Source organism: Aquarana catesbeiana, linkage group LG02, assembly GCF_042186555.1.
Source record: "Aquarana catesbeiana isolate 2022-GZ linkage group LG02, ASM4218655v1, whole genome shotgun sequence".
Lineage (NCBI taxonomy): Eukaryota > Metazoa > Chordata > Amphibia > Anura > Ranidae > Aquarana > Aquarana catesbeiana.
The window spans coordinates 571,185,564-571,251,493 of NC_133325.1; the positions used below are offsets into that span (position 1 = coordinate 571,185,564).

Sequence of the window (65,930 nt, forward strand, 5' to 3'; positions counted from 1 at the left end):
TGACAGCCATGAAGATGAGGCCCTAAGTGGCCTCAAAATGCTGTTGTTTTCTGTTGGCGACATTAACCAGTTCCCGACCGGCGTACATTGGCAGAATGGCACGGCTGGGCAAATGGGCGTACCTGTATGGCCCTTTGAATTTGCCGCCGTGCCATCGCGTGAGTGCCACCGGCGGCGCGCTCACCGGCCGGGGGCTCCGTGAGCCGGGTCGCGGGTCCCGCAGACTCGATGTCCGCGGGGATACCCGCGATCGTCTCACGGAGAGGAAGAACGGGGAGATGCTAATGTAAACAAGCATCTCCCCGTTCTGCCTAGTGACAGTGTCACTAATCATAGCTCCCTGTGTTCGGGAGCTATTATCAGTGATGTGTCACAGCTAGCCCACCCCCCTACGGTTAGAACACATCCCTAGGACACATTTAACCCCTACAGCGCCACATAGTGTTAACCCCTTCACTGCCAGTCACATTTACACGGTAATCAATGCAATTTTAATTGCACTGATCGCTGTATAAATGTGAATGGTGCCAAAATTGCGTCAAAATTGTCCGACGCGTCCGCCATAATGTCGCAGTCACGATAAAAATTGCTGATCGCCGCCATTACTAGTAAAAAAAAAAATATTAACCACTTCGCATCCAGGCCATTTCTGACACTTCGCTCCTACAAAATCATAATTTCTTTGCTATAAAATTACATAGAACCCCCAAACATTTATATATGTTTTTTTAGCAGAGACCCTAGAGAATACAATGGCGGTCATTGCAACTTTTTATCTTGCACGGTATTTGCGCAGCAATTTTTCAAATGCGTTTTTAAAAAAAAAAAAAAAAACAGTTTCATGCTTTAAAAAAAAACAAAACAGCAAAGTTAGCAAAGAAAGATGAAGTTACGCTGAGTAAATAGATACCTAACCTGTCACGCTTCAAAATTGCACACGCTCGTGGAATGGCGCCAAACTTTGGTACTTAAAAATCCCCATAGGCGACGCTTTAAAATTTTTTACTGGTTACATGTTTTGAGTTACAGAGGAGGTCTAGGGCCAAAATTATTGCTCTCGCTCTAACGTTCGCGGCGATACCTCACATGTGTGGTTTGAACACCGTTTTCATATGTGGGCGGGACTTACGTATGCGTTCGCTTCTGCGTGCGAGCTCACGGGGACAGGGGTGCTTTAAAAATTTTTTTTTTTTTTTTTTTTAATTTTACTTAATTTTTATTTTGACACTTTAAAAAAATTTTTTTTTTTTTTGATCACTTTTATTCCTATTACAAGGAATGTAAACATCCCTTGTAATAGGAATATGACACGATCAGTCCTCTTTACAGTGAGATATGGGGTCAATAAGACCCCACATCTCACCTCTAGGCTGGGAAGCCTAATATAAAAAAAAAATAAATAAAACGATCGCCGCTTCACAGCCGAAGCGGCGCCGTTTTTTTTAATGCAGAGGCCGGGCGTGACGTCATAACATTGCGCCCGGCCTCCGAACGATCATAGAGACTCCGGCGACCATCTGGTCCGCCGGAAATCTCTATGGTGAACATCCGGCGCCGGTGGATCCGCTATCCGACTCACCGATCGCTGAGGTGAGTCGGTAGAAGCACCGGAGGGCGGCGGGAGGGGGGGGACGTCCCCTCTCGCCGCCCGTAAGAACGATCAAGCGGCGGAACAGCCGCTATGATCATTCTTATGGTGTACGGAATCGCCGGCTGAAAATGCCAGCATCTGAATGATGTCTGTAGCCTCAGGCATCATTCAGATATAAGCCCCGAAAGTCAAGGCCGTCATATGACGGCCTCCGGATGCCAAGCGGTTAATAAAAATGCCATAAAAACTATCCTCTATTTTGTAGACGCTATAACTTTTGTGCAAACCAATCAATAAACACTTATTGCGATTTTTTTTTTTTTTTTTTTATATATTTTTGGGGAATATTTATTATAGCAAAAAATAATGCGTTTTTTTCAAAATTGTTGCTATTTTTTTTTGTTAATAGCGCAAAAAATAAAAACCGCAGAGGTGATCAAATACCACCAAAAGAAAGCTTGTGGGGAAAAAAAAGACGTCAATGTTGTTTGGGAGCCACGTCGCACGACCGCACAATTGTCAGTTAAAGCAACGCAGTGCCGAATCGCAAAAAGTGTTCTGGTCTTTGGCCAGCAAAATTCTCCGGGGCTTAAGTGGTTAAAAGTGTCCAGTTTGTTTATCGGAACATGGCGTGCTGGTGATAGCTTGGACCAGTGTTAATTTCATTGGCAAAAATATTTTCATTATAGTTTTCCTCAACTGCATGTTTTCAGTGACGAAAACTAAATGAAAATAAATTTCATATTAAGTCAGTTGACGAAAATCTATTCCAGTTTTGGTCAACGAATGAAAACGGAACGAAAATGTGAGGGAGGGACGTTTACCCACATGAACTTCGGCTTTCTCTAGAGCCCCGCCTGTCTGTTAAAGCACCAGGCCCCTGTCTTTATCAGCAAGCTGTATTGGCTGAGAGATGCAGGCTCCCATCAATCCTTTCCATTTAGTATGCAATTCCACACATTACACTCATTCGCACTACTGTATCTCTTTGGCGCCCTCTCCTGGTCTTTTCTGTATTGGCAAAACAATTCCATCCCAGCCTATAATAATAGCAAATTAAAGTTTAAAGGGGTTGTAAAGGTTTGCGTTTTTTCACCTTAATGCATCCTATGCATTAAGGTGAAAAAACATCCGACAATACCGCCCCCCCATTTTACTTTTCCGTTCACCTGCTGCGCTCGCCCCCGATGTCCTCTTTGCCGCTCAGCCTGGCTGTTGATTGGCTAGAGTGGATGGATTGAAAGCAGCGCAGCCATTGGCTCGCGCTGTTGTCAATCACATCCAATAACGTGACGCACCGGGGGGCGGGGCCAAGTGATACAGTGAGCGGCTATAGCCGCCGGCTTTATCATGGGAGCACGCCCGCAAGAACTAACCACCATGCGAGAGAGCTCGCATGAAGGTGGTTAGTTCTTGCGGGTAGGAGCTGAGACAGCCGCCGAGGGACCCCAGGAGACCAGGTTCAGTGCCACTCTGTGCAAAACGAGCTGCACAGTGGAGGTAAGTATAACATGTTTGTTATTATTATTATTATTATTATTATTTTTTTTTAATTGCCTTTACAACCCCTTTAAACATGTATTGCACTACTATATAAGAATAAGTAGGGGGCATCTACTAAGAAAAACTTTTTTTTTTTTTTTTTTTTTTTTTTTATATATTTATTGTTCGTGATGTATTCAGGTAATATGTGCAATGGCAATACAGCCAATAGACTTTACAGGTTTTTTTTTTATATTCTGTTTGTCAAAAAGCTTTTTTTTTTTTTTTTTTTTTTTTTTTTTGTATGTCTATGAAACTTTGGTTTTATTTATAAAGACGCTGTATATTATGACTAAATCTGCATCTGTAGTGCATGTTCAAATCTTTATACCATAAATATATTCTATATAATAATATTTCTAAACAAATGCTTAATAAATGCATTACAATTTAACTAAAGCCTGCCTCTGTACACCAGTCCCCCACTGGCGCTCTGTGCTTTTCTTCCTGCCAGTTCCTTCATAGCAAGCCATGTACTATGGGGCAACCTACACCTACATCCATAGACACATACAGCACGGCTCAGCCATGCACCCCGCTCCCTCCACACATGATTTGACTGACAGCAGTATGAGCCAATGGCTCCCGCTGCTCTCAAAGTCTCTTGTGAGGCCAGGAAGAGAGAGTCAGGTAAGTGTGTGTGTGGGGCAAGTATTTGAATGTTTCTATTTCAAAGCAGAGAATGCATTATGGTTAAAAAACCTTTTGGGTTTAGAACTATTTTAAATAATGCTGCATGCGTTATATGAACCATTTTGTGGTAATTGTAGAGTTTCCACATATTGCTTATAATGCAACTTTGTTTTGGCTAAAACTTCCTTGCATGACATTATGAATGCTTCCTGTCTTATAAGGTCAGCCCTGAAAATTTCCACTTGCCTGCTCACTTTAGGCAAGTGGAAATAAGCTGGGGGTGCGCCGCCCAGGCCCTGCCTTAATGAGCGGGCACCCCTGGGCCCCAGCTGCATGGGGGGCCCCTACACTTTCCCTGTCCCCTTTCATCTTGGCCCAGTCAATTGGTGGCTCAGCGTTGCAGGGGAAGCAGCCTGTAACATTCCTGTCATCCAATCAAGTTAGGCTGTCCCTCACAGATCTTTTAATGTCTCTCGAGACAGCTGGAGTTGGTGGGCAGAGCCAGGGGTGCAGATGCCTCTTCCACTCCTCCAAGACTCGTTCACTCAAGCTGAGGAGGAGACGCCACAGCAGCCCCGGGAGTGTTTATATCCAGCAATGCTGTAAGTCAGGGGTGTCCAAACTTTTTTTCAAAGAGGGCCAGATTTGATAAAGTGAACATGTGTGAGGGCTGACCAATTTTGCCAGACATTCTTTGAACCATTAAAATTAAATGCAAATTAACTAATACACTACCCAATTCTCTTGCCTTTGTGGCTGTGTGTGGTGAAGAGTCTTAAGGATGAGCTCGGATGTGTTACTTCTATATACTGTATTTATCGGCGTATAATACACACCTTCACTTTAAGAGGGAAGTTTCAGGAAAAAAACGTAAATGTTAAATAAAAAACTGTGAAGCAAATTAAGGGTCAGTGCCCATGAATGCAGCCTCACCATTGCCATGAATTAGAGCTGCACGATTCTGGCCAAAATGAGAATCACGATTTTTTTGCTTAGAATAAAAAGATCACGATTCTTGTGACGTAAAATCTTTCACATTATACAAAAAAAAAAAAATGGGCTAACATTACTGGTTAGGTTTTTTTTTTTTTAATTCATTAAAGTAATTTTTTTTTTTAAATTGCATTTGAAAGACCACTGCACAAATACAGTGTGACATAAAATATTGCAACTACCACCATTTTATTCTCTAGGGTGTCTACTAAAAAAATATATATAATGTTTGGGGGTTCTAAGTAATTTTCTAGCAAAAAAAAAATGATTTGAACTTGAAACCAACAAATGTCAGAAAAAGGTTTAGTGGTTAAACTTTTTTCACTTACACACAGTCTATTCCATTGACAAATTGTTACAATGTTTATACTTAAGTTCAACTGATAAAGAATGTTTTGATTCTTGGCAGACTGCCCAGTTTTTCTCTTCCTTTCTTTTGAGGGCTGTGGCTTCAGAAGAGCAGAGAGAATTCTTTGCATAGAAAGAACTGTGAAACACTTTAGTCAAGATCGTGATAACGATTCTTGACGATTAATTGTGCAGCTCTACCATGAATGCAGCCTCCTCAACAGATTGCATACAGGAAAATCTGTTTACTTGGCAGCCTCTTTAATACAAAGTCCTGCCTGCTATGATAGACAGAACAGTCGTCCAATGCCAGCCCAGGACTTCCTATTACAGAGGCCGCCGAGTAAACAGGAGATTCTCCTGTATGTAATGTGTTGACACTCATCCCGCCCCCTCCTTGTCTTCTCCGAGGAAAGATAAATATGGTATATATCTTTTGTGGCCCCCCAACAAATCCCCAAGCACTGGGTTGTCCTCGAAGATTTGTTGGGGGCCACAAAAGGTATACAACATATCCAAAATACCAGTGGAGCCGTATTAAACCGGAACACGGGACACAATTGGCAGTGGGCCGGACTTTGGACATGCTTGCTGTAAGTGACTGAGCACATTGTCATGGCACACAGCCCTAACCTGCCATTATACCACCCTATACTACCCAAACCTGCCACTATACTACCCAAACCTGCCACTATCCACCCTATATCACCCAAACCTGCCACTATCCACCCTATATCACCCAAACCTGCCACTATCCACCCTATATCACCCAAACCTGCCACTATCCACCCTATATCACCCAAACCTGCCACTATCCACCCTATGTCACCCAAACCTGCCACTATCCACCCTATGTCACCCAAACCTGCCACTATCCACCCTATGTCACCCAAACCTGCCACTATCCACACTATATCACCCAAACCTGCCACTATACTGCCCTATACTACCAAAACCTGCCAAACAGTGCCTATAGTAGCCAATCCATATTTTATCCTTCCCTTTTTTTTTTTTTTTAATCATGAAATATGCTTATGTTAATATTGTTAAAGTTGTTGTTGTTAATATTTTTTTCTCTTAGCGTTTTCCAGGACAGTCCATGAGACCTAGGGCTCCTCCTACCAGGACAGGAAACCCATTAACCCCCACCGGGCGGTCCTCCAGGCCCCATGTCAGTATTAGTGTTTCCTCCGGACGGGGGGTAACGTGTTTCCTGGAACTGGTTCCCCTAGGTCTCATGAGCACAGCTCCTGTCGCGTTTTGGGGTGGTATTCCTACCTTTTTCTTAGGTGCCAGAGCGACACATCCACCAGGGGAGTAGGCCTTTGGCTGCTGTCCCTGCTTCTCAGTGCATGGAGAATGCCAGCATCACGGTGTATGTTCGGATGTTCTCTCCCTGTTAAACAGGGTGGCTGGAGTGTGCAGGTGAAGAGTGGAAGCTGCGCGTGCGTGAAGGGGTGGAACTTATGCGTTCCAAGCTGGCCCACAGGAAGTACCCGGCAGGGTCACTTCCCAGGGCGTGTGACCTCATCAGTGGGCACCGGAGACGCTAGTTCCTGTCTCTAAATGGCGCGAACAGGGACACTGGGAAGCTGGTGTTTAAAAGAGTGAAACCTGCCAGAGGCTGCGGACCACTAGAGGGGGGGATGGACTCCTGCGATACCTGCACAGGCAGCGGAAGCAGGCCCTAACACCAGCACCTCCCAGGTAAGCCTGAAGTGTATTTTACTTGCACATCCTGTGAGTGTTCTCCCCCTTGTAACCAGTACGGACTAGGTGAAGGGGGCACGTATTTCCTTTCCTCCTGCACGGGGTGTTATGGAGTGTATGTGGCATAAAATTTATTGGGGTCATTTGTTCTCTTGCAGGACAAGACTCAGGACAAGGCCCAACCGCAGCCACCAAAAAGGAAATGTGCGGTTTGCGGAAACAAATTGAGCTCCTCATGGAGCAATGCAGTTTGCTACACCTGTATAGACAGCCTAGTTAAGGATGACCCGGTAGTCTCCTGTCAGAAAATGCTGACTTCTGTTAGACATGAGCTTACATCTACGTTTAGCTCATTTAAAACTCTAATTGACAAGATTTAAGTCCCCTCAGACGGTTCGTCTCCAGTTAGGACTTCAGCCGGTCCTAGCGCTCCACAGCAGAGTGTGGAGATTGAAGACTCTGAGGCTGAAGCCGGATCTGCCCAGTCTTCTCCAGAAGAATCAGGGTAAGATACAGGGCCCAGGGATAAAGAATCCGCAAGGGGCTCGAGGTATAAGTTATCATTGGAAGATGTAGATGACTTATTAAAGGCTATATATACGACACTTGATATAGAAGAGGAGAAGGTACAATTGTCTAAACATTTTGTACAAAAGTTTGCATAAGAAAAAGGCTAGAGTTTTTCCCGTGCATAGGTCCCTTCTTGATACTATCAAGCTGGAGTGGGAAAATCCAGAGAGAAAACCTTTCTTTTCCGGTAACCTTAAAAGAAAGTCTGCATTTGAAGAGGACACAGCGCAGCCGTGGAGCAAAAATTCTAAGTTAGACGCACCTCTTTCAAAAGTTTAAAAAAAACTTGGATCTAGTGTTTGATATGGGCACGCTTAGGGATCTGATGAATAAAAGAGGAGATAGTCACAGTGCCTGGGACTTAGCCATTGGGAATCTTAAACCATCTCTGGCCTCCACTTTTGTGTAGCCAGAAATTTAGAAGTATGGTTGACACAAATACAAACACACTTGGCAGGTACCTCTAGAGAGCAGGTTCTGAAATCTTTCCCTCTCCTCTTTTGTGCAGTGGGGTTTTTGGCTGATTCTTCTGCAGAGTCAGTAAGAATGACAGCTAGGACCTCGGCCTTAGTGAATTCGGCCAGAAGAAGCCTATGGCTTAAAACCTGCTCAGGCGACGCTGCCTCCAAAGTTGCGCCTATGTGGTCTTCCCTTAACAGGTGATCATCTTTTTGGCCCAGGTCTGCAAGAGGTGCTGAACGCATGGCAGATAGAAAAAGGTGTTTCCAGAGAATAAGAAAAAGCCGACCGCCAGAAAGTGTTTTCGTGACCAAAGTAGGCAGCAAGATTCTAGAGAAAGGGACAATAGGCCCAACAAAACATTGGACATGGCACAAGGGCAGAGGTAGAGGGGGCATCTTGTTTAACCCTCCTCAACAACCTGCCAAGCCAGAGTGACTCGTGTCTCCCAGTGGGAGAAAGATTGAGACATTCACCCTGGACCTAGTGACCAATGGGTACAGGCTGGAATTTTCTTGCCAGCCACCAGAGCGATTTATTGGCCACCTTCCCTCCCCAAGATCGGGTAAAAGCGTGGGCCCTGGGTCTTCAAATTGGAGAGTTAGATCAAAAGGTCCTCTTCCCGGTTCCCCGGTCGGATCAGGGCAAGGGATTTTATTCCCATATATTTGCCATCAGAAAGCCGGTCTCTAAACCGTTCGATCAGGTACAAGCACTTTCGTATGGAGACAATGTTCTCAAACAAAAACCTGTTTTACCCAAACTGCTTCATGGCCACTTTGGATTTGAGGGATGCCTATCTGCACATCCCTATCCATCCAGCCTTCCAAAGATTCTTGAGACTAATGGTCAAGATGGGAACAGAGATTCTGCACTTTCAATTTTAAGCCCTCCCCTTTGGTCTGTCCTCGGCCCCACGCATTTTTACAAAGGTGTTGCAGGAGGCGCTGGCTCCGCTAAGGTTAAAGTAGATAACTATTATCCCTTACCTGGAAGACCTCCTAGTGGTGGCTTAGTCATACCAAAAGTTATTAGCTCATCTCCAGACTGTACAGGACTTCTTTCAATCTCTAGGCTGGTTAATAAACGAAGAAAAATGTTCCTTAATTCCGGCCCAGGAAGTGACATATCTGGGATACGAATTTTGCTCAGTAGACCGAAAAGTTTTTCTCCCACAGGAAAAGGTCTCAAAAATGATGCAAACAATGTCAGCCTTACAGACCAATCCATTGGTCTTGCTGAGAGAGGTTTCAAGAGCAGTGGGTCTCATGACCCCTTGCTTTCCCGCAGTGCCATGGGCAAGATTTCATCAACGCCCCTTACAGCTGTTTCTACTAAGGAACTGGGACGGAGACTCAAGTTCTCTGGAATCAAGGGTCTTGTTACCCTCCAGGGTAACAAGAAGCTTGTGGTGGTGGAGGACACACCTGCACCTAACGAGGTCTACCATGGTCCATTCCTATATCCCAGAGGATCACAACGGATGCGAGTTCCTGGGGATGGGGAGCCCACCTCAGCAACACAATGGCACAGGGAGAATGGTCCTCAAGGGAAGCAAAAGCTTCATCGAATCAGAGAGAGCTTCTAGCGGTTCAGAGAGCCTTGCAGGCATTTCAGACGGAAATCGGGGGTTACAATCTCCATATTCTGTCCGACAATATCACTACGGTTGCGTAACTCAACAAACAGGGAGGTACAAGGAGTTGGATACTTCAATCTATCGCCCAGGAGATTTTATCATGGGCAGAAGGGAATCTAGCCTCAATTACAGCAGTGCCCCGGAAGGGGACACAAAACTGTCTGGCAGATTATCTCAGCCGCTACCAAGTATGTCGAGACAATTGGTCCCTTCATCCCGAAATCTTTGCGAGTCTCACCGACAGATGGGGTTGTCCCGAAGCGGCCCTGTTCGCAGATCAGAACAATCGCAAGACAGAGAAGTTCTTTTCTCTGAACCTAGCGGATTGATCATTGGGGATCGATGCTCTGGCAAATCCATGGCCATTCGGCCTCTGTTACGTCTTCCCGCTGATCAGGCTAATTCCGGAAGTCCTCCAGAAGTTTCTTCTAGAAGAAACAGATCTTATCTGAATAGCCCCTTTATGGCCCAAGAGGCCATGGTTTTCCCTGTTACAGACTTATCGCAGGGTCCATCGTCTCACCCACAGGTGGTTTCCTTAAGCTTGACGGCCTAGTATCTGAAGAAAAGATACTAAGCGCCCAGGGGTTCTCTGGCAAAGTAGTCAAGACCCTGGTAAAATGCAGAAAACCAGTGACTGGAGCCATATATTCCAAGGTTTGGAAGAAATTTAACTTGTGGTTATCTGAAAATCAAAGATTAACTCATGATGTTCCTTCAATTTTTGAATTTTTTTCAAGAGGGTGTCGACAAAGGTCTTTCAGTTAGTACCTTAAAGGTACAGGCGGCAGCTATCTGGTGTTTTTCTTCAATTTTCTCTCTTGGAAAATCCCACTATAACTAGATTATTTAAATCAATTTCTAGGTCCAGGCCAGTAGTGGTTAGAAGTTGTCCAACCTGGGACCTGTCCCTGGTGCTTCAGACTCTGGTAGAATTCCCTTTTGAGCCCCTAGAGGATATTTCAGTTAAATTACCTCAGCTCGTAGGGTAAGTGAGTTACAGGCCCTATCAGTGAGGGAGCCCTTCCTCACAATTTTTGAGGATCGGGTTTTTTGAAAACTGATCCAGGATTTCTGCCCAAAGTGGCCAATACATTCCACAGATCCCAGGACAATGTACTGCCAACCTTTTGTAGTTCGCCAAAGGGCGACCAAGAAAGAAAATTTAGTTTTTTAGATGTGAGAAGAATTCTTCTTGTCTACCTTGAGGTCACCAAGACCTTTAGAAAAACAGACTCCTTGCTCATCCTCTTTTCAGGAGCACACAAGGGAAAGAGTGCATCTAAAGCCACCTTGGCTAGATGGATAAAGCGAGCATTTCTGAAACTTACAAAATTAGAGATGTTCCTCCGCCTTCTGTCACTGCGCACTCAACAAGAGCCTTGTCTGTGTCTTCAGCTGAGAGGGCTGGAGCCTCACCGGAACAAATTTGCAGGGCTGCCACATGGTCCAGTCTTTCGACCTTCATTAAACATTATCTCCTGGATCTCCTATCTGCTCAGGAGCAGGTGTTTGGTCGTTGTGTCCTTCAGGCAGTTGTCCCTCCCTAGACTGGTAAGTTCTGGCTCACCGTTTCATGGGCTATCCTGGAAGACGCTTAGAGAAAAGCTGAGTTAGATTTACCGGTAAATCCTTTTCTGAGAGTCTTCCAGGACAGCCAGATTCCCACCCAGTTTTGTCTTGAAGTTATGTGTATTATGCATATGTTTTACAGGGACGTCCTAAGGTTCTTGAGAATACTGACATGGGGCCTGGAGGACCGCCCTTTTATCTGGTGGAGGTTATTGTGTTTCCTGTTCTGGTAGGAGGAGCTCTAGGTCTCATGGGCTGTCCTGGAAAACTCTCAGAAAAGGAGAGTAAGTCTAACTCGGCTTTTTTGTAACTTAATTCTGCATAAAACGTTTAACAGTGTAATTTCATGATAATTTATGAGGGTGTGCTTAGGGGAGGGACAAGGTAGGGGTTGGGTGGCGTAACTGGTTCAGAGTAACTTTAAAGCCTGGCTAGTTGCTCAGGACTTGAAATTTTGAGCTCTGATATAAGTAATCTCAAACTTCAATATAACCATGTGCTTTTGTTTACAGTTGCAAGCTAAATGACTCAAATAACATTTGAATGTTTTATAATACTTATAACCATAAGTATAAAAGACTACTGGCAAGTGAATCTGTGACGGGTGTTTGACAGTGTTGGCGGAAGTAGCTGTGCTGTTGCCCATTTTATGGCGGATGTGGTGGAGGAGAAAATGAAGCCGGACCTGGAGCGAAGCCGTTTCCCTCACTGTGTTGTGTGGACACCTATCCCAGTGTTAACGTAAGAATGTATATAACTCAGCTAAAGAAAATGCTTGCAGAGAATTCAACACACTTACACTCACACTCATAGGACCTGTTAGCAGGAGCATGAGGCCTTCAAAAAATGGCAAGCATTTGTTGTGTCTGATGTTTTGTCTGTACAACTTTATCCACCGCTGTTCGTATATGATATCGTGCAATATAAAAACATATGAATAGGAGTTTAATTTTTTAATATAATCAATACCGTAACCACTTCCCGTCCCGCCATATAGCAGAATGACGGCCGGAAAGTGGTTGTATTATCCTGACTGGATGTCATATGACATTTAGCAGGATAAGCTGCTAGCGTGCGCCAAACGGTGGTGTGTCAGTCTGACACATCGCATCTCTGATCTTGGTAAAGAGCCTATAATGTAGACTCTTCACCATATGATCAGCTGTGTTCAATCACAGCTGATCACATGGTAACCAGGAAGTGCCGTTTATCGTCTTCCTCTACTCGCACTGACAGGCACAAGTAGAGGAGAGCTGATCAGCTGCTCCCCTGACAGGGGGTATCTGCGCTGATAATTATCAGCGCATTGATTATCCGTGCAGACCCATCAAGAATGCCCACTGGAGACCACCAGGGATGATGCCCACTGGAGACTACCAGGGATGCCAATCGGTGCCCATCAGTGATGCCTGCCAGTGCCTCCTGATCAGTGCTGCCTATTAGTGCCGCCTATGAGTGCCCATCAGTACTGCCTCATCAGTGCCTAGCAGTGAAGGAGAAAACTTACTTATTTACAAAGTGGTGACCAAATAAAAGAACCCTCTATTTGTGGGAAAACAAATGATAAATTTTGTCTGTGTACAGTGTTGCATGACTGTGAAATTGTCATTCAAAATGCGACAGCGCTGAAAGCTGAAAATTCGACTGGGCAGGAAGGGGGTGAAAGTGCCCTTATTGAAGTGGTTAAAGTTATCCATCCTTCTTTCCTCCCTCCCCTTCTTTTTTTTTTTTTTTTTCACTTTCTCTGGTCCAGCTTAGGTACATCTAATTCCTGATATCTTGTATCCGGGAAGGTGGGCTCTGGGCATGAAGAAATTCACTTTAGTAGCCTGTGCAACATACTGTCAGAGCTGGACTCTTCCAGATACTTGATCGAGTGGCTTGCATTCTGTATACTGAGCACAGGCTTTGCCATTCAGAGAACAGCTTGTATTTTTTCAATGAATACAAGGTGTCCCTGATTGGACAAGGCTGAGAGGAGGGGTTTAAGACATCATGATCTCCACCTTGTCTAATTAAAGAATGTCTTATATTTATTTGAAAAACATTTTTTCTGAATAGAGGAGGTGCCGAATGAACACCCCCCTGTGTTCTGTATACAAAATATGTCACTCCAGCAGCACCCAGAAGAGACCAACGGTGACTATATGTAGCACTGTCACGTACCTGAGCGGAGACTGAGATGACGAGCTCGGCCTATCTATATCTCCAGCCCAGGCCTTACTGAAAATGAAACAGAGGGTGCTAAGGGACAGGAGGAACACGAGTGCCTGCAGATGTAGGTCAGGGAACTTGCAGCAGGAGATGCGGTTCCAAGGCAGCAGGAGAATCGTCAGATGTGGAACTGTAGCCATGCAAAGCAGTTTAGCTGAGGTTAAGGAAGCACTCCACTTGCGCTGCGGGGCCAGGGTGTGTGGCTGGTCAGAGCTCTTGGCAGACTTGCAGCATGAACATTCAGCGCGGTGCAGAACTGCAGCAGCAGACAGCCAGGCAGACACATGAGCGGGGCGGTAAGTCAGGATCAGAGGCAGGAATGTGGTCATCGGATAGCCAGGGTCATCAACAGGCAGGCAATGAGGTATCAAATCAGGAGCAAAGCCAAAGTCAGGAATGAGCCGGGTCAGAAACTAACGGCAAGACTGAAGCGGGATCAGATGTCAGGTCAGGAGTAAGCCGGGTCAGCAACTAAGGGAACACACTGGAGGTACACAGGACACAGGGAAAGCTGAAGACCAGTCAGCATAGAGCACAAGCAGAAGCATCCTTAAATAGCCCGTCTGGTGCCAAGATGCATCGCGTGCGTGTATTCCTGCGCGCATGTGCATTCCTGTTGGCACTCCTGTGAACATTCTTTCTGACATGCACATTTCTATTAGCCAGACGTCTTCTTACATGCATATTTCTATTAGCCAAATGGCTGGTTGGTATTCTCTGACAAGCACAGGCTACTACAGTGAATTTCTACATCCTCAACTACCATCTGGATGTGAGATATGACGAATCAGATGTAACCAACCTAGACCAATGTAACTAAAAAAGATAACTCCCTTTTAGCTTTAAAGAAGAACTCCCAGAATGTAACTGCTTCAAACATTGGTGGACTTTGAGGGCTGTTCAAAGCTAGAGGATAACGTGAAATTGGGAACAGACGTCGGGCACTAATTCAGAAGTGTGGATGTATGTGGGGTAAGACACGGCTCAAAATCGACCCCGTGTTTCAGATGTGGATATGCCTGTGTGGCCTCAGCCAGTGCTGCTCTGGCCACGCCCCTGACATGTTTTGTCCCGATAGGCGTATCCTACACAGCCATATCCACATCTGAAGCATGGGGTTGGTTTTGAGCAACGTCTTACCCCACATATGCTTCAAACATTTACTTTGAATCAGCTTGGCTCAAATGAATTATGCAGATGCCACCTCTTTGTGGCCAATGATGAGTCTGTAATATACTGCTGCAGCTTATACTACATACAGGAAGCTCCATCCCATTCCGTCGGGTGCACCAGCAACTTTCCCTGTACTAAATAATGAGTCGCTTGCTACAGCAACTTCTCCATACAGGATAAGCCTTGTATTTTTCACTGAATACAAGGCTTTCTCTGATTGGCCAAGATGGAGATCCTGACCCCCACCTATCCACCTCTGCCAATCAGAAGCCTCCTATTCATTGAAAAAATACAAGGCTTCTCCTGAGTGGCAGATCTGTCAGAGCAGTGACGCATAATTTGTTTGAGTCAAGCTGGCACAAAGTAAAAGTTTATAGTAATCACTAGGGTTGTCCTGATACCACTTTTTTAAGACTGAGTACAAGTACCTATGCTTTTTTTCAAGTACTCGCCGGTATCGATTACCGATACTTTTTTTTTTTAATGTCATATGACATTTTTCAAAGCGCAATACAGAGTAGGTGGCACTGATATGCAGCACTGATAGGTTGCACTGATTAAGCAGCACTGATAGGATTAGGTGGCACTGATATGCAGCACTGAGCAGTGACAGATGGCTGGCACTGACAGATGGCACTGACAGGTGGCTGGCATTAATGGGCAGGCACTGAAATGCCATGAGGAAAGGCTGCCTGCAATGGCCCCTCCTGGTACTCCTTGCACTCGACCGCATAAAAGCAGCAGTGGCCATCTTGTTATACCCAGCCCAAACTATATGGACTGGGTGTAACAAGATATCCACTGCTGGCTTACTGCGGCCGAATGCAGGGTGTACCAAGATTGGCGTTGGGATATCCAACCGCTGATGTCGACACAGAGTGTCACTTCCGTTGTTCCGCCTGCTGACTTCCGGTTGCGCCGGGTCGCTTTATTTATCTCTCCCAGGTATCTCCCTGGAGTAAAATATCATTAATTCTTAGAAACCAGGAATTCTCACTCCATCCAGTCCCCCCCTTACGCGATTGGGTTTGGTTTCTATTTTTTACCATTACACTCCTAAAAAAGCTGTCCATAACAAAATGTAGGGGTAAAGTTTGTTTTGCAAGCAGCATTTCTGTTTTTGTTTTATAGTTTGCTATTTTGATGTGTTTTAGGCCCCTTTCACACTACAATGACTTCAAAGTTGCGCAATTTTGCTGCGTTTTCAGAAAAAGCCTGTGTAAACTTGAGGTATATGGACCTTAACTTGCATGAAAGTCAGACCAAAGTGGTACAGGGACTACTTTGAAGTCGGCACCACTTGAAGACGCACATATATTATCATTGGAAATCATGAGTAATGACTTGTCCTGCGACTTTGCAGTCCCAAGTCGCAGGACAAGTCGCACAAGTGTGAAAGGGGCCTTACTGGGGCATTGTGCAATGAGATAAATTAGATAATGTAAAAATAACATTTATTATTTTCTTTAGTGCAGCATTGTCAGGGTGATATCAGCTACCATTTCATTTTTTTTTTGTTTGGGGAGGGGGGAAGGGGTTAAAGGTATTTTTGACTTTAAAGAGCAGAGGTTGTATTTTAGAGAAGTACCTTGTTCGCAGTATTGCCTTGAATATTACTTGGACCACAGGTCTGGTGAACGGACAGTTATGAAAGTTTGACACTGTATCTAACATAATGATGTTTTTTGCAAAACAAAGATTGTTCTGCTTTTCACCCTATGGCATGCATAGCCAGCGGACTTGCTAGGAGATTCTTGCAAGAGAGTCAGCAAAGGCAGTTGATCTTATAGCAGGCACCCCTCTACCAACTGTGTCTTTGATCCTTGTTTTCTTACTAAAATGGGGGATGTGATTTAAAGTGCATCTTTTCCAGACTACGCCCCATGAAAGTTTTTACAAATTCTTAAGTGGTAAAAAAGCTTTCAAACCAGCCATTACTGATCTTTGCAGCTGCATGTACTATAAATCAATTCATCCTCAACTTCACACTAAAGGCTCTAAAGTTGGGCTTCAGTTAGTATCCAACGGGTTAAAAGCACCCGCTGTTTACATTACAGGGCTGCCATAGAAAATAAGGGGAGAATAACTGTTATTTTTCTGCCTGCTCAGAATATGTAAATGTTTTAAGGCCAATTCACACCAGTGCGTTGATCTGGTCTGCTTTTTAGCTCCGCTGTAAAATGCAGATCAACGGAAGGACATCTGAAAAACAATCATTTCCAATGTGTTCTATTCACACCATAAGGCTGCGCATGCATGTCAACGGATATCAAAATGTATGTGTACGGAAGTCAGCGCACATTAAAACGCAGCTATCATGGATGGACACATGCAATACATACATGCATTTTCCATACATTTTAGCACAAGTTCTTGTGAATCGGCCCTTACTATACAGTTTAGGTACAAGTTCACTTGACGCACTGTACTGTTCACTTGAGTGAATACTGAGATTTTCTGGAAACGTTCGCATGGACATTCAAAATAATTTATTTTGTATATACAGTACCTGTGTGTTTCTTTTAGATGGTTATTTCCCTTCATTGGTCACATGGGAATCTGTACATCATCTGGTGTAATCCGAGACTTTGCCGGACCTTATTACGTGTCTGTAAGTACATCTGTTGTATATGTTCTAATTCATATCCTGGGCCACCACTTTGTCATCTTATCAAGATGTAATGCATCCAGGTATAAAGCATATTCTTGGAGGCATATGCTTACAGTCAGAAATCAATACTCCAAGAATGCTTTTGCCTGGAATAATAGGTTGCTGTTTTAGATTCTGCACTGCCACACATACAGTTTCAGACGTATGTAGTTGTTATGTGTGGTTTTACTTGCTTATAAGCAATGAGATTTTCCCATTGATAACAGAATAAATAGTATCTGACCCCTAAACTGGAACTAAGGTGTCTGTTTATGAAACTGAGGTCATTTACTTCTATTCAGATCTCAAACATCTCCTCTGTTAGCCTGTTTATGAAACCGAGCACATCTGTTCCCAGGAGAGGAGAAGAGATGTTTTCCCTCTGAGAATGGCTGTGATCTAAGAAGAACGGAGAAGGCTGCCTATGCTCTCACAACATATTGAATGAAAATGAATACTCACTATGCCTCTCAGCAAATAGCTTGGGGTGTCTACTTTCCAAAATAGGGTCATTTGGGGGGTTTTGTGCCACCTGGGCATTCCATGGCCTCCGAAACTGTGATAGGCAGTGAAGAGTGAAATAAAAAATTTACGCCCTTAGAAAGCCTGAAGGCGGTGCTTGGTTTTCGGGGGCCCGTACGCGGCTAGGCTCCCAAAAAGTCTCACACATGTGGTATCCCCGTACTCAGGAGAAGCAACAGAATGTATTTTGGGGTGTAATTTCACATATTCCCATGGCATGTTTGAGCAATATATCATTTAGTGACAACTTTGTGCAAAAAAAAAAAAAAATGTGTCTTTTTCCCGCAACTTGTGTCACAATATAAAATATTCCATGGACTCGACATGCCTCTCAGCAAATAGCTTGGGGTGTCTACTTTCCAAAATGGGGTCATTTTGGGGGGTTTTGAACTGTCCTGGCATTTTATGCACAACATTTAGAAGCTTATGTCACACATCACCCACTCTTCTAACCACTTGAAGACAAAGCCCTTTCTGACACTTTTTGTTTACATGAAAAAATTATTTTTTTTTGCAAAATTACTTTGAACCCCCAAACATTATATATTTTTTTTAAAGCAAATGCCCTACAGATTAAAATGATGGGTGTTTTCATTTTTTTTTTTTTTTTCCCACACAGTATTTGCGCAGCGATTTTTCAAACGCATTTTTTGGGGAAAAAAACACACTTTTTAAAATTTTAATGCACTAAAACACACTATATTGCCCAAATGTTTGATGAAATAAAAAAGATGATCTTAGGCCGAGTACATGGATACCAAACATGACATGCTTTAAAATTGCGCACAAACGTGCAGTGGCAACAAAATAAATACATTTTTAAAAGCCTTTAAAAGCCTTTACAGGTTACCACTTTAGATTTACAGAGGAGGTCTACTGCTAAAATTACTGCCCTCGATCTGACCTTCGCGGTGATACCTCATATGCATGGTGCAATTGCTGTTTACATTTGACGCCAGACCGACGCTTGCGTTTGCCTTAGCGCGAGAGCAGGGGGGGACAGGGGTGCTGCTTTTTTTTTTTTTTTTTTTTTTTTTTTTTAATATTTTTTTGCTTTTTTTATCTTATTTTTAAACTGTTCCTTTCATTTTTTTATTTTTTTTTAATAATTTTTATTGTTATCTCAGGGAATGTAAATATCCCCTATGATAGCAATAGGTAGTGACAGGTACTCTTTTTTGAAAAAATTGGGGTCTATTAGACCCTAGATCTCTCCTCTGCCCTCAAAGCATCTGACCACACCAAGATCGGTGTGATAAAATGCTTTCCCAATGGCGCTGTTTACATCCGGCGAAATCTAAGTCATGAAATGCTCGTAGCTTCCGGTTTCTTAGGCCATAGAGATGTTTGGAGCCACTCTGGTCTCTGATCAGCTCTATGGTCAGCTGGCTGAATCACCGGCTGCATTCTCAGGTTCCCTGTTGAGACAGGAGAGCCAGAGAAAAACACGGAAGATGGTGGGGGGGGCATTCCCTCCCACTGCTTTTAAAAGCAGTCTAGAGGCTAATTAGCCGCTAGGATTGCTTTTACATGAAAGCCGACCACTGGCTGAAAAGAATGATACCAAGATGATACCTAAACCTGCAGGCATCATTCTGGTATAACCACTCAAAGTCGTGAATGGCGTACCTGAAGACAAAAAAAGGTTAGCAATAAAACACAGTAAACGGTAAAGTATAAAAAATTGCATACCTGAAAAGCAAGCGTGATAAAACATAATAACAATAAAACATTGCAGAATAGAATACAGTAAAAAAGAGCAGAACAATAGAGCGAGAGAGAACAATGAAACGACAACTATTATTTTTTATTTTATATATTTTTTTTTTTTTTTTTTTACACTTTTTTTTGTAACTAACTTTTATAACTGTAACCGGTTCCAGGTTCGGGTCTCTCAAAATGCGATGGCATCTTGGGAGACCCTGTGAAAGTGCGCCTAGTCTGTGCAATGCTGTACCCTGCGCTAATACTCAACTAGTGTATGGTAGCGTTCAAAACATTCACCAATGCAAAGACCAGGATTGTCAGGACAGGAGGGACAATAATAGCGGGTGTCATGCCTATATCCGCGCTTGCTGCAGACGCGACATCTTTTTTGGGGGGGGTTCGTTGGGTAGGGGTACTCAGGAGGACATAAAGAAAATGCCTCTCATGCAGCCGACTGCATTTGGTTGGGGATGTGAATGGGGGAAGTACAGGCGCTGCAGAAGTGGTGGGTTCCCAATTAGGATTGGCGAATGCAGCAGGAAGGGCACTATGGGCACGACGGGCCTGTGTTTGTCTTCTTGGTGGCAGCGGGACACTACTTGTGCTTGCCACCTCACCAGCTTGAACTGCACTTATGGGACTCGCCACGTCACCAAGTGTTACTGCAGTGCTGGTTTGACTACGACCGGGGTGTACTAGGCCGCTGGTGCTTGCCAGTTTACCAAAATGCTACCAAAAAAACTGTTAGCGATCGCAGGGATCAGGCCTGACTCTGCGAACGCTGCAGTTATGCGTTTAGTGTTTTGTAAGTGACAGTGATCAATCGATACTGCACTTGAGTGGGCTGGGCTGGGTCGGGCGGAGGAGCAAACCGCAGGTGCTAGCAGGTATCTGGGCTGATCCCGCTAACACTGCGTTTTTGGGAACCCTAAACTGCTGGGGACGCTAGTATAGATCTAATCGGATCAGATATTGATCTGTTCAGATACTATACCACTAAGGGAGGCGTATGCTGCGTGCGTGGGTTTAAGCGGTACTGGCGCTAATCTGACGCTGCCTGGGGCGACGCATATCACTGCCGGGCGATCAGGGGGCTAAACCTTTATTCGGTAATAAATGGCGGGTGCCCTGACACTATCAAAAATAAACGAACTAACCAGCGTCACCCGTAACACTTTTATGGTGATCAGTGGTGAAAGGGTTAACTAGGGGGCAATCAAGGAGTTAAAACATTTATTAGATAGTATATGGGGGTCCCTGTCGCTACAAAATGCTGACGGCGAACCTAAATATTTACCTCTCTTAACTAGCGTCACCAGTGACACTAATACAGCGATCAGAAAAATGATCGCTTAGGGACACTGGTGACGGGGGGTGATCAAGGGGTTAAAACTTTATTAGGGGGGGGTATCCTAGACCTAAAGGGGGCTAACCCTAACTGCCCTACCACACTAACTGTCACAAACTGAAACCATGCAGTAATCAGAAAAAAAAAACTGCTTGGTTTCAGTGTGACGGGGGGGGGGGGGAGGGGTGATCGGGGGTGTAAAGTGTGCCTGGCATGTTCTACTGAGTGTGTGTGTTTTACACTCACAGTGATGTCTTCTCTCCTCGGCGCCAGAACGGAAAATACCAAGCCGAGGAGAGATGACATCATTTCCTTTGCTGCTGTTTAGCATACAGCAGCAAAGGAAAATTCTCATTGGCTGGGAGCGATCGCGAGGGGGGGGGGGGCACGAACGGATGGTCTCCCCCTCGCCTCTCATCGCTCCCAGACCAAAGCCGACCGCCTTGGGCATGGGGGGGGTCCGATCGGTACGTGATTCTGCCTGCCCGTGCCATTCTGCCAACGTATATCGCATTAAGGTGAAAAACCTTCTGTAGTACAGCAGCCCCCCTTTTTTACTTACCTGAACCCGATCGTTCCAGCGACGGGGATGAGCACAGTCGCTCCAGCCACTCTCTTGGGTCCTCATTGGATAGATTGATAGCAGCAGGAGCCATTGGCTCAAGAGAAGAAGGTTGAACTTCCCCCTATCCCCAGCAGCTCCTAAACTGTCCTAAAAGCCTATGGGGGTTATTTACTAAAACTGGAGCACTCAGAATTTGGTGCAGCTGTGCAGATTTTGCAGCCTCCAGTTTTAGTAATAACCCCCACGTGTACATGGACACATAATCTTCAAAAAAAAAGCTTGAGTTTAGGAGCTTTGGCAAAAAAATGGCTAAAGCTCCTAAACTCAAGTTTAGGAGCTGTAGTGTACATGAAGCCTTAAATTGTTTAGAAGCCAACAAAAGCAGTACTGTGGCACTTTGCTTGTAGTAAGAATAATATGGTGTTTCTCAAAGTGTTTGATAATAATGATCACATGCTCACTCTGGATCCGTCCATATCAGGTATCTTAAAGTAATACTGCATGAAGTCCATAGAATAGGACACTTGTGGCCCACAGTGTACACATCCTCGATGTCAAACTCTCTAACCAATAAAAAAATTGTATTTATTTTTGAGTGCAATCACATTCTACCAGCTGCTGCACTGGGTTTCAGTAGTATTTTTAACGTGAGAATTGCTTCAACTTCTTAGCCCTGGTTCACACAGGGGCGGCACGACGCTGAGGCGACCTGCAAACGACTTCCGCGGCGACTTGCAAAACGACTTCTGTATAGAAGTCTATGCAAGTTGCCCCAAGTCGCCCCCAAAGTAGCACAGGAACCTTTTTCTAAGTTGGAGCGACTTGCGTCGCTCCTATTAGAACGGTTCCATTGTACAGAACGGGAGGTGACTTGTCAGGCGGCTAGGTCGCCTGACAAGTCGCCCCTGTGTGAACCGGCTCTTCAGGTGACAGGGCAGGCAGACTTGGTGAGATTCAAGTAGAAGTGAAAACTACTTTTGCCACAATTTTTAGATGGCATAGTTAGGTCTGCAAATTATGAACATAATAGTTATAGTTGGTATCTAAAGGTTTTAATGGTTATGGGATGTAGCTGTCTATGGGTTGGTCACTAAGTTTTATCATTACTTTTTTTTGTAAACTGGAGGGGACAAAAGTAATGTCAATAGCAGCTAATTGAAGGCTTTTCCTTTCTTACATAAACTAGAAAATGACAGCTGATTTGGTGTAGGTTATTGAAGTCATCAAAGCTATTTCGCTGCTGATAATCTTGACTGCAGTTATATGTAACATAAAACTCTTTGTTTACAGGAAGATTGTATGGCATTTGGGAAACCAGTCAAGTAAGTGGCTTCTTTTGCAGTAACAAAATTCCTCAGTTAATTTTTATGTTTCTAATTTTCACCATTCTGCAAAAAATCTTCATATTTAGATACTGGCAATTGGATCCTAATCTTGTCTATGCCAATGGTCCCAATCCATGGGATACAGCTGTCAATGAAGCTTCTGAAGAGTATAAACATCGCATGGTGAGTTCTTTTTTTCACATCAAAGTTGCATCAGTTTTAAGGCGTAATTCTAGGCAGATATAAGGAATACACATAGCAATGCAGATATGTATTCAATAAAAAATGTATGTATTTTTAAATGCAGCTAATATAAGAATCTGGGTTGACTAGGAATTTACCTCATTTTAATTGACTATACAGTAGCACTTGGACTGAAAGGTGCAGTACTAGGAGCCAATCGGGCTCTGCTGCATTGCACGTGTGATGACAAGGAACAAGTTGATAGGAAGAGAGAGCAGAGGGTTTATCTTAACCACTTGCAGACCACCCGCCCACAATGTACTGCAGATGGGCAGCACGTACAGGCAAAGTGCACTGGTATGTCGCTGCATGTTTCCTGGTTTAGGGCGCATGCGTGTGTGCACCCCGCAGACACCCACTATGATTGTACACAGTCGGAGTTTGTCAACAGGTCCCAGCCAATGATTCATGGCCAGGCCTGCAGATTGGCTGTATCCAATCATAGCCCAGAACCCTGTGTTGACAATCAACACAGGGCTCTGTACAGAGGAAACAATCTCTCTGGTTTCTTCTCACTGCAGAGTAGGGAGAGGAAACAAAGCGATCTTTAATAAAAGCACACATTACACTGTTAGGCACACATTTAACCCCTTGATTACCCAAGATGTTAACCCCTTCCCAGCCAGTGTCCTTAGTACAGTGACAGTGTGTAGTATTATGTCTGTATTAGTGTTGTGTGTGATGTCAGTGCCAGTTAGTGTCAGATTACTGCCTCACTGTCGCAGTCCCATTATAAGTCGCTGATCACCACCATTAGTAGTATTACTAAATAAATAAAAATTTCAGTATATATATCATAGTTTTTAGACGCTATAGCTTTTACACAAACCAATCAATATACACTTTGGGATTTTTTTTTGCCAAAGACATGTAGCACAATACATTTTGCCCAAAATTTATGAAGAAATTACATTTTTTTTATTGGATATGTTTTATAGCATAAACTAAAAATATATATATATATATATATATATATATATATATATATATATATATAATATATATAATATAATATATTAAAAAAAAAATAAATAAATATATATATATATATCCATCCACATGTCAGGGTGCTAGGTGTTATCCTGGATTCTGAACTCTCCTTTCGGCCCCACATCCAATCACTTTCCAAAGCTTGCCGTCTCAACCTCCGCAACATCTCTAAACTACGTCCCTTTCTAACCAGTGAAACCACAAAGCTCCTGATTCACTCCCTGGTTATCTCTCGCCTTGACTACTGCAACTCACTCCTCATTGGCTTACCTTTAAATAGACTATCCCCCCTTCAGTCCATCATGAATGCTGCTGCCAGACTCATCCACCTTACAAACCGCTCAGTGTCTGCTACCCCTCTCTGCCAATCCCTCCATTGGCTACCACTCGCCCAACAAATTAAATTCAAAATACTAACAATAAGTTACAAAGCCATCCACAACTGTGCCCCCAGCTACATCACTAACCTAGTCTCAAAATACCAACCTAATCGCCATCTCCGTTCCTCCCAAGACCTCCTGCTCTCTAGCTCCCTCATCGCCTCCTCCCATATCCACCTCCAGGACTTCTCCCGAGCCTCGCCTATCCTCTGGAACTCCACTTTTAGGCGATCCCTGAAAACTTTCCTCTTCAGAGAAGCCTATCCTGCCTCCATCTAACAACTGCACTATTTTCTCCATTAGCTCATCCCCCACAGCTATTACCCTTTTGTATAACTTGACCCTCCCTCCTAGATTGTAAGCTCTAACGAGCAGGGCACTCTGATTCCTCCTGTATTGAATTGTATTGTACTTGTACTGTCTGCCCTAATGTTGTAAAGCGCTGCGTAAACTGTCGGCGCTATATAAATCCTGAATAATAATTTATATATATATATATATATATATATATATATATATATATATATATATATATATATATATATATATATAAAGACTGGATCAATGCAATATCTTCTTTACTTTTCAAATTTGAAAAAATCTTGAAGTAAAGAAGATATTGCATTGAAGCATTGGTCCCGTCTTTTCTTCCAAATTGAGTGTTGGTGGAGGATTGGGAGTGCACCCTGACCTTGCTTTGATATCACAGATTAGAAAGAAAAGAAGGTAACCCACCCATTGATTGATTTTATATATACAGTGTTGACGGAAAGTATTTAGACCCCCTTAAATTTTTCACTCTTTGTTATATTGCAGCCATGTGCTAAAATCATTTAAGTTCATTTTTTTTCCACATTAATGTACACACAGCACCCCATATTGACAGAAAAACACAGAATTGTTGACATTTTTGCAGATTTATTAAAAAAGAAAAACTGAAATATCACATGGTCCTAAGTATTCAGACCCTTTGCTGTGACACTCATATATTTAACTCAGGTGCTGTCCATTTCTTCTGATCGTCCTTGAGATGGTTCTACACCTTCATTTGAGTCCAGCTGTGTTTGAGTATACTGATTGGACTTATTGGACTTACAGCTCACAGTGCATGTCAGAGCAAATGAGAATCGTGAGGTCAAAGGAACTGCCTGAAGAGCTCAGAGACAGAATTGTGGCAAGGCACAGATCTGGCCAAGGTTACAAAAAAATTCTGCTGCACTTAAGGTTCCTAAGAGCACAGTGGCCTCCATAATCCTTAAATGGAAGATGTTTGGGGCGACCAGAACCCTTCCTAGAGCTGGCCGTCCGGCCAAACTGAGCTATCGGGGGAGAAGAGCTTTGGTGAGAGAGGAAAAGAACCCAAAGATCACTGTGGCTGAGCTCCAGAGATGCAGTCGGGAGATGGGAGAAGGTTATAGAAAGTCAACCATCACTGCAGCCCTCTACCAGTCGGGGCTTTATGACAGAGTGGCCCGACGGAAGCCTCTCCTCAGTGCAGGACACATGAAAGCCTGCATGAAGTTTGCTAAAAAACACCTAAAGGACTCCAAGATGGTGAGAAATAAGATTGTTTGGTCTGATAAGACCAAGATAGAACTTTTTGGCCTTAATTCTAAGTGGTACGTGTAGAGAAAAACAGGCACTGCTCATCACCTGTCCAATACAGTCCCAACAGTGAAGCATGGTGGTGGCAGCATCATGTTGTGGGGGTGTTTTTCAGCTGCAGGGACAGGACGACTGGTTGCAACCGAGGGAAAGATGAATGCGGGCCAAGTACAGGGATATCCTGGACAAAAACCTTCTCCAGAGTGCTCAGGACCTAAGACTGGGCCGAAGGTTTACCTTCCAACAAGGCAATGACCCTAAGCACACAGCTAAAATAATGGAGTGACTTCACAACAACTCCGTGACTGTTCTTGAATGGCCCAGCCAGAGCCCTGACTTAAAACCAATTGAGCATCTCTGGAGAGACCTAAAAATGGCTGTCCACAAACGTTTACCATCCAGCCTGACAGAACTGGAAAGGATCTGCAAGGAGGAATGACAGAGGATCCCCAAATCCAGGTGTGAAAAACTTGTTGCATGTTTCCCAAAAAGACTCATGGCTGTATTAGATCAAAAGGGTGCTTCTACTAAATACTGAGCAAAGGGTCTGAATACTTAGGACCATGTGATATTTCAGTTTTTCTTATTTAATAAATCTGCAAAAATGTCAACAATTCTGTGTTTTTCTGTCAATATGGGGTGCTATGTGTACATTAATGAGGAAAAAAATTAACTTAAATTATTTCAGCAAATGGCTACAATATAACAAAGAGTGAAAAATTTTAGGGGGTCTGAATACTTTCCGTACCCACCGTGTATGTAATTATATATATATATATATATATATATATATATATATATATATATATATGTGTGTGTGTGTATATATATAAAATTTATGGCGATGTAGTGGGTAGCACTCTTGCCTAGCAGTAAAAAGTGTAAATGCTAAAGACTATATATTATAGGCGGTGTAGTGGGTAGCGCTCTCGCCTAGCAGTAAAAAGGGTCGCTGGTTCGAATCCCAACCACGACCCTACCTGCCTGGAATTTGCATGTTCTCCCTGTGCCGACGTGGGTTTCCTCCCACACTCCAAAGACATGCTGGTAGGTTAATTAGCTTCTGTCTATATTGGCCCTAGTATATGAATGTGAGTTAGGGAATTTGGATTGTAAGCTCCTTGAGGGTAGGGACCGATGTGAATGTACAATGTATATGTATATGTATATGTAAATAATAAATATATAATTTTTTTTTTTTTTTTCTCTAAAAATGTAAATATCAAAACGTTAATTTATTTTCAGTAATTCAATTCAAAAAGTGAAACTCATATATTTTATATAGATTCATTACACACAGAGTGATTATATTTCAAGCATTTCTTTCTTTCTTTTTATTTTGATGATTATGGCTTACCGCTAGTGAAAACCCAACATTTAGTAACTCAGAGAATTAGAATATTGTGAAAAAGTTCAATATTGTAGACTCATGGTGTCACACTCTAATCTGCTAATTAACTCAAAACACCTGTAAAGTTTTCCTGAGCCTTTAAATGGTCTCTCAGTCTGGTTCAGTAGGTTACACAATCATGGGGAAGACAACTTCAGTTGTCCAGAAGACAGTGATTGACACCCTCCACAAGGAGGGTAAGTCACAAAAGGTCATTGCTAAAGAAGCTGGCTGTTCAGAGTGCTGTATCCAAGCATATTAATGAATAGTTGAGCGGAAGGAAAAAGTGTGGTAGAAAAAGGTGCATAAGCAACAGGGATAACCGCAGCCTTGAGAGGATTGTGAAGCAAAGAGTCTGACTATTCAAGGATTTGGGGAGATTCACAAGGAGTAGACTACTTCCGGTGTCAGTGCTTCAAGAGCCACCACACACAGACATATCCAGGACATGGACTACAACTGCCACATTCCTTGTCAAGCCACTCCTGAACCAGAGACGTCAGAAGCGCCTTACCTGGGCTAAGGAGAAAAAGGACTGGACTGTTGCTCAGTGGTCCAACCGAATGAAAGTAAATTTTACATTTCAGTTGGAAATCAAGGTCCCAGAGTCTAGAGGAAGAGTGGAGAGGCACAGAATCCAAGTTGCACTAGGTCCAGCGTGAAGTTTCCACAGTGAGTGATGATTTGGGGAGCCATGTAATCTGCTGGTGTTGGTTAGCCGAGCCCTCTAGTTAGCCGAGCCCTTTACCAGGAAATTCTAGAGCACTTCATGCTTCCCTCTGCTGACCAGCTTTGTGGAGATGCTGATTTTTGTTTCCAGTAGGACTTGGCACCTGCCCACACTGCCAAAAGTACCAATACCTGATTTAGTGATCATGGTATCACTATGCTTGATTGGCCAGCAAACTTGCCTGACCCATATCCCATATAGAATCTGCGGGGTATTGTCAAGAGGCAGATGAGACATCAGACCCATGAAGGTGAGTTGAAGGCCACTATCAAAGCAACCTGGGCTTCCATAACACCTCAGCAGTGCCACAGGCTGATCGACTCCATGCCATGCTGCACTGATGCAGTAATTCATGCAAAAGGAGCCCTGACCAACTATTGAGTGCATACTATACTGCACATGGACATACTTTTCAGTAAGCCAACAGTTCTATATTAAAAATCCTTTTTTTTTTTTTTTTTTTTTTTTTTTATAAGTCTTATGTAATATTCTAATTTAACTGAGATACTGATTTTTGGGTTTTCGATAGCTGTAAGCCATAATGATCAAAATTATAAGAAAGACCGGCTTAAAATATATCACTTTCTGGGGACATTTACTAAAGATAGTGCACACAAAATCTGGTGCAGCTCTGCATAGAAACCAATCAGTTTTATTGTCAAAGCTTAATTAAACAAGCTTAAGATAGAAGCTGATTGGTTACTATACATGGCTGCACCAGATTCTGAGTCCACCAGTTTTAATAAATCTCCCCCTATGTGTAAATGCTATATAATACAAGTTTCACTTTTTTAAAATATTTTCACAATTTTTTCGTTTGTATATTAAAAAAACGCTGCTGATCAAATACCACCAAAAGAAAGCTTTATTTGTGTGAAAAAAATGATATAAATTTCGTTTTGGGTGCAGCGTTGCATGACCGCGCAATTACCAGTTAAAGTAGTGCAGTGCTAAAACAAAAAATGGCCTCGTCATGAAGGGGATAAAACCTTCTGGAGCTGAGGTGCTTAATAGGCTGCTGCTTTTCCTTCACTGCCCAGTCACAGGCTAAGGGTAGGGAATTAACTTGGCTGTAATGCAGAACAAACGTGGAGAAAAATCAGGTGCCTATTCTGGCTGTGTTGGTTGGTAGAGTTGTGCAAATCTTAGGACTGGCCAGACATAATTGCATATTCCTTGACAGGTTAAACTGCTCTCATAATTCTATTTCAACTGTGTATTTAGCTGTTTTCCTGAAGTTGTTCATTAATGCCATATCTAAAACTAGCAGAAAAGGTGTTGGTTTACTAAAATAATGACTGTTAACTTAGCAAAGTGAATGTTTACTTTGCATAATACAGCTTCACTGAGTTTAGTAAAGAAAATTAAACTGCATTCACAACAGTCAACCTATCTTGTGCTACAATAAATCAACTTTTTCAAATCTTTTACCTTACCTGATTGGATATGAACACAGACTCGCTTTATTACGCATCTGCTTGTAGGCATACATTTTTGAAGAGAAAAGCCCTTTAGTTTTCTTTTGAAACCGTTCCTTATCCCTCCTAATTGTCAATTCGTAATCCTGATTTCAGAAAGATGATCAACTGTAGTAATTTGTCGGGCTGCCACGCACTGTCAAATGTTTTTATTGAGTGAGTTTTGATCCCTGTTCTGCCTGATTTTATATGGTCCTATCAAGGCAGCTTAAAGAAAAAAACATTTTCATCTCCTTTTTGGTGGTTTAATATTCTCCATCAAAAACATTGTATACAGTATGGTATGCATACTCCTTTGTTGATCTCTGATTCGCATTTTTGTATGTAAATTTCTTTGTTTTTTTTTTGTTCTAGCACAATTTATGCTGTGATAACTGTCATTCTCATGTGGCTATGGCTTTGAACCTTATGAAGTACAATAACACAAACTGGAATATGGTGAAACTGTGTATTCTGAGCTTGGTTTACAGTAAATATGTTAGGTGAGTTTGTCTTTTACTGCTTAAGTCCTTGTATACTCAACTATGTTCTATGTTCTGTGTGTGTATGTATAGACAATATGCATATATATGTGAAAATCTTTCTTTCTTTTTCTTTCCTTTCTTTCCTTTTCCTTTTCCCTCTTTCTCTCTCATATTTTTATATATACACAGTGAATATAAAATGTCATGTTTCTGTAATATAAAAAAATAAGTTAAGATAAGATAAATCCTTTCAGAACTTTTTTTTCCACCTTTTTAATGTGACCTTTAGACTGTACAACTCAAATGAAAAACAAACTGAAATCTTTTAAGGGGGGGGAGTAAAAATAAAAAAAATAAAATAATGTGGTTGCATAAGTGTGCTCACCCTCTTATAACTGGGGATGTAGTTCAGAATTAAGCACTCACATTCAAACTCATGTTAAATAGGAGTCAGTACACACCTGCCATCATTTAAAGTGCCTCTGCTTAACCCCAAATAAAATTCAGCTGCTCTAGTAGGTCTTTCCTGACATTTTCTTAGTCGCATCCTACAGCAAAAGTCATGGTCCACAAAGAGGGTGGTGTACAAGTTCTGGGAGTTACTTTGGGAGAGAGTGGCCAGCAAGTTTGTGCTGTGCTTGCCTTTGGATAGTTGGACATGGGTGGCTCTTTATGACAGACTTCTGGCCTCAGTTCAATTTTGCGCTGCATTCTGACGGAAACCTATGTTTAGGCAAAACACCAGGGCCATCCTAATAAAGTCCAACTGCAGCATTTTTACCTAAATTTCTTTTAAATGCTTTTAATACTATTTAACTATGCCCACCCAACCTATTTGACCCACTATACTAATACTTTGAACATATCTGTTTCGACAGGTTGAAACAAAGAGGGAAACTGAACTCTATTTTACTTCTGTATTCTTTTATACTATCTATAGGATAGATCTAACTGTATGTACTCTGTAACGTTCATTTTGAATACCTCATGTACTTTTAGTGTCGGAGGCTTCCTGAAGACCTGGGTCCCCTTCCTCTTGTTGATAGGGACAGTTATCGCAATTGTGCTCACTTTACATCTGCGGTGAAATTTGTCACGGACTCTCCTATCATCAATCAGCTTGATTCTATCCGCTACTTGGATTCAAGGAGAAATTGAACAGAGGACAGTATCTTCACGTTGCAGGAATACTTTACTAATACTAACTTTCATAAAGGCTTGCATGTTCCTCTGTGCCATGTTTTCCTTTTAAAAACAACTGGCTTTACAGGAAACATTATAGTAAACCTTTGTTTGTTCTTTCTTTCATATCAGAAAGTACCACATCTAATCTCTTATGGGATCCAGGCCCTCATATCATATAGCCAAACAAAAATGGTGTCAAGAATGCATTTATAAGCACAGTATAACTGTAAATACAATATGGAATTTTATTCCATGCCATAGATTTTTTTTACTGGTATAGTCAATTAATTATGTAACTGTTGGTGTTTGCATACATTATATATTAATAAAGTAAAGAAGTAAAGTAATATGGTTCTACTCAGGAGTCAAGCAATCTGTGTAGCACTTATAATATTCATGGATGCTTACGTTTGATTCATGATGGAACAGAGCAGAAAATACCGAACCTGGTAAGCAGAAATGTAAGCATGCACTGTGCTTCTTTCCTTTTGTGCATATTTAAGGATTTGAGTGAAGTGGGCTTTGAAAACCTACAATCAGATACACCATTTTATGCACAATTTTAGTGCCTCTAAGAAGACATCCTTAAACATCTACATGGATTCCAAATGGAGTGGAAGCTTGATCTATAATAGCCTTTTTGTGTGTGCCTGTATAATTGCACACTCGATAACTGATTGGATTGTCTAAATGTTGTAATTGGTCAGTATATGGTTGTGCTCTTAAGATGTCTTAAAATGGTCCTAAATTTTTAGGTCTAGTGCACTTTAATAGACAAAGCAACAGAGCGGAAAATCTTCCTTTGTGATCACGAGTGTCTCCAACCACCGTAGAAGCTTGTCATCACCTACTTTGTAGATTTGAAATGCCCAGTTAATACAAGTGATGCTAGAAATTGCTAATTATTATGAACCCATTTATGGCTGCCCTAAAGCACAATATTCATGCAGCACAACAAACTGAACACAGAAACATGGATTTTAAAACATTAACACACGCCGCTAACATTGTTTAACGTAATCTGGTCTTTATGCATAATGAAGACACAAAAAAGACTAAAGCTTCTATATACAGTGGGAATGGAAAGTATTCAGACCCCCTTAAATTTTTCACTCTTTGTTATATTGCAGCCATTTGCTAAAATCATTTAAGTTCATTTTTTTCCTCATTAATGTACACACAGCACCCCATATTGACAGAAAAACACAGAATTGTTGACATTTTTGCAGATTTATTAAAAAAGAAAAACTGAAATTATTACATGGTCCTAAGTATTCAGACCCTTTGCTGTGACACTCATATATTTATCTCAGGTGGTGTCCATTTCTTCTGATCATTCTTGAGATGGTTCTACACCTTCATTTGAGTCCAGCTGTGTTTGATTACACTGATTGGACTTGATTAGGAAAGCCACACACATGTCTATATAAGACCTTACAGCTCACAGTGCATGTCAGAGCAAATGAGAATCATAAGGTCAAAGGAACTGCCTGAAGAGCTCAGAGACAGAATTGTGGCAAGGCACAGATCTGGCCAAGGTTACAAAAAAAATTCTGCTGCACTTAAGGTTCCTAAGAGCACAGTGGCCTTCATAATCCTTAAATGGAAGATGTTTGGGACGACCAGAACCCTTCCTAGAGCTGGCTGTCCGGCCAAACTGAGCTATCGGGGGAGAAGAGCCTTGGTGAGAGAGGTAGAGAATAACCCAAAGATCACTGTGGCTGAGCTCCAGAGATGCAGTCGGGAGATGGGAGAAAGTTGTAGAAAGTCAACCATCACTGCAGCCCTCCACCAGTTGGGGCTTTATGGCAGAGTGGCCCGACAGAAGCCTCTCCTCAGTGCAAGACACATGAAAGCCCGCATGGCGTTTGCTAAAAAAAAAAAACACTTGAAGGACTCTAAGATGGTAAGAAATAAGATTCGCTGGTCTGATGAGACCAAGATAGAACTTTTTGGCCTTAATTCTAAGCGGTATGTGTGGAGAAAACCAGGCACTGCACATCACCTGTCCAATACAGTGAAGCATGGTGGTGGCAGCATTATGCTGTGGGGGTGTTTTTCAGCTGCAGGGACAGGACGACTGGTTGCAATCGAGGGAAAGATGAATGCGGCCAAGTACAGGGATATCCTTCTCCAGAGTGCTCAGGACCTCAGACTGGGCCGATGGTTTACCTTCCAACAAGACAATGACCCTAAGCACACAGCTAAAATAACGAAGGAGTGGCTTCACAACAACTCCGTGACTGTTCTTGAATGGCCCAACCAGAGCCCTGACTTAAACCCAATTGAGCATCTCTGGAGAGACCTAAAAATGGCTGTCCACCAACATTTACCATCCAACCTGCTAGAACTGGAGAGGATCTGCAAGGAGGAATGGCAGAGGATCCCCAAATCCAGGTGTGAAAAACTTGTTGCATCTTCCCCAAAAAGACTCATGGCTGTATTCGATCAAAAGGGTGCTTCTACTAAATACTGAGCAAAGGGTCTGAATGCTTGTGATATTTGAATACTTAAATATCACAGGACCATGTGATATTTCATTTTTTCTTTTTTAATAAATCTGCAAAAATGTCAACAATTCTGTGTTTTTCTGTCAATATGGAGTGCTGTGTGTACATTAATGAGGAAAAAAATGAACTTAAATGATTTTAGATAACGGCTGCAATATAACAAAGAGTGAAAAATGTAAGGGGGTCTGAATACTTTCTGTCCCCACTGTAAATCCCTGCTTGTAACTATTAACAGAGGTACAAAACAAGGGTGTCCACTATTGCAATAGAGCCTCTTGCCCTTCCCATTCATTTCAACCCTGATATTAAGGGAGCAACAATGTGGCTCTCTAGCAAATTGCGACCTTTCATCAAATGTCCAGCACTTCACTTGTGGTCTGGGACAGACATAGGGCTAGGAAGAAGCTTCCCTCACCTCATCCCCCTCTTGCTACTCTGCTAAACAATCTGCCCCCTAATGAAATGTTTTGCTATTGTCAAATCGTTTATAAAAACTAAAATGAAATGTGCTGTTAGGCCGCTTACTTTATCGCCATTTAAATTATCCTGCAGAACTACCACTCATTCGAAGGGCCATACTCCATACTCTATGAGCAGACTTCCTTATATGGCTCAATGGAAAGGAGATTTGGAATCTACATTTGACCTAGAGGAATGGCATATAGCTAATAATTTGTCATATGTTTCTCCTAATATAACCCTGGTGGAATCCAGTTATAAATTATTCATGCATTGGTACATGGTACCCACTGGAGTAGCTAAAATGTGTCCACAAGCATCCACCTGCTTCAGGTATTGCAGCCAGCTGGGAACTATGTTTCAGATTTGGTGGCATTGTCCTAAACTCACTAAATTCTGGATCAGACTTTTCAACCTGATGCAATCGGTAACTGCAGTGAACACCACCAGAAATTGCTCTAGAAAGCACTAGATATAGAGGTCCCAACTTAACAGAAAAATTTATATCTTATATTATTTTCCATATAATATATTATACTTACAGCTAGATATTCAGTCAAAGTTTGATAAAACAGAATTCTTGGTTACAATACTTTGTCAGAGGGCTAGTGGGTCTTATCTTGCCTCCTGACTCTTTAATCCTTTCTTCCCCCACCTCCCCACACATATTGTACATATGGTGACCCTGCGATGCTCTGTTTAGCATAGGCACCAGACAGAAGAAAGATAGTTGTTACAAATGTTGGCTAGATAAGTTTATCTATCATAGCTTGGTTACATTCCACTATTCAAACGTTACACTGCCACATAACTCTTACAGAAAACTAGACAAACTTCTTGATTGGTTCTAAATATCTTTATTTTTTTATTGTAATTAATTGTACATTGGTACATTGTTGTTCCCCTCCATGGGAAGTGCTGTTTGATAACTACAATAAAAAGATTGTAATAATAAATGGCCAGGATCAGTGACTTTTTGACACAGGACTCCAATTAGCCTGAAATACAGAAGTGCAATAAACGCTTACCCACAAGCCAAAACTTCATTCTGGTTAAAAAAAAATTCTTGCTATTGTTGCAATGTTGCATTTCCATTTTTCTAGCTATGCCTTAGGGCTCGTTTTATACTTGCACTTGATGGGACCATAAAAACATGGCCCCTTTTATGCTATATTTCCAGCTGGATGGGGGTATACACATGCCATAATGCTTTGCCTCACAGGCACAGCAAATATTATACTCCTTGTCGCATTTGGCGGGCAGTACTGCCATCAAAATGTAATGCACATGGTTGCAATGAGGTGGTATAACATTTACAGGGTTAAAACTGGCACTGAAGAGGTGACGTATTTCGTCCTCAACGCCTGTGAAACGCATCTGAAAAGCAATCCACCACGGATCTCTTTTTAAGAGGGGCGACATAATCTACTGCACATCTAAACTGAGCCTTACAAAAAGCTTTGCATGTCATTACAATGTTTTAAATTACTTGTATGTAATGTAATTTTGGTCTATAATATAAGCATTCCCCCTTCCCCATTGTATGAAGCCAGTCTAATTTCTTTGCTTTAACTTGCTTTGTTCATGTATCTTTTTTGAAAAATGCAGATAGCTCTGTTTTTATGTCATTGCATTCATCAGGGAAAATTCACAAAAGACACATCAGAGATCAGTGGAGTGGATTGTTAAAGAGCTATTATACCTCAACAGCAGACCACACATTTCCCAAAAATGATCACAGACACAATACAGTATGTTTATAAAAGGTTGTTTCTTTAAATGTAACTGTGGCCAAAATAGAAAATGACATGATGCAGTCTGCTCATAAGTTCCAGGGCCCTCTCAAGCAAATTGTTAAATACAGATTAAAGTGCTGATCTTATTTGGTTTAGTGCAACAAGGGTCTCCAAACTTTATTAACAAAGGGCCAGTTTACTGGTCTTTAGACTTTTGGGGGGCCGGACTGTGGCCAGTGGAATTAGAAAATGCAGCAGAAATGGTGCCCCATCATTGGTGTCAGTGGAAGGATTGGTGCCGTATTTATGGTATCGGCGGGAGGAAAAGTGCCCCATCTTTAGTGTTAGTGGGAGTAAGAATGTTCTATAGTTTATATCAGTAGGAGGAATTATTCCCAAATATTGGTGTACGGGAATGGTGCCTCATGTTTGATGTCAGTGGGAAGAATAGTGCCCCAAGGGCTGGATAAAAGGCAAGAGAAGGGCATTTGGCCCGCGTGCCGCAGTTTGGAGACCACTGGTCTAGTGCAACAGATTCTAGCATTCTTCACACCCTAAGGTTGCATCTGCAACCTCTAAGTCTTGCTTGTGCATTTCTACAAACTGAGTATTGTAAGTTGCTGAGCCTCACATTTTCTCCTGACACCCACTTCCTCCACTTTTCCCAGTCTCATGGCTATGGCATGAAAGTCTGCCTTGAGGCTGGTGATTGCTGCTTTTAATGCATTTTTAACATTTGCTGTTACTGTCTGTAGAACGGTCGTAAAAGGCTGACAGATACTAGCAGGTTGGATTTTCCCAGGATGAGGTCTGGAGTGTTGTGCTTGATTCCTCAAGGTCTACTTGTCTGGTAGATTTTGTGCATTGAGGTCTGCAATGCCTCCGGGTACTCCTTAGGATATTCTTGCCAAGCTGCATGCTTGGTTCTACTAGGGGTTTGGATGAGGACATGCTGCAAAAATTTTTCACAATTATTTGCTATGCTGGTGTCTTGTTGTGAGAGCTTGTTTTTCTTCTATATTGAAGCTAAGGACTCGTGCTGCTTAGGTTGGAGTGGGGAAGGTTTAGCAACCTTGTCAGATTTTTAATGCTGTCCGTGTCCCTGCTGGAAAGATTCACCTTCTCCATTGAGGGGCAATATTTCAACTTAGTTGTTGCTGTGGCAATGGTCCAGAAGGTGATTTTCCTCACTTTATGAGCTTTTAGTAAATAAAATGTAAAAGCACACCTAAGGCCCTTTCACACGGGCTGTCCGATCAGGTCCGCCTGTCAGTTTTTCAGGCGGACCTGATTGGACCCATCATTGTCCTCTATGAAGAGGCGGATGTCAGCGGACCCATGTCTGCTTACACCCGCCGCCATTTGATCCAATCTGCCAAAAACAGACGGATGATAGTCCTATTTTCCCTCCGTCCATCAGATCAGATGGAAATGGACAGGCGGTCCGTTACCATCCAATTGCCCCATAGAGGAGAGAGGGACTGTGTCAGCTCTGCGGAGCAGACAGGGACCTGTCATCTGCCTGCTCAGTGGGCATCAGCGGAAAGATTCCCCGCTGAGCATGTGGACTCAGCTTAGTGGAGGCACCCATGTTAAAGGGGCCCTACAAAATTAGTCAACTGTCCAAGTGCACAAGAGGCACACAAAATGAAACTATTACACAGCATGCAGTGGGCTAGACATGATATTGCGCTCTCAATCAGTATTTCCCAGCTGTAGCATCACTTCCAGTTTGCGTGTCACCAGTTTCTGCCTTATGCGATGTTACTGTTGATTTTGTCAAAGGCAGGAAGTGAGAAGCCTTTAAGAAAAAAAAGGTTTTTCTAGAATTACACTTTATCTGTAAGTACCAGTAATTGTATCTACATTTATTTTAATTGGGTTAAGGAGGTGGCAGCAAGGCTGAAGGTTTTGTTCAGTCTATAATGCTTAACATAGATGCATGTCTGGAGCAGTAATTTCAGGATAATAAACAGGATAAATAAAGAAGATGTGACAGATTTGCCCATCTGTAAACAGGTTTGCAAGAGTAAAAGGCAATGTTAATGTTCTACTTGATTAAAAAAAAAAAAGGGACAATGTTGATGACAATTTTGAGAGCATTTACCTGCTTACTTAGGCAGACCATACATGGTTCAAATCGGTTTGAACCGTGTATGGGCAGACTGAATGTACCAAGTTGATCAATCAACTTGGGTACAACCAGCAAGCTGGGTTTTACCTGCGATTATTGCTAGTGGCTGCCAGGAGGGATTGCCACATCAACACTGTCTGTATTGATAGGGAAATCGAGCAAATTTCTTTTATGCAACCTGTGGTTGCAGGAAAGATATTTGCTCCATGTATGGCCGGCCTTGGACAGGTAAAAGGAATTTAGGATATTTTAGAGGGTTTGTACACATTTGGGTTGATTTAGAAGGAGCAGAGACTGTTTATTCAGCAAAATGAAATTAACTTTGCTAAGTGAATGTTTATTAAGATTAATGAACACTGATCCTCCTAAATACCACAAGGCAATACCGTCCATCCATACAATATGGCAAGAGTCCTAGAATGGTGCACACATGGTCTCTGGTCTAGACAAGTGATGAATTCAGATTGGGCAAGCAATGTCAAAACTACTTCCCCAGTTTTACTTTGATTCAGGAGGGAGATTCCATCCCACTCTAGTTCCACCCCTCAAGCTGGGTTTGCTTATTGAGTTAGTTGTTGATGTAATACTCTTGTACTGATAAAGAGACAAAAGTTGCTCTCAGTATTCTAATTTTCTCACCTAATACCTCAAGGAGACAGTGGGGTTGCTTTTGTCTAGAATGAATAGAGTGTATTCATTAAGGTGAACAAGTTTGTCTCAGGACTCCACCTTTATTATATGCAAGAAAATAACCACTGTACATGGGTTGTAATAATGCAGCTTCCATTTTGTCTGGATACCATCAGACCCCTAACATGTAAACCAAATATTTATATTTTCTTCTCATTTATTTGTAAAATGAAAATAAAGTATGGCGTTTGAGAATGAGGGTCGCTTTTGTCCAAAAAAACATTTCCAAACTGCCAAGATGCCTACATTTGACAATTATTACTTCCCTTTAGCTTATCACAGCTCTTCGGCTCTCTCAAAGACGAGGGGTGTGAGTATACTACTTTCCAGATCAGTCGCGTGGACCGACTGAGTGACCCAGAGGGTCATTATGTCTTTCATAGGGGAGATCTAGGGGGGCACAGGGTTACCTTAGCATGAATCTATTTTCCCAGTCAGGCCCAGTTAAGCTGCCTGGGCTTCATGTAACGTATATTGATTTTGGGTGGTGACCTAAACATGGCTCTAGATCTACTTACCACTTTTTATACACTTTCCTTAGATAAGTCAAGAAAGCCCTTTAATCCCTCTGCCTAGTTAATGTTTGGCGAACCCATCACCCCATTGACTGTGATTATACATTTTATTCAAGACTACATGATAGCTACTCCAAGGTAGATTATGTTATGACTTCTCATGCACTTCTTCTGGCGGTGAACAAAACATTTATAGGCACTCAGACAATCTCTGATCACGCCCCAACAGTCATTGACCTTTGCCTTGGTACTCCCCAATCTAAACCTTGGAAGTGGAAACTTAATGATTCTTTGGTGCATAAGGGCCTTTAGAGGGGAGAGCGCTCCCTGACCCTTTACCAAATTTTTTCTGAGAATGACACTGGAAGTCTCCTCGCTGACCCTATGGACATAAATAAGTAATGAGGGGTAAGTTGATTCAGAAAGCATCAGAGTTAAAAAAGGAAGGGCTAGCCCTGCTCCAAAAACAATTGGACCTGGTAGCCTGTCTTGAAGGTCTTCATAAAAGATCACGTTCTTAGTCTGTAGCTGCGGATCTCAAAATTCACTGGCAGGAAGTGGCCTCCATGCTTTTGCATGACACCAAAGTAAAATTACAGAAGGTTTGGCAGGCTTACTATGAACGCGGTAATAAGCCTGATAGGCTCTTCAAGTGGAAGTCCATGCTAAAACTAAAATCCTTTCATCTATAGCCACCAACATTCTAAAACAAACCTATCTAACCCTGTAAAGAAAAAAATCAGTATACATTTTCTGCAGGCGATACGACCCGATCTCTAGTGGCGAAAGCTCTGATCCCATGCTGAGCTCTCAGCTGCAGCTTCGCTCTGTGGGCGGGTGCAGAGGATACGTCCGACAACGGAAGCCCCATAGTAAGTCTATGGGTTATGTTACTCCCCATTCATTTCACAATTCGTTTCAGCATAAGTCACACAAATAGGAAACCTAAGGGGTATATAAAGACACTGAACTTCAAAAGAGCCAACTTCCAGAAACTATGCTTCTTGCTAGAAGATACTAAATGTAATAAAATCCTAGGCACAAAGAATTCGGAGGAAACATGGATGTGCTTTACGATCATATTAAATAAGGGTATTAGCCAGTGCATCCCAAAGGGTAATATATTTAAAAGAGCTAATAAAATCCCTGAGTGGCTTAACGCCAACGTAAAAATTCATTTAAAAGCAAAGGTGAAGGCCTTCAAAAAATACAAGGCTGAGGGATCATCAGCATTCCAACTGTACAAAGAATACAGTAAGAAATGTAAGGGTGTAATCAGGGCGGCTAAGAAAGAACACAAAAGGCACATAGCGGAGGAGAGTAAGAAAAATCTCAAGAAATTCTTTAAGTACAAAAATTAATAAAGAGGGAGGACAGATCATATTGGCCCCATAAAGAATGATGAAGGGATTCTGGTTACCAAGGATGTGAGATGGTGAAGGTTTTGAATGTATTCTTCTCCTCAGTCTTCACGAGGGAAATGGGGCTTCAGTAACTAAAACTGCAATGTTTATCCTCATGACACGTCACAGGAAGCACCCCCAGTAGTTCAGAGGATAAAATCAGAAACAGACTTGAAAAACTCAACATAAATAAGTCACCAGGACCAGATGGCTAGCACCCGAAGGTCCTTAAGGAACTCGGTCAAGTACTTGCCAGACCGTTGTTCCTAATTTTTACGAATGGTCTACTGACTGGTATGGTACCAGCTGTTTGGAGAAAAGCCAATGTAGCACCAATCTTTAAAAAAGGACCAAGATACAGTGCCTTGCAAAAGTATTCACCCCCCTTGGCTTTTTACCTATTTTGTTACATTACAGCCTTTAGTTCAATGTTTTTTTTAATCTGAATTATATGTGATGGATCAGAACACAATAGTCTAAGTTGATGTCATGTATATTAGAGGTGATGTAAAATTAGAAAAATATATACATAAAACTATTTTTCAGGAAAAAATAAAACGAATACTTGGCATGTGCGTATGTATTCACCCCCTCTGTTATGAAGCCCATAAAAAGCTCTGGTGCAACCAATTACCTTCAGAAGTCACATAATTAGTGAAATAATGTCCACCTGTGCGCAATCTAAGTGTCACATGATCTGCCATTACATATACACACCTTTTTGAAAGGCCCCAGAGGGTGCAACACCTAAGCAAGAGTCACCACGAACCAAACACTGCCATGAAGACCAATGATCTCTCCAAACAAGTAAGGGACAATGTTGTTGAGAAATACAAGTCAGGGTTAGGTTATAAAAAAATATCCAAATCTTTGATAATCCCTAGGAGCACCATCAAATCTATCATAACCAAATGGAAAGAACATGGCACAACAGCAAACCTGCCAAGAGACGGCCACACACCAAAACTAACGGACCGGGCAAGGAGGGCATTAATTAGAGAGGCAGAACAGAGACCTAAGGTAACCCTGGAGGAGCTGCAGAGTTCCACAGCAGAGACTGGAGTATCTGTACATAGGATGACAATAAGCCATACACTCCATAGGGTTGGGCTTTATGGCAGAGTGGCCAGAAGAAAGCCATTACTTTCAGCAAAAAGCAAAATGGCACGTTTTAAGTTTGCGAAAAAGGCATGTGGAAGACTCCCAAAATGTATGGAGGAAGGGGCTCTGGTCTGATGGAACTAAAATTTTACTTTTTGGCCATCAAAGAAAACGCTGTCTGGTGCAAACTCAACACATCACATCACCCAAAGAACACCATCCCATGGTGGTGGCAGCATCATGCTGTGGGGATGTTTTTCAGCAGTTGGGACTGGGAAACTGGTCAGAGTTGAGGGAAAGATGGATGGTGCTAAATACAGGGATATACTTGAGCAAAACCTGTACCACTCTGTGTGTGATTTGAGGCTAGAACGGAGGTTCACCTTCCAGCAGGACAATGACCCCAAACACACTGCTAGAGCAACACTTGAGTGGCTAAAGGGGAAACGTGTAAATGTGTTGGAATGGCCTCGTCAAAGCCCAGACCTCAATCCAATAGAAAATCTGAGGTCAGATTTAAAGATTGCTGTTCACAAGTGCAAGAGCTGGAGCAGTGGTAAGATGTGGCAAGCTCATAGAGACTTAGCCAAAGTGACTTGGAGCTGTGATAGCCACAAAAGGTAGCTCTACAAAGTATTGACTTTAGGGGGGTGAATAGTTATGCACATTGACTTTTTCTGTTATTTTGTCCTATTTGTTGTTTGCTTCACAATAATAAAAAAAAAATCTTCAAAGTTGTGGGCATGTTCTGTAAATTAAATGATGCAAATCCTCAAACGATCCATGTTAATTCCAGGGTGTGAGGCAACAAAACACAAAAAATGCCAAGGCGGTAAATACTTTTGCAAGGCACTGTATATCCCTGGGAACTACAGACCAATTAGCCTAACATCAATAGTAAGCAAGCTCTTGGAAGGGATGATAAGGGATCATATACAAGATTTTAGTGATGAAAACAGTATCATTAGCAGTATTTAGCCTGGATTCATGAAAAATCGTTCTTGGCAAACAAATCTATTAACCTTCTATGAGGAGGTGAGCTGCCATCTAGATGAAGGAAGGCCCGTAGATGTAGTGTATCTGGATTTTGCTGAGGAATTTGATACAGTTCCCCACAAACTTTTACTATACAAGCTAAGGTCTGTCGGCATGGACCAAAGGGTGAGTACATGGATTGAAAACTGGCTACAAGGGCGAGTTCAGAGGGTAGTGATAAATGGGGAGTACTCGGAATGGTCCAGTGTGAAAAGTGGGGTCCCTCGGGGTTCTGTCCTGGGACCAATCCTATTTAATTTCTTCATAAATGACCTGGAGGATGGGATAAGCAACTCAATCTCAGTATTTGCGGACGATACTAAGCTAAGCAGGGCAATAGCTTCTCCGCAGGATGTGGAAACCTTGAAAGATCTGGACAAAAATAATGGGGTGGGCAACTACATGGCAAATGAGGGTTAATGTAGAAAAATGTAAAATAATGCATTTAGATGGCAAAAACATGAATGCAATCTACTCACTGGGGGGAGAACCTCTGGGGGAATCTAGGATGGAAAAGGACCTGGGGTCTTAGTAGATGACAGTGTCAGGGCTGGGCTCAGCCCTTCCTTCTCTGAGCTGGTCGCTCAGCTGTCAGCTAATTGCCAGTTCCTATCTCTCTACAGTACTTAACTGTTGATGATATCCTGCTCATCAATCCTGCCTACTTAAGCCGTCCAGCCCAGAGGATCTCTACCTTCATCACAGAGACTATCTCCTGCGTTCCTGTTAAAAGACTTGCTTGGCTGACATCCCTTCTGGCTCCAGATCCTGCTTGCTGTTTTACTACACTCATCTCCGGCTCCCTGACATTTGGCTTGTCTGAATATCCGTTCCCTTCCTAAACTCTGGCTATGTTTTGACTACGTTTATTCTATTTACTTTTATTATTAAACAAGTGTGATTTAACTGTACTTCTGTCTCGTCTGATTTCATGGTTTCTGACAGACAGGCTCAGCAACGGCATGCAATGCCAAGCTGCTGCAAGCAAAGCCAATAGAATATTGGCATGCATTAAAAAGGGAATTAATTCCAGAGATAAAACGATAATTCTCCCACTCTACAAGACTTTGGTCCGGCTGCACCTGGAGTATGCCATCCAGTTCTGGGTACCAGTCCTCAGGAAGGATGTGCTAGAAATGGAGAGAGTACAGAGAAGGGCAACAAAGCTAATAAAGGGACTGGAGGATCTTAGTTACGAGGAAAGATTACTAGCACTGAACTTATTCTCTCTGTAATGACGCTTGAGAGGGGATATGATTTCAATGTACAAATACCGTACTGGTGACCCCACAATAGGGATAAAACTTTTCAGCAAAAGGGCATTTAAAAAGACTTGCGACCATTAACTAAATTGAGAGGAAAAGCGATTTAACCAGAAACTGCGTAAAGAGTTCTTTACTGTTAGAGAGGTAAGAATGTGGAATTCTCTTCCACAAGCAGTGGTTTCAGCAGGGGGCATAGATATTTAAAAAAACTATTAGGCACCTAAATGACCACAACATACAGTGATATACAATGTAATATTGACATAAAAGCGCACACACACAGGTTGGACTTGATAAACTTTTTTCAACCTTACCAACTATGTAACAGTGGTTGTCAGACTTGTACTCAGTAGAGCTTCCGCCGCTGGAGATCGGGTTGGATCACCTGCAGAAAAGGTATGTATACAAATTTTTTCTTTTTTTTTTCTTTTGGCGCGGGGTTCCCCTTAAAATCCATACCAGACCTGAAGGGTCTGGTATGGAATTTAGGGGGACCCCCCACGTCATTGTTTTTTTTTTTTAATTTTGGTTCGGGGTTCCCCTGTGGGGAATTCCCATGCCGTTTTTATCAATGAACTTCTATGTGTATTGTCGGACCGGCAATGCATTAATAGCCGCAAGTAGTTTTAAATGACTTTTTTTCCTTTGAAAATGTCATTTTGCTGTCAGACTGTTCTAAACACGGGAAACATGCGCCCCTTTACAAGCATACTATAGACACCCCCCAGCTACGAAATTTAAAGGGATATTACACTTTCATTGTTTCACTTTAAGCATTATTAAAATCACTGCTCCCGAAAAAACGGTGGTATTTAAAACTTTTTTTTGCATTGATCCATGTCCCCTGGGGCAGGACCCAGGTCCCCAAACACTTTTTATGACAATAACATGCATATAAGCCTTTAAAATTAGCACTTTTGATTTCTCCCATAGACTTTTAAAGGGTGTTCCGCGGCATTCGAATTTGCCACGAACACCCCAAATTGTTCGCTGTTCGGCGAACTTGCGAACAGCCAATGTTCGAGTCGAACTCGAAGCTCATCCCTATTGCAGACTTATCCCTTCCTCCTGTTGTCCTCTCCCTGTCCCGTCCTGTTCCCTGTTCTATCTGATTGCTCTCTCGTGTATGACCCTGGCTTGATTACGTTTATGATTATATCTTACTTCTGTATTCACATTTGGTTTAGAGGTTTATGACATAATACCAAGGCCAGTCCTGACCAGAAATGGCTACTTAGGGAAGCCATCGTGGTTCTGTTTTGACTAACATGCACCCAGAGGAAGTTACTTATTATTCTCTGATGGTGACAGAGGATGGGGAATACTGCCGACAGATATTGAAAGAGTGGGCCAGTTACCAGCAACTAGAGTGTATCAGACTGGGTCATTCCCTAGTTGATCAGGGCCATATGCTGTTTGGGGATGTTCAGCCTCTGATTCAGGTGTGTGCTGAGCTAGCCTTGTTCAGTACTCCAAGAGGCAGTGATGATTTTTCTCCCCCCTTCAGTTTTGATCAGTTTGAGTCTCTGGTGTGGTTATTAGAGGATGACCCGGTTTCTTTCTTTGAGCATTATTTCTCATGTTCTCAGCAGGTGTTATCAGAGTGTATTAACGCAGTCCCTGGTTAAACGGGCAGTATGTAAGATTAATTTTGTTCAAACTTTACTACAGGCATGGTCAGATCTATTACACTCAGCCTCAGTCAGATTGCAACAGCCCATTCCTGCTGCCAGAGACCTGCCTGCTCAGTGGTCTCTTTTCCCATCACCCACGGCAACCACATTTACAGCCCAATATACCCTGCTACCAACTAAATATCAGTATCCTGTTTCCATATGCTGCACCTATCCTGCCTTTAACCCATCTGCCTCCTCTCTACTGCCTGCAGCAATTCCACAAAGACCCCCCTTAGTAACTGGTTCTTCTTTCTTACCATGCTCAAACTATTCTCTTCCATCAGCTGCACCCCCTATTTACAGCCCTGCAGTAACCTACAAGGCTTCAGTGGCTAATCCCAAAATGAAACAAAAGTTTTTTCCAACCTGTACAATCCTGCCATTATCCAATCCTGTCTCCACGCCAGCTGATCTGCTTCAGCCTGCTTCCAAGCCAGCCGATCTGCTCCAGCCTGCTTCCACACCAGCCAATCTGCTCCAGCCTGCTTCCACACCAGCCGATCTTTTCCAGCCTGCTTCCACGCCAGCCAATGTGCCCCAGCTTGCCTTCACGCCAGCCGATCTGCTCCAGCCTGCCTCTATGCCAGCTGATCTGCTCCAGCCTGCCTCCACGCTAGCCCATCTGCTCCAGTCTGCCTCCACGCCAGCCCATCTGCTCCAGTCTGCCTCTATGCCAGCCGATTTGCTCCAGTCTGCCTCTATGCCAGCCGACTTGCTCCAGTCTGCCTCTATGCCAGCCCATCTGCTCCAGTCTGCCTCCATGCCAGCCGATCTGCTCCAGTCTGCCTCCATGCCAACCGATCTGCTCCAGTTTGCCTCCATGCCTGCTGATCTGCTCCAGTCTGCTTCCATGCCATCCGATCCACTCCAACCTGCCTCCATGATTGCCAGTGGGGTCAGGCTAGCCTCTAATGGTCCTGAACCTGATGACCCACCTAACCCTGCCAACCTTCTGCCTGCTGTCCGGCCTGATGCTCCAGTATTTGCTGTTCAGCTTGATGTTGCAGTGTCCACGGTCCAGCCTGATGTTCTAGTGCCCAAGGTCCCGCCTAAAGTTCCGGTGCCCATATTCCAGCCTGATGTTCCAGAGCCCACGGCCCAGCCTGATGTTCTGGTGCCCGTTGCCCAGCCTGTTGAGCCAGGGCCCATTACCCAGCCTGCTGAGCCGGTGCCTGTTACCCAGCCTGATGAGCCAGGGCCTGTTACCCAGCCTGCTGAGCTGGTCCCATTACCCAGCTTGCTGAGCCGGCGTCCGTTACCCAGCTTGCTGAGCCAGCGCCGTTAACCAGTCTTCTGAGCAGGCGCCCTTTACTCAGCCTGCTGGGCCGGGGCCCATCACCCAGCTTGCTGAGCCGGTGTCCGTCACCCAGCCTGCTGAGCCAGACATAGCATTTTCTTTGGCCAAAAAGTTCAATTTTATTCTCATCAGACCAGAGCACCTTCCTCCATACATTTTGAGAGTCTCCCACATACCTTTTCACAAACTCAAAACGTGCCATTTTGTTTTTTACTGAAAGTAATGGCTTTCAACTAGCCACTCTGCCATAAAGCCCAACTTTATGGAGTGTATGGCTTATTGTCGTCCTATGTACAGATACTCCAGTCTCTGCTGTGGAACTCTGCAGCTCCTCCAGCGTTACCTTAGGTCTCTGTGCTGCCTCTCTGATTATTGCCCTCCTTGCCCGGTCTGTGAGTTTTTGTGTGCGGCCGTCTCTTGGCAGGTTTGCTGTCGTGCCATGTTCTTTCCATTTGGTTATGATAGATTTGATGGTGCTCCTTGGGATCATCAAAGATTTGGATATTTTTGTATAACCTAACCCTGACTTGTACTTCTTCTCAACAACATTGTCCCTTACTTGTTTGAAAGTGTTCCTTTGTCTTCATGGCAGTTTTTGGTTAGTGGTGCCTCTTGCATAGGTGATGCAGCCTCTGGGGCCTTTCAAAAAGGTGTGTATATGTAATGACAAATCATGTGACACTTGGACATCATTTCACTAATTATGTGACTTCTGAAGGTAATTGGTTGCACCAGAGCTTTTTATGGGCTTCATAACAAAGGGGGTGAATACATACGCACAAGCCATTTATCAGTTTTTATTTCTGAAAAATAGTTTTATGTATATATTTTTCTAATTTTACTTCACCAACTGAGACTATTGTGTTCTGATCCATCACATATAATTCAGATTAAAAAAGCATTGAACTAAAGGCTGTAATGTAACAAAATAGGTAAAAAGCCAAGGGGGATAAATACTTTTGTAAGGCACTGTATGTTCAAAGGGAGTATGGCATCATCCTTGCAGCGGAAGGGGTGAGATTTAATTTCCCCTCCCACATTCATTCTCCACCTCCTTCTCTTCCTCCCCCTCTCCCCTTCTTTACATCACTCCATTCTCTCAAATTGTTCTAGAAGGCCTAGTACACATTCAACAGAAAACTGTAATCTTGCTCTAATGCTCTTTTTGGACAGCAAAGTCTTTTTTTATGACACACCTCACCTGTAGATACATGCATTTTGACTACCAACTGTTACAAGAATTACCTTCAGATCCCACAATTACATTTTTATACACTAACAGGGCTTTTTTTCTCAATGAATAGGTGCAGGAACACCCCCTTTCTGAGTCCCCCTTGTCTCCGCCCCCTACCATCCTCTGAGCACGTCCCTTGGTTCCACCCCCTATCTACCTCCCAGTACTTCCCCAAATATCATTTTGTGGTGCTAAATAATTTGTATGGAATTTGTTCTTGTCTAATAATAAGAAAAGCATTAAAATTGATCCCTTGGAGCCAGCAACAATAGCCCCTCCCCCCAGCAACAATAGACCCCACCCCAGCAACAATAGATCTCTCACACAACAATAGACTCCCCCAGCAACAATGGACCCCACCCCAGCAACAATAGTTCCCCCAAAACAAAAATAGACACTACAGCAACAGAGGACCACCCACAACAAAATACCATCCCTTGCAACAAAAGATCCACCCCAGCAGCAACAGATCTCCCAGCAACCAGCATCAATAGACCCCCATAGGCTAGCAATAATAGACCTCTCCGTCAAGAGTAGATCCCTCCCAGCAACATAAGACTCCCAAGCAACAATAGATCCCCCACCAGCAACAATAGACCCTCACACAAAAACAGATTCTCGACAGTGACAATAGATCCCCCAGCAGCTATTACATACATTCAGTGCTGGAGGTACCGGCACTGTGTTCCCGCTGAAAAAAAGCCCTGGATACTAATAAGTTTAAAATAACTGCCATCCTTCACAACACACTTTTGGCAGCATTCATAAAGCTTCTGGAAACTGTCAGCAAATGCCTCTTTAGGAATCGATTGCAGAACTGCTGTCACACATTCTTGGATTTCCACCACGTCCGTAAAATGTGCGCCTTCTATGACACTCTTCAGGCAGGGAAACAAAAAAGTCCGCAGGCGCCAGATCAGGGGAGTAAAGTGGATAATCGAGAACAGGTACACCGCGCTGAGCCAAGAATTGGCGTACACGGATCACACGGTGTGCAGGAAGGATCCTGGTCACACATGGTAATGAAATCTTCAGAGGTTTCAATTCGTTTTGCTTTCTGTTTGTCTGTCAGCTTGTGCAGGAAAAACCGGGAACAGATCTTCTGCTTACCCAAATCTTTGCAGGCGATGGAGCGCACCGCGTCCTTGCTAATGCCCAATTTCTCCGCCATCACTCCTAGATTCAGATGCCGCTCTCGTGCCAGCATTTGTCACACTCGCACAATCATGTCTGGGGTTCTGCTTGCTGATGGCCGACCCAAACGTGGCTCATCCTCAGTCGTTTCCTTCCTGTTGCAAAAGCATTTCAACCAGCCGTAAACACATTTTCTGCTCACAGCTTCCGTCCTGTACACTTGCACCATTATTTTATACATCTCCATCACCGGTTTCCCCAATTTGTGGCAGAACTTGCTGTTCACTCATTGTACATTGCACTGTGACCTACCTCAACAAATTCCACGAGGTGCATTTACTTTATCACAACTGTAAAACTACATATTGCTTTCTTATATTTTATTTTTTGTCAGATAAATGTTAAAGAGGAACTGCAGTCTGCTCACATAATTTGTAATAAAAACATCTTTGCCATTCTGAAGCTTTCCTCCAACCAATAAATCAGGAAAATACCGCGCCAATCCAACAAGTCAGAACAGCAGCCAACACTACAAAACGACTAGATTTGTGCATGTAAACTGTATATTAAAAGTGTAGCGCTAAAGTGAAAAAATAAATGTAAAGGTATAGGACAGAAAGGATATCTTTTTGAATGGAAAAGCAAATGACCTTATCTGATCCCAAACATGAAAGGTATGTGTGCTAAATGGTGCAGTGAATAAGGATATGACATCCAATGACAGCACACCTGTGACCAAATGAAAAAGCTCTATCTTGTCAGAAAGAGTACAAAAAACGAAAAACATAAATATACTAATAAGCAATCAAAACTCATCTGTGGTGGAAAAGGTTATATAATGTCAAAAAAACGTCCACAGTGCAAGTGAGAAGATGTGTCTCCCAAGTGAACCATAAAAACATAATATATTAGTCCATATTGTGTATGGCGTGATCGACTCAAATTGAATCCCAGGCGGGTAACATCACAACTCCAAATCCAAATCTGAGTAAGGGATGGAATACTCTTACCGACTTGGGTGGACTCACAGGCCGTTGGCGGTGAGTCAGTAAGGCTTGTACTGTCTTAAGATGGATGACAGTGTCGGGACAACTTATACACCGGAGGAGTTCCTCTTCAGATGGGGGGCCAAGATCCTGCCCCAAAGGGTCTGCACAGTCACCGTCTTTCTCAGCATGCATGGACCATATATGAAGAAAAAACAGGGAGCCTCCACATGGTGTAAATCCAAAGATTATTATTCAAATAGTATTTATTAGATCACTCAAGATCATCAGGCAATCCATAGAATTTAAAATAGGCAGAATCGATTCCAATAATAAAAAGTAAATAAAAATTGGTAAGCGTGGTAAAAGTGGCTGGGTACAGCAAAGAAACCCGACCGGTTTCGTCTAAAAAGACTTCGGCTGGGGTATATGCCATCCCACCACCTCCACGCTTATATACATTCATAATAATGATTTCCTACACACAGCTGTTACAGCATCGTGCGCGCTGACTTCCTGAATACAAAGCGTGCGTTCCATACGAAGTCACGTGTGAACATCTTAGCTAATGGGGAAACAAACTAATAGCACCGCCTCTATCCACCAAGCCTCGATGTGGATCTCGTCACGTTGTGCGCACTCCTTGAACGGAGGAGTCAGTTCCTCAGTTACTCACCCAATCAGAGTCAACGCTGCACGACGTACACACGACCTCCATCATGTGACAGCGTCTGACATCCCGATAGGTGTACATCATTGTATTATACCGGAAGTGAAACACACATCCCAGAGGCTATTGAAACGCAAATGCGTTCTACATGGATCATTGAGGGTTTCTATTAGGAAGTGATAAATTATATATCTAAACTAAATAGTGATCATTAAAATCTCCCAGAATAGATATATAAACCCAAGTTTAGAATGCTAATAGATAACCCTGTTAGTTAAACTACAATATACATTCCGGAAGTCAGCAGGCATTAAGGTTACATTATAAACAATAGAACTGAAAAAAATTATTTTAAATTTAAAAAGGCATCTACCATTCTTGTACTAAAAAATAGTTACATGCCTTAGTACCTATCTAAATCATGTCAGATCATGGCACATAGGAGGCAATTACCCCCTAGAGAAACAAGGAGACATAATACTCATACATATTTGACAGCATGTCTCTCATAAATATGAAAAGTAAATTATATAAAATTAAATAAATCATATATGTAAAATGAGCATATCAGTGAATGTGGAACTAATCGCTAAAAGTGTAAAGCTACCATACACTATTAATTAAAAGCAAAACCCGAAAGTATCTAGCACCAATATAGCTGATTTTAATTAACCAGTATAAAGAGTAAATCTAAAAGAAAAGAAAATAGGGAGAAAAATCAAGATTGGTTAATGAATGAATTGATGTCCCACTCAACGTTTAACCCATGTGGCGTAAAACATCTTAATTGGTATATCCAAAAGGTTTCAAGCTTTGATATTCCTCTTATACATGACTCCCCTCTCCAGTGGGGGATAAATTTGTCTATTATTTGGAACTTGGTGCCAGTGGGATCTCGATTGTGACAAATTAAATAATGGTTAGGAACACTATGATTAGTACGTCCTTTTTTAATAGATTTAATATGTTCATTTACCCTTATAGCAAAAGTACGAATGGTCCTCCCCACGTACTGCTTCCCACAAGGGCAAGTGATGAGATACACGATATACCTCGTAGAACATGTAACAAAGTGTTTAACAGAATAGTCTTTCCCCGTAATGGTTGATCCGAACGTATCAATCTTCCGGGAATTGAGTGTATTATGTCTACATACCCTGCATTTTCGACAGGGAAAAAAACGCTGAAGTCGAGATTTATGGACAAAGGGTATGATGCATCAGAGATTGACGAAGTAATTCATAATGTCTCTTTGGTAGATAGAAGTTTACTTATCTTGGAACAACCTAAACCCGTTGTAGAAAACAAACATAAATGGTCCTTCCTTACGAATTTTTCAATTCAACACAAACAGGTTAGGGAGATCTTCCATAGGCATTGGAATGTCTTAAAGAATGATACCGTCCTTGGACCAGTTCTCCCTGAACAAGCAGGGGTGATTTATAGGGGTGCTATGTCCCTGAGGGGACAGATTGCACCTAATGTAACTGACCCCCCAGTCGTTCCTTCTTTTTTCCAAAATATGAAGGGTTTTTTTCCCTGTCGAAAATGCAGGGTATGTAGACATAATACACTCAATTCCCGGAAGATTGATACGTTCGGATCAACCATTACGGGGAAAGACTATTCTGTTAAACACTTTGTTACATGTTCTACGAGGTATATCGTGTATCTCATCACTTGCCCTTGTGGGAAGCAGTACGTGGGGAGGACCATTCGTACTTTTGCTATAAGGGTAAATGAACATATTAAATCTATTAAAAAAGGACGTACTAATCATAGTGTTCCTAACCATTATTTAATTTGTCACAATCGAGATCCCACTGGCACCAAGTTCCAAATAATAGACAAATTTATCCCCCACTGGAGAGGGGAGTCATGTATAAGAGGAATATCAAAGCTTGAAACCTTTTGGATATACCAATTAAGATGTTTTACGCCACATGGGTTAAACGTTGAGTGGGACATCAATTCATTCATTAACCAATCTTGATTTTTCTCCCTATTTTCTTTTCTTTTAGATTTACTCTTTATACTGGTTAATTAAAATCAGCTATATTGGTGCTAGATACTTTCGGGTTTTGCTTTTAATTAATAGTGTATGGTAGCTTTACACTTTTAGCGATTAGTTCCACATTCACTGATATGCTCATTTTACATATATGATTTATTTAATTTTATATAATTTACTTTTCATATTTATGAGAGACATGCTGTCAAATATGTATGAGTATTATGTCTCCTTGTTTCTCTAGGGGGTAATTGCCTCCTATGTGCCATGATCTGACATGATTTAGATAGGTACTAAGGCATGTAACTATTTTTTAGTACAAGAATGGTAGATGCCTTTTTAAATTTAAAATAATTTTTTTCAGTTCTATTGTTTATAATGTAACCTTAATGCCTGCTGACTTCCGGAATGTATATTGTAGTTTAACTAACAGGGTTATCTATTAGCATTCTAAACTTGGGTTTATATATCTATTCTGGGAGATTTTAATGATCACTATTTAGTTTAGATATATAATTTATCACTTCCTAATAGAAACCCTCAATGATCCATGTGGAACGCATTTGCGTTTCAATAGCCTCTGGGATGTGTGTTTCACTTCCGGTATAATACAATGATGTACACCTATCGGGATGTCAGACGCTGTCACATGATGGAGGTCGTGTGTACGTCGTGCAGCGTTGACTCTGATTGGGTGAGTAACTGAGGAACTGACTCCTCCGTTCAAGGAGTGCGCACAACGTGACGAGATCCACATCGAGGCTTGGTGGATAGAGGCGGTGCTATTAGTTTGTTTCCCCATTAGCTAAGATGTTCACACGTGACTTCGTATGGAACGCACGCTTTGTATTCAGGAAGTCAGCGCGCACGATGCTGTAACAGCTGTGTGTAGGAAATCATTATTATGAATGTATATAAGCGTGGAGGTGGCGGGATGGCATATACCCCAGCCGAAGTCTTTTTAGACGAAACCGGTCGGGTTTCTTTGCTGTACCCAGCCACTTTTACCACGCTTACCAATTTTTATTTACTTTTTATTATTGGAATCGATTCTGCCTATTTTAAATTCTATGGATTGCCTGATGATCTTGAGTGATCTAATAAATACTATTTGAATAATAATCTTTGGATTTACACCATGTGGAGGCTCCCTGTTTTTTCTTCATATATGGTCCATGCATGCTGAGAAAGACGGTGACTGTGCAGACCCTTTGGGGCAGGATCTTGGCCCCCCATCTGAAGAGGAACTCCTCCGGTGTATAAGTTGTCCCGACACTGTCATCCATCTTAAGACAGTACAAGCCTTACTGACTCACCGCCAACGGCCTGTGAGTCCACCCAAGTCGGTAAGAGTATTCCATCCCTTACTCAGATTTGGATTTGGAGTTGTGATGTTACCCGCCTGGGATTCAATTTGAGTCGATCACGCCATACACAATATGGACTAATATATTATGTTTTTATGGTTCACTTGGGAGACACATCTTCTCACTTGCACTGTGGACGTTTTTTTGACATTATATAACCTTTTCCACCACAGATGAGTTTTGATTGCTTATTAGTATATTTATGTTTTTCGTTTTTTGTACTCTTTCTGACAAGATAGAGCTTTTTCATTTGGTCACAGGTGTGCTGTCATTGGATGTCATATCCTTATTCACTGCACCATTTAGCACACATACCTTTCATGTTTGGGATCAGATAAGGTCATTTGCTTTTCCATTCAAAAAGATATCCTTTCTGTCCTATACCTTTACATTTATTTTTTCACTTTAGCGCTACACTTTTAATATACAGTTTCCTCCAACCAGTTTGCATATTATTTTATATATACTGTGATTCTGTACTTGCAAATATGCTGCAGAAATCTCCCTCTACTAAATCTGGCTGTAACCATTTTAACTGTGGGCAGCTGAAGCTGCTGCCTGTTCACTTCTTGGATTTACACAGACACACAGAGGCACACCTCCAGCTCTGCAGCCCTCATTAGCCCTCTTATTATGATTAGCCCTCATACCCCCCTGACGCTGAGCACGTGCACTCAACTTCTTTGGTCTACCATGGCAAGGCCTATTCTGAGTGGAACCTGCCCTGTTAAACCACTGTATGGTCTTGGCCACTGTGCTGCAGCTTAGTTTCAGGGTCTTGGCAATCTTCTTATAGCCCAGGCCAGATCCTCAGAGAGTTTTTTGCCATGTGGTGCCATGTTGAACTTCCAGTGACCAGTATGAGAGAGTGAGAGCGATAACACCAAATTTAACACACCTGCTCCCCATTCACACCTGAGACCTTGTAACACTAACAAGTCACATGACACCGGGGAGGGATTGGGCCCAATTTGGACATTTTCACTTAGGGGTGTACTCACTTTTGTTGCCAGCGGTTTAGACATTAATGGATGTGTGTTGAGTTATTTTGAGGGGACAGCAAATTTACACTGTTATACAAGCTGTACACTCACTACTTTACATTGTAGCAAAGTGTCATTTCTTCGGTCATTTCTTCAGTGTTGTCACATGAAAAGATATAATAAAATACATACAAAAATGTGAGGGGTGTACTCACTTTTGTGAGATACTGCTGTACATGTGCTCGACCTACACTGCATGTTTTAATTGTGTATGGGTGTTCTGCCTGAATTTCTAGAATGATAATGGGCAAGGTCATTTCTGATCTGGGCCACTTCCATGATAACTGAAGGAAGGATTTTCCCCTTTGCTGATTTTTGGATATTAACCATAAACTGGCTACAAGACCATCAGCAAGAAGCTTGGTGAGGAGACAACTGTTGGAGCGATTATTAGCAAATGGAAGAAATACAAAATAACCATCAATTGCCCTCGGTTTGGAGCTCCATGCAGGATATCGCCCCTTGGAGAAAGGATGACCATGAGAAAAGTGAGGGATCAGCCCAGAACTACATGGGAGGAGCCTGTGAATGATCTCAAGGCAGTTTGGACCACAGTCACCAAACAAATCATTGGTAACACAATATGCCGCCATGGATCTAAATCCTGCATAGTCCGCAAGGTCCCCCACCTCAAAAAAGGCACATGTACAGGCCCGTCTGAAGTTTGCCAGTGAACATATAAATGATTCAGAGAAGGATTGGGAGAAAGTGCTGTGGTCAGATAAGACAAAAATTGAGCTCTTTGGAATTACCTCAACTTGCCATGTTTGGAGGAAGAAAAATGCTGACTATGACCCTAAGAACACCATCCCTACAATCAAGCACGGAGGTGGAAACATTACTGTATGATTTGGGGCTGTTTCTCTGTTAAAGGTACAGGCCAACTTTGCCGCATTGAGGGGCCAATGGATGGGGCCATATGTTGTAATCTTGGATGGGAACCTTCTTTCCTCAGCCAGAACACCAAAGATGGGTCTTCTAGCATGACAATGCCCCAAAATTACCGCCAAAGCAACAAAACAGTGGCTCAAGAAGCACATTAAGGTCATGAAGTGGCCTAGCCTAACCCTGGATGGAGCTAAAACTTTGAGTTGCCAAGCAACAGCCAAGAAACCTTTAGGATTTAGAGAAGATCTGTAAAGAAGAGTGGACCAAAATCCCTCCTAAGATGTGTGCAAACCTGGTAACTAACTACAAGAAATGTGTAGCTGCCATTGGGGAGGTGAGCCGGCTGCTTCCTTTTCCATTCCCTCATCTGGCTGCTGGGACGACATGTCGATGGTACTGTCTCCCAGGTACACAGATCTTTGCTGGGGAGGAAAGCCCGCTTCCTCCACCCTGGCCAACTGTTGGGGAGGGACAACACACACCTCCTCTCCCTTCTCCCCCTGTATCTGCTGCTGGGAAGTGATTGCCATCTTCTCAGCCTGAGCCTCCACAATTGCTGCAGGTGTGGGGCAGAGGTCTTGGACCCTCTGTCCGGTTGCCAGCACTTCTGCTGGGGGTTTGCCAGGTGGTTCCTCCTCTACAGAAACGTCTATTAAATCCCCAGTCTCTGGAATTGGTAAAAGTGTGGGACAGAGGTCTTGGACCCTCTGTTCAGTTACCAGATCTTCAGCTGGAGAAGTTTGTTTTAACTCCATAGATGCTGCTGGCAGAAAATCACATGTCCCTGTCAGTGTTGTGGGAGAAAGGCCGACTACCTCTTCTCTCAGGAAGGCCGAAGCCACTGTTGGTGCTGGGCAGAACACAGTGAACTTTGGCCCTGATAGCAGCTCTTCTGCTGGAGGCTCATCAGGTTGTTCTTCCTCAGCAGAAAAGTCTATCAAATCCCATGTCTCTGCAACTGATGTCTGGGGATAGAGGTTCACCATCTCCTGTCCATGGAACCCAGAAGATGCTATCATTTCTGGGCAGAGGTTAGCAGAGCTCTGCCCTGTTGTCAGCACTTCAGGTTTGGGGACGGCAATCTCCGGATTTTCCACTGCCGATTCTCTGGCATGCTGCTGAACTTGTTCTAGCAGTTTCCTGTATGCCCTTTCCAGATGCTGTTCCTTCCTTAGCAAATGGTCCAGATCAGGTTTGAGCTCTGAGACCCCTGCAAGACCGAGCATAGCCTCTCTATATTCTCTCAGGTCCTCAAGGTCAGGTTCCCCTTCATCGCCAAACATAAAAAGATCTGTAAGGCTCTCCCACAGCAATCCAGGGCCGCCAAAGTCATATCCCTCCGGAGAGCATTCTGTTGTCTCCCCTAAATATCCCTCCTCTGCGTGCCATTGCAGAGCCCGATAACGATTGTCCAGCTCTATCTCCTGCTGGACCAACCTGTCCAACTCAGTCACCCATTGCTCCTGGGGCTGCTCTCCCAGGAATGCCATCCGCAATGCCCGTTGGTCACTGGCCCGTTGCTCTTGGGTTGGAAAGCACTTGCCCTGTTTTATACCAGCGAGATGGAGGGCTGCAATCCAGAGCTCCACCCGAATTTGCTGCCTAAGCTCCAGGTATTCATCCTCAGACACAGTCCTGGTGTATGTTGAAAGGATGATCCGCAGCAGCCCCGGGAATTCTGATGCCAGGTCCATATCTCCGCTGGGGTGACTGAAGTCTGCTATGCTGATCTTGGATCCAGTTGGAGGTTTGGATGTCCCAGACTTCAGGAAGCTTTCCCGCTGCTTGCCACCAAAGTCACGGAACGTCCCACACTCCGCTTGAGTGCTTCCGTCATATACCACTTCCTCCCAGTCTGTATACAGATATCCCAACCTCTCTGAGCACAAACAAGGCGACACTTACTTGTTGCTACCAAGAACTGACTTTATTCAGAACCAGAATTACAAGACTTTATATGCCGTTGGAACCTCCTCTAACAATACAACTGTAACTTAATTAACATGAGCTAATTATCTAATTCTTTATACAGCCTAGGTGATTGAGACATGACCTTTCGCCCAGACTTGTGGTCACCGAGCTTCACACAGTTAAAACAAACAACAATGGGTGAAAAGACTCTTAGAGCCACACTAGACTTATTTACAATAAACACATTATAGCAGAATTGATGACATTAGCATTTAACAGTACGAGTCCCAATGGTATAAATCAGTCACCATTCTAATATGGCATATAAAGGGTTCCCAGAGTCTGTGTGTTTTTGGGGGGACATGGAGCTGAATCCAAAGTAACACCAACCCCAGGGTCCCCAGGCATACAGCTCACAGAGAGCACCATTCCCCCAAATGCTAGGGCCCATAATCAAAAGGCAACAGGCCCGCACCCAGTCCTCTCCAACAGCCTCTGTCCCGGCCAGGTCCGTCACATATATCCACTGCATTCTAGTCTAGCCAAGCCTATACTGGACTATAGGCCATTCTTGGTGTACGTTTTCAATGACACTTTCAGGCAGGCAGGCAGGTGATTCAGTGATCTGCAGTGCATAAAGATATATATATATATATATATATATATATATATATATATATATATATATAGTCTCCTACATGTATATATCCACTGCATTCTAGTCTAGCCAAGCCTATACCTGACTGCAGGCCATCGCTGGTGTAATTTTTCTAGTAAACTTCAGGTGGTGTTTTGCTAATTCAATTTTACAGCGTGTCTGAAAGGCCACCAAGGAAAGTCAGATGCTCACAGGCCACTAAAAGAGGGCAAGCAGGCTCTGTGTCTACAGCCAACAGTGCTGGTCATGGACACGGTGCATCCTCAGCATATAGCTGTGGGGCACGCTTGTCCTTTTTTACGACAGCTGGTCGTGCTGAGCCACAACATGCAGAAGGGTTGGTAGAGTGGATAACAAAGCCATCCTCATCCTCTGTCACCCAGGCTAAGACAAGTTTGGCTGCCAATGCAGCTGCCAAAGCGGTCTATTTTATCGGCTCAATGGCATCAGTCACTCCTTCCCTAGCCTCACCATCATGTCCTGAGGAGTCCCTAGAACTGTTCGACCACAGTGTCAGGTACATGCTGCAGGAGGATGCGCAGCATTTTGAAGGCTCCGATGATGGTACCCAGGTTGAGGATGAAGGCAGTAACGTGAGCCCAGAGAGAGGGGATGCCCAAGGACAAGAAACTGGCAATTATGTTCCCCCAGCTGCAGCATACTGCCAGGTTTGCTCCAGTGGCGAGGAGGGAGGGGATGATGAGGTTACTGACTCTACGTAGGTGCCTGATAGAAGAGAGGAGGAGGAGGAGGCGGCACATCTCCAACGAGGCAGAATGCCCTCCAGGGGCCAGCTTAAAGGCAGCCACCCTATTGCATCACACCGCAGAGCTAAGCAAGTGCAGGGCGCTGCTGACTCCCCGCATATTTTGTAAAGTTCTTTGGTGTGGGCCTTTTTTGACACGTGTGCAGCTGATCGCACGGTTGCTGTTTGCAACATATGTCTGAAACGTATCAAGTGTGGCCAAAACAGCAGCCGCTTGGGCACCACATGCTTGACCGGACATATGACAACTTCCTATACAGTCTGTTGGCAACAGTACTTAAAAGACGCTCATCAAAGAACAAGGTGGACCTCTCCTTGCTCCTCATCAGCTGGGATCTCCAACCCCACTATACCTTCAGTCCCTTCAGAGACCTGCACTGAGAGGAATGAAGGTGTAGAATTAAGTGTCCCAAGCACTTGCGGGCAATCTGCTAGCGGTACACCTAAATCCGATTGTAGCAGGCAAATTTCCCTACCCAAGTTGCTAAACCGTCAAAAGAAATTCGGTCCCAGCCATCCACATGCTCAGTGGCTGAATGCTAGTTTGGCTAAATTGCTAGCACTCCAACTGCTGCCTTTTCAGCTGGTAGACTCTGCCCCCTTTCGAGAATTCGTGGAATTGTGGTACCTCAGTGGCAGGTTCCCAAACGCCATTTTTTTTCTCGGAAGGCCATTCCGGCTCTCTACCGGCATGTGGAAGGCAATGTCTTGGCCTTGTTGGACAGGGCGGTCAGCGGTAAGGTGCATATTACCGCTGACTCATGGTCCAGCAGGCATGGACAGGGACGTTACTTTTCTTTCACGGCGCACTGGGTAACCCTGCTGGCAGCTGGGAAGGATGCAGGACAGGGTGCAGTAATGTTGGAGCTTGATCTGTCACCACGCCTCCAAAATGCTGGTAGTGGTGATTCTGCCATACCTCTCTCCACCACCCCTCCTCTCCTTCTTCCTCTATGGCTTCTTCCTGTGCAGATTTGTCCTTGGAACCAGGGGTGCTCCTTAGGCGTTCTAGGGGCTATGCAAGCACTCAGGCAAAAAGATGCTATGCGGTGCTTGAGTTGGTCTGCTTAGGGGACAGGAGCCACACTGGGGCAGAGATTATGGCAGCTCTGCAGGGGCAGGTTCAGAGGTGGTTGACACCACGCCTGCTTCATGCAGAAATGGTGGTTTGCGACAATGGCACCAACCTCCTCTCCGCCCTCCAACAGGGACACTTGACCCATGTTCCCTGTTTGGCTCACGTCCTTAATTTGGTGGTGCAGCGGTTCTTGTGCAGGTACCCGGGCTTACAGGATCTCCTGAGGCAGGGCAGGAAAGTCTGTGGGCACATCTGCCAGTCATATAATGCCAGTGCTCGGCCTACTGACCTTCAAAAGGAATGCAACCTGTCCAAGAACCACCACATCTGTGACATTCCCACCAGGTGGAACTCAATGTTGGCAATGCTGCAGCGGCTGCACACACAGCAGAGGGCCATCAATGAGTACCTGTACAAGTATGGCACCAGGACAGGGTCAGGGGAGCTTGGCTTTTTTTCGCCACACCAGTGGCTAATGGTCAAGGATGCATGCACTGTCCTGTCACCATTTGAGGAGGCCACGAGGATGGTGAGCAGTGACAGTGCATGCATCAGTAATACTGTCCCTCTTGTCTTCCTGTTGGAGCACACACTGCGTGGAATAATGGACAGGGCACTTGAGGCAGAACAGAGGGAGGAAGAGGAGGACTTCCTTACCTCTCAAGGCCCCCTTTATCCGGACAGTATTCCTGCAGGCCCGCCTATCACACAGGAAGAGTAGGAGGAGGAGGATTGTGTCAGCATGGAGGTGGGGCCTGGCACTCGGCATCAGCAGCAGTCTTCAAGGGATCATTTTCAATCCTCAGAAACCCATGGACTTGCACGTGGCTGGGAGGAGGTGGCTGCGGATCATGTCTTCCTTAGTGACCCAGAGGACTCCGGACCGAATGCCTCAGCATGGCCTCCCTGATCCTGCAAAGCCTGCAAAAGGACCCTTGGATTTGTGGTATCAAGGAGAGGGATCAGTACTGGCTGGCAACCCTTCTTGATCCACGTTACAAGGGTAAGGTTGCGGAACTGATCCAGCCTTCGCAGAGGGAGCAGAGGATGAAACATCCTTGGGAGGCCTTGCAGAAAGGTTTGTGCAATGCGTTTCCAGAGCCTGGGAGGTTGCAATTTCCTGGTTCTCCTGGACAACGTGTTGCTGAGGCTTCGGTCAGTCACAGAAGGAGCGGTGGAGAAGGTGGCCGTCTGACCGATGTGCTCAGACAACTTTTTAGTCCGCAGCCCTAAGGTCTGATCGGTTCCAGCAACCATCCCCAGCGTCTGATTTACATGGTGCAGGAATACCTTGGGGAAAGATCAGACTTGGAGACCTTTCCAACTGAAAATCCACTGGGTTACTGGGTCTTGAGGATGGATCACTGGCCAGAGCTTGCACAGTATGCAGTTGAGCTACTGGCCTGTCCTGCATCCAGCATTCTATCTGAACGCACATTCAGTGCTGCTGGAGGCTTTGTAACCGATCACAGAGTGTGCCTGTCCACAGACTCGGTTGATCGGCTCACCTTCATAAAAATGAATCAGTCTTGGATCACCAGGTACCAAGCACTTGATGCTGATGTAACCGATTAATTTTTTTATGAATGTGAAATCCCTTGAAGACTGCCTATGCTGATGCTGAGGGACTGTCCTGTTATGCTGAGTGACTATCCTATTCCTCCTCAATGTTCATGTTGATAGCTTCTAAGAACATTTTTGGTTCTGGGCACCACCACCAGTGCCTAAAGCCCAATTTTTCTGCCCCTGGTTAACAGGGGCGTGTAATTACAATTTTTGCTGTAATATTTTGCAGCAGGGCTCGTTCCTGATCTCAACCAGTGTATCTGTGAGGGGTTGTAGTGTTGTGGCACCAGCACCAGTGCTTAAGGCCCAATTTTTCTGCCCCTGTTTAAGAGGGGCATGTAATTACAATTTTTGCTGTAATATTTCGCAGCAGGGCCCATTCCTGCGCTCAACAAGAGTATCTGTGAGGCTTTACAGTGTTGTGTCACCACCACCACCGCTGCTTAAGGCCAAATTTTTTTGCCCCTGTTTAACAGGGGTGGGTAATTTCAATTTTTGATCTAATATTTCACAGCAGGGCTCGTTCCTGAGCTCAAAAACAGAATCTGTGAGGGGTTACAGTGTTGTGGCACCACCACCACTGCTTAAGACCCAATTTTTCTGCCCGTTTAACAGGGATATGTAATTACAATTTTTGATCTAATATTTCACAGCAGGGCACGTTCCTGCGCCCACCAAGAGTAACTGTGAGGGCTTACAGTGTTGTGGCAACACCACCACACCATCACCAAAGGCCCAATTTTTCTTTCCCTGTTCAACATGGGCATGCAATTACAATTCTTAATATAATATTTCACAGCAGGGCCCGTTCCAGCGCCCACCAAGAGTAACTGTGAGGGTTTACAGTGTTGTGGCACCACCAACACATAAGGCCTAAGAATTAATATGGGAAAAAGGTGTCTCCACTGATGCTTTATCACCAATCCTTGTTTCCCTAAAAACCCCAAATTTTCAAAATCCAATTGTCATTGGGACAGAAAGTGAGGTGAAATCTTCTGAACAGGGGCACAGACAGCAAAACAAATGTTACAGGGGTGATGATAACCCTTCCCCATGTTATCCAAAAAGCTTAAAAATAGATTTTTTGGCTGGAGCTACACTTAAAAAATGTACCTGTTCCAAATTACAAACAGATTCAACTTAAGAACAAACCTACAGTCCCTATCTTGTTTGTAACCCGGGGACCACCTTTATACTGCTGTTCAGAGTATATAGGGCCTGGGGGCCCCACACCTTTTCTTTTTTTAATTTGGGTGCGGGGTTCCCCTTAATATCCATACAAGACCCAAAGAGCCTGGTAATGGGCTGGGGGGTTACCCATGCCGTTTTTTTCAATAATTTTTATCCATATTGCCGGGACCCGACATTACATTACAGCTGCAAGCAGTTTTTAATGACTTTTTTTCCTTTAGAAATGTAATTTTGTGCAGGGACTGTTCTAAACACGGGAAAGACACACCACTTTACAGGCATACTATAGACACCAAAGACGCAAACTACTCTTGCGCACAGGTGTATTAGCTAAATGATCCCAAAGGTTCAAGAAGGACTATGGGTTTCGGCTTTGCTGCTCTTCAGGATGTGATTATCCTAATAGTAATGAAAAGAAAAAAAAAAAAAAAGAGCGCACCAGCCTAGTGCATTATCCTTGACAGATTTATTAATTAAAAACAAAGATTAAAATCTACTCACAAAGGTAGGAGAAAAAATCGCATTGTATACAGGCACAGTGGCGATTGGTCCAATGGTAGCAGTTTTTCCAGGTCCTAGGAAGAGGGCGTAAGGACTACTGCTGGCTAACGCGTTTCGAAGGTAACCCTTCTTCATCAGAGCCTTGGTGGTGCTAGTCTCCTGCTAGTCTTTATACATGTGTCCATCTAAAAAAGACTCTTCAGATTGGTGCTGAAACCCCTCCCTTAATTAGTGGGCGGTCCTACGAGAAGGATGGGCCTTGGCTTTGTTATTGTAAGACCATAATGTATTTATATTATAGTTTGATTTTTATTTTTATTTTTAATATTTATGTTTAATATGATTTAAATTTAGATTTAAATTATGATTTTAGTCTTAGTTCTAGTTTTAATTTTAATTTTAGTTTTCATTCTAATTTTAATCAGCAGCCATACATATATTCAAAGGTGTATACATTCAATAGCAGGCAAACTGAGATTGTCCTACAAATATTGCTATGTAGGTGAGCCTAGGCTTATCAGATGTTGCTTGGAGCACCTCTCTCCTCTCTTTTTTGGATTACAGACATCAGAGGAAACAGATCAGAAATCTAAAATCTAAGATCAAGAATCGAGTATCATACCTTGTAGTGTATATGCTAGATGGCGGCTCTTTTGTTCAGGCAGGGTGCCTCTGTGGAGACTGTAGCTATTCCAGCTTTCATTGCTGGCAGTTTCTAGCCGGTGACATGTTCCTATGCTCCATAGAGCCGAGTAGAACGCTCCTCCGACTCCGGGTTGCGGTCCACGGGGCGGAAGTGCGGTCATGACGTCATTTCCTGTGCGCCCATTGGCGCATGAGATTAACACACTGTGGTAAACAATAGCCTCCATTTTGCCATAGGCAAAGATAGAGGCCAAAGCCAGACAAAAACGTCTAGGCAATGGATTAAAAGGGGATATTTGATTACAGTGGAGCCTCTAAAGGAGAAATGATAAATCTGTTAATAACACTAGAAGGGAGGGGAGGGGGAAAAAAAGAGAGGGGGGATATAGTCAATTGTCGTATGTTAAGCATAAATGTTATATAAATAAATACTAAATGAGATATAAAAAAGCTATTATAAAAAAGACTTATGAAAAAAGGGGGGGGGGGGATGGTTCCATAGCTGTAGCTAAAAAATAATAATATCATGGACACATGTATTAGAAAACCAGCAAGAGATGCACTAAAATTAGTAATAAAAAATATATATACATACAGCTATATACACATATATACACATGCATGTAATTAAATGATTCAAGTTCAGTATTCAAAGATGCAGTATTAAAAATATCCGTATAAAAATACAGAGGTATGTGTACTTGGACTCCCGTATATTGTCGGAACTAGTCCTTACGTACACTACCAATGTAATATAAAAGGGTTTGTTAGAACCACATATATATAGTACATGTAATTGTTTTGTACATTATTTCAGATGTAGCTATAGTTAGGATGCCCCTACCTATACATACAGGGGCTATTTAATAGACACCAAAGAAAGGGATAACAAAATCATTATGTCAAATTAGTTAATTAGATAATGATGAACAACAGATTAGATAAAAAAAATAGTGAATGATGATGATATAATATACTATACTATAATACAATAATGATTATGATGATAATCGTTTAAGGTGAGAGTATGAACACTAATTCTAGTATACTTTCTTAGTAGGATAGGTATATAAAATAAATAATACATTAGGAGGAATTGAATTTAATTTTCAATGAAATGAAATAGATTAAATTAAATTAAGATTGAATTAGATTACATAAAATTATATTAAATTAAATTAAATTAAATTAAATTAAATTGAATGGAATTTGAATAAATATAAATATAGAGTTGAATAGAGCCACTGATTATATATATATACATATGTAAAGACCTATACATGCTGTGGTCTAATCTTATGGTAAATGCATATTAAACATATCCTGCAAGAAGGGCATTACACTGATGTGATCTATGAACTAAAATTCCACAATTGATCCAAGATCTAATAGGATATAACTTATTGAAAGTAGAATGATAATAACCTAAAGCTC

The 65,930-nt window shown here is 43.0% G+C and overlaps 1 protein-coding gene across 1 annotated transcript; it reads left to right on the top strand.

Moving 5' to 3' along the window:
- The first annotated feature begins 11,541 nt into the window (after window positions 1-11,541).
- On the top strand, window positions 11,542-31,373 carry TMEM222 (transmembrane protein 222). The gene is made up of 6 exons (XM_073616088.1): window positions 11,542-11,798; window positions 16,971-17,055; window positions 22,527-22,558; window positions 22,648-22,744; window positions 29,732-29,859; window positions 30,841-31,373. The coding sequence occupies exons 1-6, from the start codon at window positions 11,707-11,709 to the stop codon at window positions 30,926-30,928; spliced, it is 522 nt and encodes a 173-aa protein (XP_073472189.1). The 5' UTR covers window positions 11,542-11,706; the 3' UTR covers window positions 30,929-31,373.
- Window positions 31,374-65,930: the final 34,557 nt, after the last annotated feature.

Coding starts and splice junctions, on each gene's coding strand:
- TMEM222 (XM_073616088.1), top strand. CDS start 11,707: ATGGCGGATGTGGTGGAGGAGAAAATGAAGCCGGACCTGGAGCGAAGC. Junction 22,559..22,647: donor GCATTTGGGAAACCAGTCAA/GTAAGTGGCTTC, acceptor CTTCATATTTAG/ATACTGGCAATTGGATCCTA. Junction 29,860..30,840: donor GTTTACAGTAAATATGTTAG/GTGAGTTTGTCT, acceptor ATGTACTTTTAG/TGTCGGAGGCTTCCTGAAGA.